Genomic DNA, 72089 nt, shown 5'->3' on the forward strand with positions numbered 1-72089 from the left:
CTGAGGAGGAGACGGCGGAGGTTCTGCCCACAGGGCGACCCAATTGGGGGGTGGCCACAGCGGCACATAGACGCTTACATGCTGACTATTTTCGACTCATTTTAGCAGGCATGAAGCAAGCCGCGAGAAGGGCCCCCAATTTGCAAAAAGTCCTGACTCTAAAGCAAGACAAAAACGAACCTCCTGCCATGTTCCTCCAAAGGCTGAGGGAAGCCTTCGCTAAATATACTGACATTGACTTGAATGATCCAAATAATTTAAGGATCCTCACGACTCAGTTCATGGGAAATAGCTGCCAGGACATCAGAAAGAAGTTGCAAAAAGTTGAAGGAGGGTTGGCAGCTGACCTAGGAGTTTTAGTTGAAGTAGCTCAAAAGGTTTATGAGAGGCGAGAAGAAGAAGAAGGAAAAGAAAAAGACAAGAGGCAGGCCAAGCTCCTTGCTGCGGTTCTTAAACCTGACAAAGAGGGAGCTAGAAAGGGGAGGAAAGGGGGAAGGAAAGGATCTCCCCTGGGGAAAGATCATTGTGCCTTTTGTAAGAAAATGGGGCACTGGAAGCGTGACTGTGAGGCTTTGAAGCAGAAAGAGAGAGGGGAAAATACGGGAGGAGCAGAGAGAGTTCTGTATGAACAGGAAAGAGATTAGGACAGACCGGGGCCCGGCCCCCTCTTAGCCGTCTCTGAGGCAAGACGGGACCCCATGGTCAAAATAAAGGTTGGGGGCCGCTCCTACAAAGCCCTTGTGGACACAGGGGCCGCCCTGTCCATCCTCCCCCTCAGTGAGCCCCCAACGGGAGGTGGGGGGTTCATCACCATAATGGGGGTCGAGGGAAGGGCAACCCAAGTGCCCCTCTCTCGTCTCCTGTTCACCAAGGTTGGGAAAACACACCTAGAACATGCATTTGTCTGTACCCCCTCCTGTCCGGTGGCATTGCTAGGAAGGGACTTATTGACTAAACTCCAAATTGAGATTGCTTTTACTCCTGACGGAAGGATGGAGATACGGCTCCCTAAACAGCAGAGTAGTAACTACCAAATGGCCCTTTTGAAGGTTGCAGAAGAATCCACCCCAGAGGCCACCGAGGACTGGAGCCTAATAGAAAACAGAGTCAACCCTCTAGCTTGGGCCGGGATTGGAGGGGCCTCTCGTGCCAAGTCGGCAGCACCATACCAAATTCCCCTCAAGGAGGGAGCAAGGCCTGTTCATGTGAAACAGTATCCCCTTTCCCTCCAAGGAAAGGAGGGCCTACAACCAGTAATAACAGAGCTCCGAGAAGAAGGCCGGCTCATTGAGATAATGTCCCCCTATAACACGCCCATCATCGCTGTGCCAAAAAGGGGAGGGGGGGCAAGGGCTACCGCTTACTCCGGCTCATTAATCAGCAGATCGAGGCCCCCCATCCTGTGGTCCCCAACCCACACACCCTCCTTGTAGGAATTCTGGAAGAGCACGCCTGGTTCACTGTCATAGACCTAAAAGACGCCTTTTTCAGCATCCCCCTCCACCCTGATTCAAGGCCTTTGTTCGCCTTTGAATGGGAAAGCCCGGGGGGGGGGGTCAAAAGTTCAATTAGCATGGACAGTCATCCCTCAGGGGCTGAATCTCTCACCGGTGGTCTTTGGCCAGCAGCTCCAAAAGGATCTCGAACCCTGGGTCCAGCAGCACTCAGAGGTGCATCTCCTCCAGTACTGTGACGACCTCCTGATTTCAGCCAAGGCCAAGAATGCGTGCCTGAGTGGGACGGTTTCCCTCCTCAACTATCTAGCGGGAGGGGGGGTATAAAGTGTCAAAAGAAAAAGTACAGTTGGCCCAACCAACTTTAAAATTCCTAGGCTACCACATAACTAAAGGGACTCGGAGCCTAGGGCAAGAAAGAGTCGAAGTCATCCGTGACACTCCTGTCCCTAAGTCCCCCCGCGAATTGAGGGCCTACCTGGGGTTGACCGGATTCTGCCGACTATGGATAGCAAACTATGGGGAGACAGCGCAACCGCTGTATGAGGTGCTGCAGAAAGATAGACTGGATAAATGGAAATGGACTAAGGAAATGAATAAGTCTTTTCTCAGTCTTAAAGCTGCTCTTGTGTCACCACCTGCTCTAGCCATACCAAATCCCAGCCGGCCATTTAGACTTTATGTGCATGAAAATAAGGGCATAGCTTCGGGAGTGCTTTGCCAGCGAAAAGGGCCCTCTTGGAGACCAGTGGGATATTATTCCAAGGTCCTAGATGTCGTAGCACGAGGATGGCCAAGTTGCCTGAGGGCAGTAGCGGCAACAACTCTGATCTGTACCGAAGCCGAGAAAATGACGATGGGAGGACCCATTGAAGTTTGGGTGCCGCATGGAGTGCCACAAATTTTGGGATCAGGAGGAGGAAGCAAATTTCTCAACCCAGCCCGGCATTCCTGATGTGAAATAGGTTTACTAACAAACAAAAACCTCACTTTTAAGGCTTGCTCTAGCTTTAATATCGCCACACTACTGCCAACATTACTGGGCACAAGCGGATCAGGACTCCCAGGTCATGACTGCCTTGAAGTATTAGACCTAGACACCAAAGGCCGACCGGACCTTGAGGATGAACCAATAGAGGGAGCCAGAGATCTGTTTGTAGATGGATCTAGCTATATGCTGGATGGAAGGCGCTACACAGGAGCGGCCGTTGTTACTCTAGACGAGAGTATGTGCGAGGAAAGGCTGCCTCCTCATTTCTCCGCCCAATCCGCTGAACTGGTAGCCCTGACAAGAGCCCTGCAAGCCAGCAAGGGAAAGCGAGTAAATATTTATACCGATAGCAAAAATGCCTTCGCCGTTGTGCATGCTCATGGGCAACTGTGGAAAGAGAGGGGATTCCTTACAGCAAACGGATCTCCAGTGGCTAATGGCGGCCTAATAGTGGATCTTCTGGATGCCCTCCAGCTACCCTCACAAGTAGCTGTTGTCCACGTCCGAGCCCATGGGAAAGAAAAAGAGGAAAAATGGAGACAGGGAAACCAGAAGGCAGATGAGGCCGCAAAAAGAGCAGCCAGAGAGGGAATCCAAGGAACATTCCTCATTCTACCCAAAAGAAAAGAGCGCCCCACATACTCCTCTGCTGAGTTACAGATGGCACAAGAACACGGAATAAGTCCCTGCGACGACGGATGGATCCAGATGACAGATGGAAGACTGCTTCTTCCACAGACCCTGCAGAGGGTTGTTCTAGAGCAAGTTCACCATTCTCTTGGACACCCTGGAGCATCAGCCATGATCGACTATTGCAAGAGGCTGTTTGTCTCCCCTGGCTTAACTGTATGCGCCCACCGACTAGCCACAACCTGTGAAGTCTGCCAGAAAACCAACCCTCCTAGGGCACCCCCTCCTCCAAAAGGAGGGCAACCATGGGCCTACTATCCTTTCCAGAGGGTGCAGATTGATTTTGCTGAGATGCCACCATGTAGGGGTTACAGGTATTTGCTTGTAATAGTATGTCAAATGACGGGGTGGGTAGAGGCGTTTTCATGTAGGAACTGCCAAGCTAAAACTGTTGCTGCTAAATTGTTACAGGAGGTGGTGCCCCGGTTCTCCCTGCCCGAAGTTATAGAGTCCGATCAGGGCTCACATTTCACCTCAGTTATTACACGGGGGCTGGCACAAGCTCTGGGAGTAGAGTGGCATTTAAATTGCCCCTGGAGGCCCCAGGCAAGTGGACAAGTTGAAAGAATCAATCGGAGCCTCAAGGAGACTTTAACCAAACTCCAACGAGGGGTGAAGCTCACTTGGGTTGAGGCTCTGCCAATAGCTTTAACGAAGCTTCGAAGGATGCCAAGAAAGGACATAAAATTGTCCCCCTTTGAACTGATGTTTGGGTTCCCGCCTCGGGTACACTGCGGAAGTAGGGAGGAAATCAAGTGGGAGGTGGGTGATCAGATGCTAAGGGATCAGTTGACTTCTCTACAGTCTGTTCTTTCACAGCTACGAGCTTATTCCGTTCCGTTTCAGAGACTGCCGTTAGATGCACCTATCCATCTCTTCCAGACGGGAGACGAGGTGTTGCTGAAAAAGTGGAATAAAGAAGCTTTAAAGGAAGGGTGGGAGGGGCCTTATTTGGTGGGACCAACCAGCCACTCGTGTGTAAAGCTTGTGGGTTCTAGTAAATGGACACATTGCAGCCGGATAAAGCCATATAAGCGACCCTCGCTTCCTTCTGTCACCTGGAAAGAACAGGAGGACACGGGCAACGGTCCTTTGCTCTCTGGCACCCCTCCGGAAGCTGCCAGGGACACAGGCAAAGAAGCCATCCAGGAGCCACAATCGCCTGTAATATACAAGTCACAACATCTGGGAAAAGCTCGGGTTCGAATTACAAAAAACTTGTAATATGAAGCAAGTATTGTGGGTGGTGTTGGTAATGTTAGTTAAAGAAATATTAACGTGGATGGTGATACCTCAAGGACTTGGCTTGACAGCTTTAAGATAAAACCCCGAAATGTCACACCAACACCCCTCAAACCACTTCTGATCTCTGGTGGTATTGTGGTGGTCTAGAGTTGTATGAGGTATTGCCCTCCAATTGGTCCGGAGCTTGTGGGTTAGTTCAGTTGGCAGTCCCCTTTTCAATTGCATATCATCCAGCAGAGAAGACTGGCCAACCCCGGCAGAAACGATCAGTAACCCCTTTTGATGATCAAATATATATTGACTCTATAGGAGTACCAAGGGGAGTGCCAGACGAGTTCAAAGGAAGAAATCAAATTTCTGCAGGATTTGAATCTACCCTGTTTTGGTGGGTGACCATTAACAAAAATGTAGATTGGCTCAATTACGTTTATTATAATCAACAGAGGTTTATAAACTATACTCGAGATGCTGTAAAAGGATTGGCTGAGCAGCTAGATGCCACCAGCCAAATGGCTTGGGAAAATTGGCGTGTTCTTGATATGATGTTAGCAGAAAAAGGAGGGGTTTGTGTCATGCTAGGTGGACGGTGTTGCACCTTCATCCCTAACAACACTGCCCCAGATGGCACGGTAACAAGGGCTTTGCAGGGCCTCACCGCCTTGTCTGAAGAATTAGCCGAGAATTCAGGGATTAACAACCCCATGACTGCCTGGTTAGAGAGATGGTTTGGAAAATGGAAACACCTAGCAGCCTCAATCCTTATTTCGCTTGTAGTGATGATAGGAGTTTTAGTGTTATTTGGTTGTTGCATTATCCCCTGCGCTAGAGGCTTATCCCAGCGGTTAATTGAAACCGCTCTGTCAAAACAGATGCTCTTGCTTTATTGTGCTGATAAAGAAACTCCGTTTTAAATGCTTTAAGATGTGAATAAAGACTTAAAGGAGGGAATTGTTAGAAAAAAAAAGGAGACTCCATAACCATTGGCGTCTCAAGTTACGTAAGAGCCCGAGTGGCGGGAAAATATAGGCGGAGCAAAAAGGGAATCATACTGACGTGCTCATGACTAACAGCTTGGTAAGCTGATAGTGACTGTTTATTGGATATTGACTTAGTGAGCCGATGTACTAACTGTTTCATTGGTTACTGGTAAGAACAATAGAAGCGATATGATATAAAGGGCTTTTGCACACGTGTCTCGGGGTCCAGACTGCTCTGCACCCGTTTTGCAAAACGTTCAGTAAAATAGTGTTGGATCCACTGCTGCCTGCCTGGCATCCTTTTCTTCTAAACCGAAAGCAAGGACTTTTTATCTAACAAAGGGGCTGGTGGTGAAGGCAAAGGCCAGGAACCAAAGGCCAGAAACTTAGTCACAAAAAGGTGAAGGTCCAATACTGCATTAGATAGATAAGGTAAAGCAGGGCAGGAGTGGGAAAAGGCAGCCTTTGTTGTTCCCCAATGGGGTGGGTTATTCAGATGGCCAGCCTAGCCCAGAAGGAAGGGTTTTCTATGGCCTGGTGCCTCTCCATTGGGCTGCAAGGTCAGCTGACCATCTTCAGGCTGTGGGGTCAGTTTACAGAACCCAGGCCAGTACTCCAGCCCAGAGGGCACTTGTGCCCTATAGAGCCTGGTCTGGATGATTGGTAGGAAGGCCAGATGCTGGTGGAGTGGGAGGTCACGTACCCAAAGACTGGGTTACCGGAGGCCCCAGTTTGATACTCAGCCTTGGCTCTTGGAACAACAAAGGTTGTGTATGCATGTAATTTTATTGGTTATTGACTATCATAGCCATCAAGCTGGGGCTAAAGCCCTTTCAAAAAGGTTAACTTTCTACAGTTCAGCTGTTCAGGAGGGAAAAATAGGGGATGATTTGGTCCTCCCTCATCCCTATTTTATGTGCCAAAAAGCTGATCAGCGGGGTTTGAAATATTTTGGAAAAGCTGCACACATGGATCAAGGTGACACCGATGGCTTGACTTAAGGTTTCCCTAACCAGACTCTCCTAGGAAGCATGAAGTAGATTCAGCTTAATCTGAATCTACTCTCAGCAGATTCTTAACAGCAATGGTAATAGGTTTTGTTACCTGGTGGAGCCGTGATTATTCAAGAGAACAGGATTCATTCATGACTTCTCCAGTTCTAACTAGCCCTGAATATCTGATCTAGTTACCAAGGACAGAGGACTGGTGTTGTAGTGGAGCCAGGGCTCTCAGGGTGGAAGCACGAGGTCTGATTAGCAGGGGCAAGGATGTCATCTCCTCGCGTTGTTGCAATCTTCACAGTAGCTCCAGGGAAATGAATTTTCCCAACCACATATATGTCTGCCTATTGTAAAGCAAAGTATTTTGGGGGTGGCTTGGTCTTGAATGGGCAATTAAGACCCATTAGCTTTAAAAAAGACCTGCTCCGAGTGGAGATGAAAACTGCTGGAACTGGCTTGTTGATATGAAGCAACACAGCTGGCTTCAATTTTGGGCCCTCTTGGGGGCATGGCTATGGAGACTGTCATGATGAGTGCCGGCACTTCAAAATTTACCACTCCACCACTAGGGAGGACATTTAAATGCTATGCAAGCACATTTAGCAGGTTAAAAACAGGAAAAGTGTTTCAACTATATTCAGAAAAATGTCTATGAAACATCAAACCCAAGCTTAATTACAATTCATTTCTACAGGTTGAAATGGCTTAGCATAATTTCTTTTCCTGGTGGAAACCTAAAAATTCTTGAAATGTTGGGAAATACCACCAAATACATACATTAAGTATCTAAATTATGGTATGTATTCTGCAATCCAACCAGAACTTCCATACTACCATAACAGTTTTTAATACATGATGCAATGGGGCATATGGCGAATGGGCCTTCGGTGGCACAGCACGTTAGGACTAGCGTTTTGAGGAATGAGAAGGAAAGCAAGAAATAACGTTTCACTCGCCATGCGACCTATGGCACACACATTAATATGTGTGGGTGTATAATTTTTGTTCCTCATCAAAGTAGCAAAAAACCTTGTCCTCAGATTCATCCCATTCAAGATTTAACAAGCCCAGGTTCTCCACTAAACAGCATTAAATATTTATCAATTAAAAGCCAAAGTTAAAGTGAAATGTAATAGCTACACTTAAAAATAAATTGCACACTAGTCCATGTTTTGTATTATATTATTTATTGCAAAGATTCATAGGATGCATCTGGGGAGAAACCCTGAAACAACATTTGTACTGCTTTACACTTTCTTCTTCAAGTACTAGTTATATCCAGTGACCAGCAGCTTACGGTGCCACCATCTGATCCGGCCCTGTAATCATTCTTGCTTTGCCTGAAAAGCCAGAAGAAGAAAAGGAGCAATGAGGACAGGTGTGTGGGACCCTCCCGCCCTGCCCACTTGGAAATAGGGTGGACGTTTATGCATTGCCTACAAAAAACAAATGCAGCACCAAAAAAGTGATCGAAAGAGGGCACCAATTTGCATAAAGTTTGCATATGCTAAATTACTTGTAGAAGGGCAGTTGTAAAAATAATGATTATAATTTAAATAGAGATGCAGTTTCATAGTGGGAAAGACTGTGAACAGGGCCCAATCTATATGGCACCGCTTTGACCCCACCCACCCTGGTTGCAACTGCGCAGCAACGTGGCTTCGAATCGCCATGCCCTGTGATACACTTGCAATGTACTGCTTCCCTAAGAGACTCACTGTGCCCCCCCTTTTTTTTGCCATTATAGTGAAATGCACAGCTGTACAGTCCCATGAGTGTGGAGGTGTGACACTTCAGTGGCTGTTTTATATTTCAGGGGCTCTGCTGTGTCTTTCTGACCCTGTTTTAGGTAAAAATTGGATGTTCTGTGCTCCTTCATTTCCGCACCATCGGTTTGTCAGTTCCCCATGCTGAGACTCTCGTGATGGTCCGCACTCACAAGCGTGAGCACTATGTGCCTGGCCATCGCTCCGAAATGGTGCTTGGAGATAGGGATGTCAGAGAATTCTGCCACGGATCTTGGGGAGGCCGAATGCCAGCGCATTCGGCCCCCCGAAATCGGTGGCGGAATGGTCTGCCCCCCCACCCCCCTGGGACGAGACTTACCTGGGGCGGATCTTCCTGCTGGCGGTGGCTCCGGTGGCAGTTCAGCAGCGGCGGCGGCTGGTCTTCTGACCGGCCGCCGCCGCCATTTCCAGTTAAAAAAAAAAAAAAAAGATGCGATAGGCTACGTAAAGATTTACGTAGCCTATCACAGCTAGGTTAAAAAAAAATTGTGATAGGCTACGTAAATGTTTACATAGCCTATCACGGCTGACTTAAAACAAAAACAAAAACAACGCGCGTACGCAAATGGCAGCGGCTATGGCCGCCGCCATTTGCGTTCCTTATTTTGGCACGTCTTAGTCTACGTCAAGATTTACGTAGACTAAGACGGCGAAAATAAGGAACGCAAATGGCAGCGGCTGTGGCCGCCGCCATTTGCGTACGCGCATTTTTTTAAAATTTTAAGTCAGCTGTGATAGGCTATGTAAACATTTACGTAGCCTATCATGGCTGACTGCAGGGACGCAAATGGCGGCGGCTACGGCCGCCGCCACTGCGTCCCTGCTAGCCAGCGGCTTCGCAGAATCACTGCGGAGCACAGCCGGCCGGCCAGGATTCTGGGGGGAGAGGAACGGAGCACCTCCCCCCCATCCAGGATTCCGGGGGGAGGGACGGAGCGCCTCCCCCCCCACCATCAACATAATCCGCGAAAGGTAAGTGACTTTTGTACATCCCTACTTGGAGCGATGCTGTTCCTCGCCCAAGACCCTCCCCAGCCCTTGGGCACTGAGTCCAAAAGCAACCGTTGCGAAGGTACGAAGCTGCAAAAATGTGCGAAAGTGTGATGAAATAAATTAAAATGCCCCTCTGTGCCTCTGTAACTGCACAGCTGCGAAGGGATGGGGGAATAAAGCGGCAACACAGAGTGACGCAGCACTATGCAAGCCTACATCACACCCACTGTAAGATGTGAAGTCAGTTCGGGGAAGGAATAGATGGCCCGCAACTGCAGGGGAAGCCACAGCAACCCCCCAAAATCACAGTAAAATTACTCCTTGGAACTCTACTTTTTCCAGGCGAAAACCACAGATGGCTGTGAAATCGCAAGTGCGTCATCTATCATGATAGACCTCGACTCGCACCCGCCCTGGAGTAAAAGCTTGGTGTAGATGGGGCCCAGGTGACTGCCTGATCTATCTGCTGTCCAGGTGGTAGCTGTTGATGGGCAATTTCAGGGCCCCTGCTGCTCTTCCTAATTACGGTTCTTTCTCTTTAAACTGGATTTATTTATTTATTTATTATTTATTTCATTTCTATACCGCCCAATAGCCGAAGCTCTCTGGGCGGTTCACAAAAATTAAAACCAAACAACACACAATAAAACAATTTAAAATATATAGAACATTAAAACCACAATATAACAATACAACCACAATAAAACCTAGCAGCAGTACAGGAGTTTAAAATACAGATTTAAAACAACAAAGATAAAAATTTAGAAAGCTAAAATGCTAAAATGCCTGGGAAAATAAAAAGGTCTTCACCTGGCGCCAAAAGGAGTACAATGTAGGTGCCAGGCGAACCTCACTAGGGAGCTCATTCCAGAGCCGGGGTGCCACAACAGAAAAAGCCCTCCTCCTAGTAGCCACCCGCCTCATGTGGACAGAGCAGCCCCTTGAATAGAGGACACCTGCAAATGGAGGATGGTCCTCTGGCAGTCCTTCAATAGAGGACTATCATCTGTAAAATGGGACCCATGACCACTCCACTTGAAAACCATTTCGGCTTTTCCAGTGTTCCACTTGGGCTTTCTTCATACGGACCTTTTATCGTGCGATTGAGATTGGTGATGGTTGCATTTTCAAATGGCTGATGGTTCATGGTTGCATTTTCAAAAGCATATTTTCCAGTGTACTACCTTTCATTATCAAACATTAACAAAATTCCTCTTCCTGTAAATAAGCCTCCCTCATAAATAGGGAGAGGTCTGGGGTATGTGGCAAAAGAAGAGTTCAGAAGCACTGAGTATTTTTAGACTAGAGAAAAGATGATAAATTAGGGCTATCCCAACAAGCTTCCCATTTGTATATCAGAGACCACATCATTCTCCGCTGTGAGTGCTGTTCGGTGCCTTTTACCTTGCGGCATCATGCGGTTGTCCTTGTACAAGGAGGGTGTTCTTACTTCCATGGCTTTGGCCAAGGCTTCTGTCAAATTGTGTATTAAAGAAAAACTGGCCTGGGGGATGCACAGAGAAACACACACAAAATTACATTTCCCAGAGTTACGCCACAGTATCTGCTCCACCCCAAAGGCAGGTTATTTCCCGCCTCTTTCTAGGATATGGTTGGTACTGCGCTTCATGTGGGGCTGCGCTTAAAGTTAGTCCGGGAGCTGCAGTTGGCCCAGAATGTTGCAGCCAGGTGGGTAGTGGGGGTGGCTGATCACCAGCATATTACACCTAAGCTGAGGGAACTGGACTAGCTGCCCATCTGCTGGTGGGCCAGGTTTAAGGTTTGGGTATATGTTTACAAAGTCCTAAAAGACTCAGGACCAGAATACTTAAGAGATCCCTTGACCCCCTACCAGCCTGCTTGGTTGCTGCACTCATCAGGAGATACCCTCCTGGTGGTGCCCAAGATTTTGCTTGCCCAGTCCATCATGGCTCGAAATAGGGTCTTTACTATTGTTCCACTCTTTGGACCCCCCTACCACTACAAATTAGGCAGGTGCCAATGCTTCTGGGTTTTCAATGCCTACTGAACACGTATGTTTTCCAACAGGTTTTCCCAGGAAGGTAATCTTGTCCTCTGTAGGAAGGCTTGTTCTTTGTACATTGTTTATAAATTTCCTTAACATAAGTGATTCATTAATATTGTTAAATAAATACATATTAGACAGTATTTGTCTAGGTGTGTTTTTTAAACATTTGCATTTATGGAAATATTTTTGGTTTAGGAGCACACCATGGCCCTTGCAGTTTGATGGGCCCAGGCCATAATGAACAAAATCCATCCTTAAGTCCGCTATGAATAATAATAGTTAATTAAAATGAGGTAGATGTTTTAGATAGTCTTTTATGCATCAAACATCATACTCAGCAGTTTTGTGTTAATGCTCCCAATTGCCTCTATCAATCATGGCTCCAGACTGAGGGCTAAACTACAGGCTAAGTTAACTATGTAGCATACATCTGATCCTTAGATTAAATCTTTCCATCCAACTGCTTTCCCCGGTAATTCGACCCCCACCCCACCCCACCGGGGCTAAAAAATAGTGGCAGGAGCCTTCATTGGCACCAATTGAGCTGTGAACCAGGGAATTGCTGGTTCAAATATGGCTTCAGTCATGAGCTTACGAGGTGGCTTAGGAAAGCTACCCTGTCAGAAGTCCACCTCCCACCACCACTGCATCTGTAATACAGAGACAATACTAATTTATTTATATATTCATTTATTTATTACATTTTTATACCACCCAGTATCCAAGGCTCTCTAACCCACCTTAGAGAGTTGTTGAAAGGGTTATTAAAAAATATGTGTGAATTGGTTTTTGCCTACTAAAGTGCTACATAAAAGCTACATTTAACAATAGATGTTAGTATTGTTAGTCCATTGTAAAATTTGAATACATACCAAAAAGTCCAGCAACTCTGTCAGAAAAATTATCACTATTCTCGAAGTACAGTCCAAGGAAATTGTGGGGCTTCTTGTATACTTTTGTTGTGATGTTGTCTGGTCCTGACAGAGAGAAGCTCTCCTCCTTTTCAATTATCATTCTCAACCTAAAAAAGAATAAATGCCTTTTTGTATGTATAATGATACACCTTTTCACATATTTGGTAGAAAATATGTAATATTCTCTAAATTACATTTTGATCTGAAATTACAATTTAAATGAGGCATATTTTAAGAGGTATTTCTGTCTTTTGTTGTTGTTTAGTCGTTAAGTCATGTCCGACTCTTCGTGACCCCATAGACCATAGCACGCCAGGCCTTCCTGTCCTCCGCTCTCTCCCAGAGTGCTCCTTGGAAGGACAGATACTGAAGCTGAAGCTCAAATATTTTGGCCACCTAATGCAAAGAGAAAACTCCCTGGAAAAGACCCTGATTCTGGGAAAGACTGAAGGCAAAAGGAGAAGGGGACGGCAGAGGATGAGATGGCTAGATAGCATCACTGATGCAATGAATATGGACTTGAGCACGCTCTGGGAGAGAGCGCAGGACAGGAAGGCTTGGTGTGCTATGGTCCATGGGATCACGAAGAGTCGGACATGACTGAACGACTGAACAACAACAACAACAACAAGTGAAATAAATATGTTTTTAGACCTTTTAAAAGCAACCGACGAAGGAGCCTGTCAAAAATAATTGGGGAGGAAATCTTAGATGTGGGGACATCGTGGAGAAGGCTCTGTCTCTGCTAGCCCCCAGCCTGATCTTTCTTCATGGTCCAGAGAGCAGAGCCTCTGAGACTGATCTTAAGACCTCACCTAGGTACGTTCATATGGGTTAGTCCATATCCTTCAAATAACCTGATCCTATACTACTTAGAGCTTTAAAGGTCAAAACTAGCTCCATAAATTGAGCCTGGGAAAAATGGGTAACCAATGCAAGTGATGCAGACCTGAGAAGTGATGCAGGTCTAAGACAGTTGATATGAGACAGGCAGTTGATATGAAGGCATTCCCGGAGTTGTGACCCAGCCAGTTACATTTATAGTTGTATTCTTTATCAGCGAGTACTATTTTTTTGTTGTTATTTTTTTAGCGTTGATGTTGTTATTATGTTCACCACTTCAATAGTTTTGTTCGGAAATGGTATATACATTTGTGAAATAAATAATAAGTAAATAAAATTAAGTTTCAGCTGATGTGCACTCCTCCAGATTTCAGCTACCTCCAGGCACAAATTCAGGGCTTCCACTGCCCCCTGGGATTAATTTAAATGGCTTCACAGAGCTGTTGAAAAGCACAAGGGATAAGGCAGAAAAGGCCAAGGTGCAGAGCAGTAATTCCCCCAGCACAGTCTTCTGGACATATATTCTAAAAGAACGGGAGACACCATAATTCCATGCCCCCAACTGCTATCCTGGTGGGCCTGCCAAGAAGGGTACCATAGAATCATAGAACAGTAGGGTTGGAAGGGGCCTACAAGGCCATCGAGTCCAACCCCTTGCTCAGTGCAGGACTCCAAGTTCAGTCCCATGGCTGGTGGTACTGAAAGCTGCTGGTGTATCCATATGGTTGCAGTCCCCATGTCTCCTTCACACTGCAGAACATGCAGCAGGCTGACTAAGGCAGTTTCTGGCCCAAAACAAGGCCAGAAAGAAGACTGAAAACATCCAAGTTATTAGTTGCATCCAAAACTGTCTTGAGATTAGAGACCATCACATTTTCCAGTACTTTGGTATGAAATGGTCGATCAGATTCTGGATGATAATTGGCTCTCTTTCAGAGAGGTCAAACTACCACCTCTTTCAAGGCAACTGAGACCTCACCTTCCCCCAAAGAAGCATTAACCACATCCAGTGTCCAAGCTGATCATCCAGCTCTGGTTGCTTTAAGTAGCCAAAGTGGGCGTAGTGATGGCCACCAATTTGGATGGCTTTAAAAGGGGGTTAGACAAATTCATGGAGGATAAGGCTATCAATGGCTACTAGTCCTGATGGCTATAGGCTTCCTCCAGCATTAACCACATCCGATGTCCAAGCTGATAATCCAGCTCTAGCTGTTTTAAAGAGCCAGGATGGGTGAAGATCCAAAAGAGATGTGGTGGATCTCAAACCTCCAAGCACTTTGTCCATACTCTCAGAATTATATAGGTCTAGGAGACTGAGAATGTAAAAAAAAAAGAGTCTTTAAATGAGGGGTAGGCTCAATGCTTACTAATTATGAGAAGAACAATTTTTACCCTTTGAATGTTAAAGATGCAGTCTTTGCCCAAGGGAAGGAGCGCACATAGCCCTTCTCATTCAGTACAATTTTTCTCTTTGTCACACTGATTTGCACATTAGGCATCTGATAGGATACTTCAAACTCCACAAACTGTCCCTTTACCCCAAGCTTGCCAGTCACGAGGATCCCTGAAAACATATTTGTCAAAGAACAGAGGGTTATGCACAGGAAACCTACCACTGTTTGCCAAGCAATAATTTAATATAACTATACCTACAATATGATTTAATGTAAATATAACAAGAGCAACAAAATCCATGTTACCAATAGTGATCGCTATGTGCTTTGATTGCCCACTGAAATTTGCAGAATCACACCACAGAAGTGTACTAAGGCCAACAATCCAAGAAGGAGATCTAGAGCCAGATGTTGTGGCCAGCCAGAACATCCATTCATCCAATCAGTTTTGATTAGTACTGGCATTTGTACATGACATGTGAGACATGGAGGATAAGGCTATCAGTGCACAGTAGGCGTGCTTGCTATGTATCATCTCCAGTATTGGTGGCAGTATCAGTATGCCTAAGACCCTGATGCTGGGAAAGATTGAAGGCAAAAGGAGAAGGGGACGGCAGAGGATGAGATGGCTAGACAGCACCACCGATGCAATGAATATGGACTTGAGCTCACTCTGGGAGACAGCGCAGGACAGGAAGGCCTGGCATGCTGTGGTCCATGGGGTCACGAAGAGTCGGACACGACTGAACGACTGAACAACAACAACAATCAGTATGCCTCCCATAAAACAGTTGCTGGGGAACATGAGCTATTTCACTACTTGTGGTCTTCCCACAGGCAGCTGTTTGGCTGCTGTATGAACAGCATGCTGGACTGGTGGCCCTGTGGTCTGGTTCAGTATGGCTCTTCTTATGCTCTTACGTGATGATAAAGCGGTGATATAGACAGGCATACAGGAAGTTTTGAGACTGGGCCCGCAGCTTTTAAAACAACTTCAACTCACTGAGTTATATGTATTATATGTATACTGACAAATCATCATAATTAAAAAACAGTGGGAACTGCAACACAGTGTTGCAGTAAGGATCCCTGAGATCATATATGTGAAGCACTTTGAACAATTGAAATGAACCATATAAATGACCAAGTATTATGATTAATGCATGATATTAATAACAGAAAATAATGAAATAACATATTTCATTGCAAACCCTGTCTCCCCCTTTAAGACCAGTAGTGCTGGGTTGTCAAAAACGTCCCAGTCAGAGATGTTCATGTATTTGCTGTCACAGAGAAAACATTTCCATAGAGCTTTGAGCAATCAAGCCCACCAGATTCCACACGGAAACAAAAAACCAGATGTGAATATTGGGAAGTTGACCACAGTTTACATTATGAAGCAACTACCTTTGTCTGGATCAGATAGCAGGATTATGGATGTTTGCGGCTGTCCACTGATATTTAAACAAATGGAAACATTTTCACCAGGCAGTTGCAAGATGAAATATGGATATTCACTAATACTGTCTGGGAAAAAACAGGAAAAAGGCACTGTAGTTGTTTCTTTGGTTTTGGTTTATGATACAGCCAGAGATCTCTTAAGTGCATCACTGGGCCAGTTTATCAGCATTCATTAACATTTACAGCAGACAAAATGCAAACAGCTGCAGGGTGCAAATGCATTCAATTTACCCCACAATATCTAGCCCATGCAGCAGTTATTGTGTAGACAAAGCAACATATCATACAAGCTCTGGCGGGTGAATTGTGTTTTTGATATTTTTTGTATAAAGTGCCTTGAGAGGGCTTGGCCCTGAAGGGAAGCCTATAAATAGTTTAAACAAACAAACAAACAAACTAACAAACAAATGGAGATTGGGATTAAAACATACCCAGGAGTACAAGTTTTACCAGTAATCTGTTGCCACTACTGATGGGTGATGGCCCCTCACCAACCCAAGTTCAAATGGTCCTGATTTAAACAAATTATTTTACAGCAACTTCAAATTATTCAAAAATAATTGGTTGTAATTTCGGGGCCCATTTTGATTCAAGGGCCCATCAGCATCTAAAACAGAAGTCCCTACAACTGCTTGGATAGTCTTACACACTTTCATAGAGTTCCCATGGGTACATTGGTGGTCTCTCTCCCAAAGGTACTTACAGGGCTTGCAAGAAGAAGAAGAAGGAGAAGGAGAAGAGGAGGAGGAGGAGGAGGAGAAGGAGAAGGAGAAGGAGGAGGAGGAGGAGGAGGAGGAGGAGAAGGAGGAGGAGGAGGAGGAGGAGAAGGAGAAGGAGAAGGAGAAGGAGAAGAGGAGGAGGAGGAGGAGGAGGAGGAGGAGGAGAAGGAGAAGGAGAAGGAGGAGAGGAGGAGGAGGAGGAGGAGAAGGAGAAGGAGGAGGAGGAGGAGAGGAGGAGGAGGAGGAGGAGGAGAAGGAGAAGGAGAAGAAGAGGAGGAGGAGGAGGAGGAGAAGGAGAAGAAGAGGAGGAGGAGGAGGACCATCTGCATCAGTCTTCCCCAACCTAGTGCTCTCTAAATGTGTTACACTACAATTTCCATCATGGGACTTGTACCCAAACACATCTGGAGAGCACCAGTTTGGAGAAGGCTGCCTGCTGTACATCCTAGTTTCAGTGCTGCCAGGAGAAGAAGTCCCAGCCCCTGAGATTAATATGACTGTGGAACTGATGTGACCATAGTTGGTTTCCCCCAGCCAGAACTTCCTTCAGCCAGAAGGTTTCCCTCAGCCAGGTCTTCCTTCATTATCTCTCCTGAGGTTTGAACTAGGAGGGAGGAAATGCCTTCAAGAGGGCTCTTTCCTGCCTTCCTAGAGCGGCTTCTTCCAGGCAGGGTGCTGCCATTTTGGCTGAAGTAGCCATTCTTGTAAGGGAGAAAGGAGCCTTTGTGTGAAGGCACTTTCTCTCAGATAAAGAGACAATGATGGAGGATTTCTCCTTTTCTTCCTCTGCCCCACCCTCCCTATCTGCAGCAAGTGTTCCTGGTTCCTCATTTTACCACAGAAGGTTACATGGTCCATTTCAAGGCTGGATAGCCAGACTGAGCATCTGTCCAAGTAATAATTTGGCAGCATCCCTCTGAAACGACACTGGCTATTCAGAAAATAATCATTAGCACTGTTCTTGCTTACCTTACCTCCGCTTTTTAAAGCAGCTTTCTTCCAGCCCGGCTCTAATACCAGAATTGATCCAGGCCAGCGGGGCTGGGTGGGGGGAGGGTGTGGTGCTTAAGCAACACAGGGCAGCAAAGTAAGGCAGGGGAGGGTGGTGGGCTTCATTCCCCTCACCCTCTTGCTCCTTTCCATGTAAGCAATGGCACCCCCATTCCACCTCCACCCTCACTTAACATGATGAGGGATGGCTATTGTGGGGAAATCCTGTTTGCTTTTTGGCTTGACGGATCACCACGGCACCCCTGACTGAGCATGCATTTGTGAATTGAGTGGCGGATCAGTTCCCGAAACTCAGGAACTTTGGTGCTTTAAAAAAAAAAGGAAAAAAGTGTGAGTCATGATTTGCAAAATTGCTGGTATAAATTTGTGGAACCTGCAATTTGTGCAAACTCACATCCATAAATAGTGCAATTTTGCACAAATTGTGCTATTTAAGGCCACGATTTTGCACGAATCACGATTTCCTTACATATTGATACCCACAATTTGAGCATATAGAAAAAACAGTGGAAAACTGCAAGCTGGCCCAACTTGTCATGCAACAAGTCGGGCAAGCTCAGGGATGCGTGAGCCAGAGTCCAGGGGGCCAAGCTGGCAAAAACCCCACCAAGCTCTATCCCCCAGATGGATCCCTCCAACATCCCTAATGAGAATGTGGCTCTTCACAGGGATAAAATACATGTGGCTGCCTCTTCACATCTAATTTGGCATTGGGAGACTTAAGGGTGCAATCCTATGCATGTTTAGTCAGAAAAAAGTCCTACAACACCCAGCATGCCCCAGCCAGCCATGCTGGCTGGGGCATGCTGGAAGTTGTGTGACTTTTTTCTGTCTAAACATGCATAGGATTGCACCCTAAGTTACAATAGACTCCTGGCAAAGCCAAATCAGGTAAGAGAAATGGGAATTATTGTTGAACAAATATTTATGTATTTATTTATATGCAAGTTTTATATACCACACTATATCTGACAAGATTCTCGAGTGGCGAACAAGAAAAAGAAAATTAAAAAGAATCAAAATACAGAATTAAAATATTTAAAATCACATTGTTCCAATAAAACTGTGGCTGGTCACTCAAGGAATGCTTGTCTAGGCTGCAATCCTATATGCATCTACCTGGGAGTAAGACCTATTAAACTCCATGGGGCTTACTTCCCAGGAGACATGCAGAGGATTGCGCTGTCAGTCAACATTGTGCCATATCCTGCACCGAGAAGACAAAGCCCTTGTCGAGTGGGCTTAAAATGTGATGAAGACGAGACAAGCTTGAAGGGAGATGACTTGTTAAGGTTTCCCAACTTGAAATGTGGGGTATACTACACAGTGGGGTTCACACGGCCCCCTCTAGGTGTTGAAAGAACCCATGGAGGCGCTCCCCACGTGACTGCGCGTGCTATTTGTTTGCTTGTGTGTTGTTTGAAGTGAAGAGCAGTGCCAGAAGGCTTTGGATTTGATCTGAGGATCGCTGTGGCTAGGGGAAACCTTTTCCTCATGTCACCAGATATTTTTCCACTCATCCTCAACCCTGCAAGCTGCTTTCCCTTCCCCCCACCACAGGATACCCATATCTAGAACATTTCAGGATGGGGGGATGTACTGATAGAAAATGTACTAATAGAAAAATAAATATATAATAACTACCAGGCACTATTTTTTCACCTAAAATTATTGAAATCATTAAAGTTCTACAGTTGGACATCTTGGGGACTGAATTATATTTCACTAATTCTTATACAGTACTACTAGGCAAAAGTCTGTCCTTCCTTTAGGGGGCAATCCTAACTAGATAGACAGCCGCCTCCGACCTTGGAGGCGACCGTCTATCCAAAGCAAGGCAAGAGAGGCACAGGGGGATCGTTTCCTCTGCGCCTCTCCTGCCATGTTGTTTTTCACTAGACAGCCATTTTCAGCTGTCTAGCGGAGTGGGGGGTCCGACCGGGAGAGGAAGCTGCCATATGACACATTGGATATGTCGTATGTGCAGCTCCGCTCTCCCCACCCCAGAACGCCCCCCAGCCCTGCCCCTTTTCAGTCGCTCCACGCTCCTCTTGCGAATGCGGAGGTTGGGGCTTCTCTGCGCTGCCTCCAAGGCAGGACGGATGAGGGGGGCAGTCAGTTTTCTGGCAACCGACCTTGGAGCGTGGGCTCTGAGGTTGGTTGCCGGAAATGAACATATCTTATGGCCCGCTAGACAGTGTCTAGTGGCCATAGGATTGCTCTCTTAATGCAGCATTATTGGGGTATAGTATTAAAAAAATATATATTTTTTTAAGGTTATAGTGCTATATCCCTATAATGCTAATTTTAAAAATAATTTTTGAAAAGCCTTTCTGGTCATGACCATTAACTGCCTTGCTAAAATGGCAGCAGCTGGAAAGGATATCTATCTATCTATCTATCTATCCATCCATATACACACACACACACACACACACACACACACACAAAACTTCCTGACTGTTAGAGCAATATGACAATGGAACCAATTACCTAGGGAGGTGGTGGGTTGTCCCACACTGGAGGCATTCAAGACGAGGCTGGACAGCCATCTGTCCTGGATGCTCTGACCTGGATTCCTGCATTGAGCAGGGGGTTGGACTCGATGGCCTTGTAGGCCCCTTCCAACTATTCTATGATTCTATATAATAGGGGCATAGTGCTATAACTCTCTCTCTCTCTCTCTCTCTCTCTCTCTCTCTCTCTCTCTCACTCTCTCTCTCTCTATATATACACATATATACACACACACACACACACATCAAAGTATAGACATAAAAGTGCAGTACTTAAAAAGGAATTTAAAATTAAATAAATGGGTGACAAAAGGGGCACCTACTGTGTGCTAAGCTATCATCAGTTGACTGCCTACATCAAAACAAAACCTCTTGAAACAATAGAACAGTAGCAGTAAGGGCATCTACATCTGCGGAGAATATGTCGCTATTTTATCTGTCTCAAAAAAAAAAAAAAAAGTAGGACTTTCTCCAGTCACAAAAAGACAGAAGTGGCACTGGGAAAACATGGGAGGATTACCAATGGACTGTGAGCTTTTCTACATGAGGCTGTTAATCTACTGTATTTACTTTCGGTTTTGTCACAGAATTGAGAACCAAGTTCTGCACAAAAAGCTTTTACTTTCCCGCTTTTCTGCCACATATCCTCTAGGTGGCACTGTGCTATAGTGGAATATCCCAATTAAACAAGTAGGAAAATATCTTTTCTTTCATTTTCAGAAATAATATTCCATTTCCCTGCTCTAAAAAACCCTGTGGAAGTGCTCTTAAAAAACAGAAGCGAAACTAGAGGATCACAACATTATCTAAAGAACCCTTAATCAACCGTAAGGAACCATGAGTGCACAATAAGTGCTGTTATGTAGAAAAGCTCTGTGTTGTCATATGGACCTTGTGTAAAATGCAAGTGAATAAGGCATGGCAATTGCACAATAAATCCTCTTCTGGAAGCAACCAATGTGGATCCTTCCAGATGAGGGTTTTATCACACTATCACCCTGCCTCATACACAGAGTTTTATGGCCAGATATCATCTGGCCGCATATTTGCCTCAAAGATGACACAGTTCCTAACTGGAAAAATAATCCTTTTTCAAGTTCCACATTCAAGAAAATATGTCAGATATCAGGATGTACAGGCAGGAAAAATATGCCACATATCAAGAAACACTGGATGTGATTGCAGATCTCAGTGTTCCCTCACCCTGTCCCAGGATTAATAGTTTTACATGATGGCTAACCCTACAATAACAAAAACTAGAATTTTAAACATATGTATCAGATTCAGTCTCCAGTTTTTCCCCCACATGCCCCCTTACACCTTGGGCCTCCCATACTCTCTAAATTCTTTCCCCATACTACCCACTCATCACCTCTCCCATACATATTCCGCCCCCCCACACACACATACACACACACACACATCCATGTTTGCTCGTTCCTTTCCTCATTCTTTGCCCCCATGAGAAATTCTTCCCACACCCACTTAGCACCTGCCCACATCAGCCCATTTCTGCCTGCACATCACTCCAAACACCTAGCCCCACACTACTCCTCAGCCACCATCTCCTGCTCCCCACTGTTCACTCCTTGCACTCCGCCCTCTCCCCCAGCCCCCTTCCCTTCCTCTTCCCAAAGCTGTCCATCTCTGTAATGCTCCCGTCCCCATTCTCTAGGCCCCATCCCTGGAACAGCAGTGGAGATGGAACATAAATGAAATACAACAACTAGAAACACCTGATGCCTAAAGGACAAAAGGAAGTTGAAACTTGAAGGCAGAAAATTTCTTCCAAACAACTGAGGTGGCACCAGCTTCATGAGGCCTTACAGGGAATGTCGCAGTGGGCTGTGGCTAGGTGATGTGAGGGTTGTTTCCACCTCAAACAAGCCATGCTGCCAGGGTTCAGACAACACAACAAACCACAGTCAGGTGGGTGATTATGCAAATTGCACATGGGATGTGCCACAGCTTAAACAAGCCACTGTGGCTTGTTTAGCCTATGGTGATCATCTGAACCAGGTCACAGTATCCTATGCACCAAAGCAGGCTTCCCCAACCACCAGCCAGCATGGGCAATGGTCAGGAATGTTGGGAGTTGTAGTCCAAAACATCTGGAGAGCACCAGGTTGGGGAAGCCTGGTCCAAAGCATGGATGTGACTTACTGAGCCAGTTCACATGACAAGACAGCCCACCATAGCTTAATGTAGTTGTTGGGGCTGTTGTGTTGTGCCATGCAACCATGCTGTTTTGTGCCGTGCAACAATCCATGACGCTGGGGTCACATGACAAAGGCAAGCTGTGAGCGTGCTGCTGCTTGCATATTGGAAATGGTGGCTGGCACAGTCCGCTAAGGATTGCTGGTACATTGAACCACAGTGGCTTAGCGTTGCAAGTGAACAGCCCTCTGACCGGAATGACCATTTTTGTCTGCTGGGCTGGGTTGGAAGGAGCATTAAAAATGGACAGCTTAAGCATCCCTAGTTGTGGATATTAAGAGTGCTGCCAGATAAGGCTTTTATTGTGCAGTTCTGCCTCATTCACTGAGTTTTACAGCAGTCCAGACAACATCTGCAATGTGCAACTCTGATATGTTTTCCCACTGCTGCTTCTGTCTTTTTTTTACCATAGAAAATCTATCCGAGGAAAAGACAGAATAGGTGCACGATGCCTTTTGATTACTAACAGTATGAGCTGTCTGTCTGAAAGCACCTTAAGGCTGTAATCCTATACACATGTAAGGCTGCAGTCCTATACACATGTACGTGGAAGTAAGTCCCATTGAACTAAGTGGAACTTAAGTGTGGATAGGCATGCATGGGACTGCACTGTAAATGACTCAATTGTCTGCCCTGCTTCTCTCCAGGAGAGTGAGAGTGGCTCAGTTCTCCAGTGCTCCAACCAATAGGCTGTGGAGCGATAGGCACAGGAGACTGAATTAGAGCTTTTCTACATGACGCTGTTAATCCACTGTATCTCCTTTCAGCTTTGTTGCAGAATTGAGACCTGAGCTCTTCACAAACAGCTTTTCCTTTCCTACTTTTCCACTACATATCCTCTAGTGGAACTGTGGTAGAGCGGAATGGTGCAAATACACAAGTGAAAAACATGTTTTGCTCACTTTTACAAATAAATATTGCATTTTCCCTGCTCTAAACCCCACCGCCCAAAGTGCTCTTTGGACACAGATGCAAAACTGGAGGGTCAAGGCATCTAAAGAACCTGTAAACAACCATGAGTAGGGAATGATGAGTGCACAATAAACGCCTCATGTAGAAAAGCCCTTAAAATCAGAGTCAGGAGTGTGAGTAATTCACTCTTCACAGGAGGAGGGGCCGGCCAGCTGGATGCCAGGTTTCTGAGCAGCAGGCTTCTGGCCTCTTTGGAAGTCACAGCTTCAGTCCTGTCTCATGTGAAGGCAGCAGCTACCCGCTCACTTTCAAGGGAGTGCAACGAGGAAGGAGGCTGTGTTGAGAAGTATGACAGACAGCCATAAAGAACACAGCAGTGGAAGTAGGGCAGTCCCCAGCATCTCAGGGCACCGGAGTGAATAGGAAATGACAAGCGCATGATAAATGCCTTGTGCAGAAAAGCCTTTGGTATCTCCTTCTTATGAGATCCAAACTTGGCCAAAGATGTCCAAAAAATGAGGAGAAAGGTTTGGAGCAGCATTTTCTGGAAGGGAGAAGCTCTTCTTTAAACATACATTTGTCCTGTAAAGCTTGTTTGAGATAAGAGGATGATAACAACACCTGGTTGTGGAAAGGAATCATATTCATATGTGGGCCGAGCCAGTAGAACAAAACCTCCTGGTGGTAACCCATAGCGTTGCCCAAAACTTCTCAGCGACCCGGAATCGTTTTCTCTCCCAGAAGTCAACCGCACACCTAGGAGAGATTCTCATGGTTAGATCATTTTTCTGACAATATAAATGGTTGGGAATAAGTTGCTGATATCAAAATGCTAGAGTAGATTACATACCTGCACCTATAGGTCGATTTGGCCTGACATTCTCATTATCTGGACAAAGAGACAATGACAGAAGTAATGTCACCCTTGTTGGAGTGTAAGTCCCAATTTTATCCCCCACCACAACCTTTGTTTGCACTCAGTGTATTATCATGGGCCCTTCGTCTAGGAAGGTGAAGTTTGCTAATCTGTTTCCTCTCAGGATAAAGCCTTTTGAACAAAACTATTTCATAACAGTTGTACGGTGTCACAATTTTGAGGCAGTGAAGGTGTTGAATGTCCCCCCATCAAACCAATTTATTACATGTTTATCCCTCCTTTCTTCCAGGAGCTTAGGACAGCGTGCCTGGGCAACCGCTGTTTATCCCTGCAGTCATCCTGTGAGAGAATTTAAAATTAAAGATATTGATGGATCCAAAGTCACCCAATAAGTTTTGTGGCTGATTTGAATCTGAATTCAAACCTAAGTCTAAGTCAAGAACACTAAGCTAGGCTTCCCCAACCTGGTACAACTCCCATCATTCCAGCCAGCTATGGAGGGCACCAGTTTGGGGAAGATTGGTCTAACCACTGCATAACATTGGTTCACCAGGCAATTTTTCAATGTAACGTAAGCAAAATATAGTACATGCCTAACATGTAGTTTGATTCATAGAATTTCCATCAACACACAGTTCATGGACAATTCATGATTTGTTTTAAGTGGGAAATAACCATATTCCTGAACCAATGCCCTGTTGTTTCATGAATGTTTCCATCAGCAAATATTTTTTAATCCTTTCAAGCCTGTGTACTCCCTCTCTCCAGCACTGTATTTAAAATAAAATGAGCAAAGGATATCCCATTTTGTACAGATATCCCTTTCAGCATAGTGGGTCCCTCAACAGCAAGCATTACATAATGGTGGGTTATTATTACCCTGCAGTAGACTGGTGTACCACTAAGCGAGGCAAATCTTGTCCTTGGGATCATTTGAAAAGGGCCCCAATGTCACTGGAGCTACAATCTATTTCCAGAAGTGCTCACAGGTTGCGACATAGGTTGTGAAGTCATCAGTGGTGTATTGAAGTGACAAAATTTGTAAAAAATAGTGCAGACATGGCCTCGAACAGATAATTGTTTCAGTTTCCATTGTATTTATTAGTTCTATATTTTAAAAGGGTGGGTAAAAGAAACTGTTTGATTTAAGCAGACGTGTGGGAAACACTAACAGAGCAGAGTTTGTTAATTTTGTACTGAAACAACTTAATAGGTGACTCAATACAAAGAGAAGAGGGCCTGAATTCACATATCTGCATACATTTCTAGAAAATCTAGACTAAAGGCTACGTTTTCTTCCTTTTTTCCTCTCTTCCTCTCTTCCTCCTCCTCCTCCTCCTCCTCCTCCTCCTCCTCCTCCTTCTTCTTCTGTAGGTTACTACAGTCAGGGCCAGAAATATTGGAATAAGGATAACTGTTTTGGCAGTTGGCCTCTGTACACTACCACATTGAAGTTGAAACGAAACACACCCAGACGGGAGCGAAGTCAGGACTTTCAGCTGTAATTCAAGGGGTTTGACAAAAGTGGGGCACTAACCATTCAGGAAGGACAGCCAGTGGCATACACACACACCCATTGTTGGTGGCTCATATGTAATGGAACAAACCAACATCATTTCAAACGTAATCGCCTTCAATACCTGGATGAAAATCCTTTGCAGTCAATGACTGCCTGAAGTCTGGAACCCATGGACATGACCAAATGCTGTGTTTCCTCCCTCGAGATGCTTTGCCAGGCCTTGACTGCAGCTGCCTTCAGCTTCTGCTTGTTTGTGGGTCTTTCTGCCTTCAGTCTTGTCTTCAGTAAGTGAAAAGCATGCTCTATTGGGTTGAGATCAGGTGACTGACTTGGCCATTGAAGAACATCCCACTTCTTTGCTTTGAGAAACTCTTGGGTAGCTTTTGCTGTATGTTTTGGGTCAAATTACCCATCTGCAATACGAAGCGGCGTCCTATCAGTTTGGCAGCATTTGGCTGAGTTTGAGCAGAAAGTATAGCTCTATACACTTCAGAATTCATCCTGCTGCTTTTATCAGCAATCAGATCATCAATAAACACCTGTGACCTGGTTCCATTGGCAGCCATACATGCCCATACATAACACTGCCTCCACCATGTTTGACAGATGATGTGGTATGCTTTGGATCATGAGCTGTTCCTTTCCTTCTCCATACTTTTCTCTTCCCATCATTCTGGTACAAGCTAATCTTAGTTTCATCAGTCCAAAGAATCTTATTCCAGAACTGGGCAGGCTTTTTTAGGTGTTTGCTGGCAAAGGCTAATCTAGCCTTTCGGTTCTTGAGCGTTACCAACGGTTTGCACCTTGTTGTGAAGCCTCTGTATTTACCTTCATAAAGCCATCTCTTGACTGTAGATGTTGACAATGACATGCCTACCTCCTCAAGAGCATTCTTGACCTGGCTAGATGTTGTGAAAGGGTTCCTCTTCACCATGAGCAGAATTTTGCGGTCATCCACTTTAGTTGTCTTCTGTGGTCTTCCAGGCCTTTTGCTGTTGATGAGCTTGCCAGTTAATTCCTTCTTTTTCAGGATGTTCCAAACTGTTGTCTTGGTCACTCCCACTGTTTTCGCTATCTCCCTGATGGGTCTATGTTGTTTCCTCAGCCTAATGATGTCCTCCTTCACTCGCATGGACACCTCTTTGGACCTCATGTTGGGAATTCCAGTGAACAGCTACCAAATGCAAATGTAACACTCAGAACCACCTCTAGGCCTTTTATCTGCTTGATTGGTCATGGGGTACCCAGGAAACAGGCCACAACTGGCCATGCAGCTGCTTGTCAGCCATTCGTTCCATTACTTATGAGCCACCAACGATGGGTGTGTGTGTATGCCACTGGCTGTACTTCCTGAATGGTTAGTGTCCCACTTTTATCAAACCCCTTGAATTACAGCTGAAAGTCTTGACTTCGCTCCCATCTGGGTGTGTTTCCTTTCAACTTCAATGTGGTGGTGTACAGAGGCCAACTGCTAAAACAGTTATCCTTCTTCCAATATTTCTGGCCCTGACTGTATATGCTGAAACTAGGGATCGACAGACTCGCCTCCATCTGCACCACTGGGTGCTTGCCAAATTCCCCCCAGCTGGCTGGCCCTGTTTAGCTCCCTGGAGAGCTGCTGCATGACTGGCAGGCACCCTGCAAGCACCCAGCAGCCACTTGCCCCCTCAGCAAGCCACCATTTTGCAAAAAAATGGTGGCTCGGGTTTTCCTGTAAATATAATGTTACATAAAGGGCAGCTGTGAAGGGGCCATGTATGCAACATTACAGATGTAAATGGACCATCATTTATGCCTGTAATGTTGTGTAAATGGCCCCTTTATGTCCGCCATTTATGTAAAATTATGTTTATGAAAAACCTGAGTCACCGTTTTTTCACAAAATGGCAGCTCAGTGAGGAAACAGCTGGCCACTGGGTGAGTGCGGACTGCATGGCAGCTCAGCAAATGTATTGTATTGCTACTATTTTGACACTGAAACAATTTGTGCTGATTTACCTGCCTCTCTAGGTTTGTTTGCCACGTCTTCAGCATCAGGCTTGGTGACCACCATGGAAGTGAGGGGTGTAACAAAGCTAAACTTCAAGGAGAGGTTCAAAGCTTGGGCATCCAGGTTTTTCCGCTGTTCTCCTTCTGCTGAAATGCTAGAATACAGGGGCAAAATTAGCACTGTCAATTTTGACACATGATTCAGAAACAAAATGAAGGGAATAACATGCTTCAGAACTCCAGATTTCATATGAGGAATATTCAGTCTCTCTCATTGAAACAGACTGGAACATAATGAAAGCCACAGCCATGGAGTTACCAGCACAAACTTAGAAACTGTTTTACCTCTGTTCTGAAACTACACCAAGAAAAGGAGAGGATATAGCCTCTTTGAAAAGAACAGCAATGTGCCTTTAAGAACCTTGCATGTTTGTGACAGTTAACACCGGAGAAGGAAGTGTTACTAGCTTACGATTTTTCTAATTGTTGTTGAATTGTTAAGTAGGCCCATAGTCTCTCAATGAAATTTCCGAAGATGTATTTCTGATCCTGAAATACTTGCTCCTTTTCTGATACATTTGCATCTTCTTTAAGGGTCAGGTTGCTAGTATGCTGCATGGGGGAAAAGTGTGTTAGTAACACCCAACCTGAACATAAGCAACTTAACACACGATCCGAACAAGCAGTGCATGTTCTTTTCTGCACTATCAGTTTTAACGGTAACTTGAGAACGGTAAGCCCCTGGCCCTGTGAGCTTCCAGGACTTATGAAATGTTGAGGGCATAGAGATTAGAAAATTGTAGAATTATTCTTTTCATTGCCTGGAGAGGAAAATTCCAGGCTCATACTGAATATCAAAGGCAGAATCCCATGTCTGGGGAATGGGGAGAAGAAGAGTGTACATTAACTGGACGTCAGGAAGACTGTATGTGAGTCTCTATGAGGGCAATTGGGCCATGAAACAGTGAAGGTGTTAGCTGAAGAAAAGGGGGTGAGGGGATGGTGAGAGAGGGGGAAAAAAACAGGCTTGCTTAAGTCCCTATTAAAGCAATGTGTGTGTAAGTGTGGTAAGGACCTAACCATACAGCATTTTGGAAGAAAAAAGCAGACGTGTGCAGAGAATGCAAAGTATTAAGAGTTCACTTAATACACTTAAGCCTTATTGGGTTTTCAAGTGAAAAAAGTACTTTCAGAGTGTTAGATAAAAAGTCCTTGCTTTCGGTTTAGAAGAAAAGAATGCCAGGCAGGCAGCAGTGGATCCAACACTATTTTATTGAACGTTTTGCAAAACGGGTGCAGAGCAGTCTGGACCCCGAGACACGTGTGCAAAAGCCTTTTATATCATATCGCTTCTATTGTTCTCACCAGTAACCAATGAAACAGTTAGTACATCGGCTCACTAAGTTAATATCCAATAAACAGTCACTATCAGCTTACCATGCCGTTAGTCATGAGTGCGTCAGTATGATTCCCTTTTTGCTCCGCCTATATTTTCCCGCCACTCGGGCTCTTATAAGGTATTTATATAAGGTATTTATGGTATGCAATCGAAAAGGGGACTGCCAACTGAACTAACCCACAAGCTCCGGACCAATTGGAGGGCAATACCTCATACAACTCTAGGCCACCACAATACCACCAGAGATCAGCTCGTGGGATTGAAAGGGAATTATTCCTAAAGCGGGTAGAATTAACATATCTTACTTTACTCGTCAGGTTCCCTATACGCCCCTCTGTGTCTGCAAGGTTTCGGTGTATACATCCGGTATGGTTTCTTCTTTGCAGGAAGACTGTGGAAGGTCTGACACGATCCTTTGATTTGAGTGGGGGGTATAATTTATTGAGGGTTTGGCATTCCTCCTCTCCCCATGCATCAGGGTGTTGGAACAAACGGATCACGCAGGTGAGGAGGGAAGGAGTGTCCCATCTCAGTGGAAAGGGCAGCACCTTTGCCACAGATCTCCCTGTGGCACAAACAAAACAGTCAGACTTATTTAAAGACTTGGCTGTATACTTTATCCACTCTAACCACACATTATCAGTTTCCTCTGTTATTGGGATCCCTAACCTGGTTCTCCAGGGACGCCTCTCTTTCTCAGGGATCTGTACCAGAAGTGGTCTGAGGGGTGTTGGTGTGACATTTTGGGGTTTTATCTTAAAGCTGTCAAGCCCAAGTCCTTGAGGTATCACCATCCACGTTAATATTTCTTTAACCAACATTACCAACACCACCCACAATACTTGCTTCATATTACAAGTTTTTTGTAATTCGAACCCGAGCTTTTCCCAGATGTTGTGACTTGTATATTACAGGCGATTGTGGCTCCTGGATGGCTTCTTCGCCTGTGTCCTTGGCAGCTTCCAGAGGGGTGCCAGGGAGCAAAGGACCGTTGCCTGTGTCCTCCTGTTCTTTCCAAGTGACAGAAGGAAGCGAGGGTCGCTTAAATGGCTTTATCCGGCTGCAATGTGTCCATTTACTAGAACCCACAAGCTTTACACACGAGTGGCTGGTTGGTCCCACCAAATAAGGCCCCTCCCACCCTTCCTTTAAAGCTTCTTTATTCCACTTTTTCAGCAACACCTCGTCTCCCGTCTGGAAGAGATGGATAGGTGCATCTAACGGCAGTCTCTGTAACCCCTACATGGTGGCATCTCAGCAAAATCAATCTGCGCCCTCTGGAAAGGATAGTAGGCCCATGGTCGCCCTCCTTTTGGAGGAGGGGGTGCCCTGGGAGGGTTGGTTTTCTGGCAAACTTCACAGGTTGCGGCTAGTCGGTGGGCGCATACAGTTAAGCCAGGGGAGACAAACAGCCTCTTGCAATAGTCGATCATGGCTGATGCTCCAGGGTGTCCAAGAGAATGGTGAACTTGCTCTAGAACAACCCTCTGCAGGGTCTGTGGAAGAAGCAGTCTTCCATCTGTCATCTGGATCCATCCGTCATCACAGGGACTTATTCCGTGTTCTTGTGCCATTCGTAACTCAGCAGGGGAGTATGTGGGGCGCTCTTTTCTTTTGGGTAGAATGAGGAATGTTCCTTGGATTCCCTCTCTGGCTGCTCTTTTTGCGGCCTCATCTGCCTTCTGATTTCCCTGTCTCCATTTTTCCTCTTTTTCTTTCCCATGGGCTCGGACGTGGACAACAGCTACTTGTGAGGGTAGCTGGAGGGCATCCAGAAGATCCACTATTAGGCCGCCATTAGCCACTGGAGATCCGTTTGCTGTAAGGAATCCCCTCTCTTTCCACAGTTGCCCATGAGCATGCACAACGGCGAAGGCATTTTTGCTATCGGTATAAATATTTACTCGCTTTCCCTTGCTGGCTTGCAGGGCTCTTGTCAGGGCTACCAGTTCAGCGGATTGGGCGGAGAAATGAGGAGGCAGCCTTTCCTCACGCACACTCTCCTCTAGAGTAACGACAGCCGCGCCTGTGTAGCGCCTTCCATCCAGCATATAGCTAGATCCATCTACAAACAGATCTCTGGCTCCCTCTATTGGTTCATCCTCAATGTCCGGTCGGCCTTTGGTGTCCAGGTCTAATACTTCAAGGCAGTCATGATCTGGGAGTCCTGATCCGTTTGTGCCCAGTAATGTTGGCAGCAGTGTGGCGATATTAAAGCTGGAGCAAGCCTTAAAAGTGAGGTTTTCGTTTGTTAGTAAACCTATTTCATATCGGGAATGCCGGGCTGGGTTGAGAAATTTGCTTCCTCCTCCTGATCCCAAAATTTGTGGCACTCCATGCGGCACCCAAATTTCAATGGGTCCTCCCATTGTCAATTTCTCCGCTTCAGCGCAAACCAGAGCCGTTGCCGCTACTGCCCTCAGGCAACTTGGCCATCCTCGCGCTACGACATCTAGGACCTTGGAGTAATATCCCACTGGTCTCCAAGAGGGCCCTTTTCGCTGGCAAAGCACTCCCGAAGCTATGCCCTTATTTTCATGCACATAAAGTCTAAATGGCCGGCTGGGATTTGGTATGGCTAGAGCAGGTGGTGACACAAGAGCAGCTTTAAGACTGAGAAAAGACTTATTCATTTCCTTAGTCCATTTCCATTTATCCAGTCTATCTTTCTGCAGCGCCTCATACAGCGGCCGCGCTGTCTCCCCATAGTTTGCTATCCATAGTCGGCAGAATCCGGTCAACCCCAGGTAGGCCCTCAATTCGCGGGGGGACTTAGGGACAGGAGTGTCACGGATGACTTCAACTCTTTCTTGCCCTAGGCTCCGAGTCCCCTTAGTTATGTGGTAGCCTAGGAATTTTACAGTTGGTTGGGCCAACTGTACTTTTTCTTTTGACACTTTATACCCCCCCCCCGCTAGATAGTTGAGGAGGGAAACCGTCCCACTCAGGCACGCATTCTTGGCCTTGGCTGAAATCAGGAGGTCATCACAGTACTGGAGGAGATGCACCTCTGAGTGCTGCTGGACCCAGGGTTCGAGATCCTTTTGGAGCTGCTGGCCAAAGACCACCGGTGAGAGATTCAGCCCCTGAGGGATGACTGTCCATGCTAATTGAACTTTTGACCCCCCCCCCTGGGCTTTCCCATTCAAAGGCGAACAAAGGCCTTGAATCAGGGTGGAGGGGGATGCTGAAAAAGGCGTCTTTTAGGTCTATGACAGTGAACCAGGCGTGCTCTTCCGGAATTCCTACAAGGAGGGTGTGTGGGTTGGGGACCACAGGATGGGGGGCCTCGATCTGCTGATTAATGAGCCGGAGGTCTTGCACTAAGCGGTAGCCCTTGCCCCCCCCTCCCCTTTTTGGCACAGCGATGATGGGCGTGTTATAGGGAGACATTATCTCAATGAGCCGGCCTTCTTCTCGGAGCTTTGTTATTACTGGTTGTAGGCCCTCCTTTCCTTGGCGGGAAAGGGGATACTGTTTCACATGAACAGGCCTTGCTCCCTCCTTGAGGGGAATTTTGTATGGTGCTGCCAACTTGGCACGAGAGGCCCCTCCAATCCCGGCCCAAGCTAGAGGGTTGACTCTGTTTTCTATTAAGCTCCAGTCCTCGGTGGCCTCTGGGATGGATTCTTCTGCAACCTTCAAAAGGGCCATTTGGTAGTTACTACTCTGCTGTTTAGGGAGCCGTATCTCCATCCTTCCGTCAGGAGTAAAAGCAATCTCAATTTGGAGTTTAGTCAATAAGTCCCTTCCTAGCAATGCCACCGGACAGGAGGGGGTACAGACAAATGCATGTTCTAGGTGTGTTTTCCCAACCTTGGTGAACAGGAGACGAGAGAGGGGCACTTGGGTTGCCCTTCCATCGACCCCCATTATGGTGATGAACCCCCCACCTCCCATTGGGGGCTCACTGAGGGGGAGGATGGACAGGGCGGCCCCTGTGTCCACAAGGGCTTTGTAGGAGCGGCCCCCAACCTTTATTTTGACCATGGGGTCCCGTCTTGCCTCAGAGACGGCTAAGAGGGGACCGGGCCCCGGTCTGTCCTAATCTCTTTCCTGTTCATACAGAACTCTCTCTGCTCCTCCCGTATTTTCCCCTCTCTCTTTCTGCTTCAAAGCCTCACAGTCACGCTTCCAGTGCCCCATTTTCTTACAAAAGGCACATTGATCTTTCCCCAGGGGAGATCCTTTCCTTCCCCCTTTCCTCCCCTTTCTAGCTCCCTCTTTGTCAGGTTTAAGAACCGCAGCAAGGAGCTTGGCCTGCCTCTTGTCTTTTTCTTTTCCTTCTTCTTCTTCTCGCCTCTCATAAACCTTTTGAGCTACTTCAACTAAAACTCCTAGGTCAGCGGCCAACCCTCCTTCAACTTTTTGCAACTTCTTTCTGATGTCCTGGCAGCTATTTCCCACGAACTGAGTCGTGAGGATCCTTAAATTATTTGGATCATTCAAGTCAATGTCAGTATATTTAGCGAAGGCTTCCCTCAGCCTTTGGAGGAACACAGCAGGAGGTTCATTTTTGTCTTGCTTTAGAGTCAGGACTTTTTGCAAATTGGGGGCCCTTCTCGCGGCTTGCTTCATGCCTGCTAAAATGAGTCGAAAATAGTCAGCATGTAAGCTGCTGTGGCCACCCCCCAATTGGGTCGCCCTGTGGGCAGAACCTCCACCGTCTCCTCCTCAGTTGCTTGGGGATTTTCCTCCCTATACTTGGCTCGTGCCCCCGCAAGGATGGTTGGCTTTTGGCTGAGAAAACAGGTGTTCAATAGCATTTGTGTATCGTCCCATGTGGGGTTGTGAGTAAGCCTCACATTCTCCATCAGAGACAGGAGTGGCCCGGGATCCTCTTCAAAGGAGGGGTTAAATTGTTTCCAATTATACAAATCAGATGTTGTGAATGGGACATAAACAAACATCGTCCCTTGAGGATGTTGGGCGGTAGGGTCGGGGACTTCTCTGATGGGGAAGGTGAACTTCACTGGTGGTTGGGGGTCCTTTCGCAGGTTGTAGTTAGGTCCCCCTTTTGCTTCTCTCTGTAGGACCTCCAATCTTTCCTCTAGGGAATATAGATGATCTTGGAGAGTGTCCCGGCGTTCAACTAGAGGGGTGGGGTCCTCTGGTACTATTTTGTGAGAGGGGTCCTTCTCAGGGGCATCTAACCGCTGGGCGGGCCCCTCAGGAGAGGGTGGTGGTTGCAACGGGCGTGGTCGCCCTGCGACAGCTGTCCCGTAGGGAGGAGGAAGCAGTAGGTCCTTCGGTGCCGTGGCCACGACCCTGGGTGGTCCTTCTTTTGGTGGTTTCCTTTTGACCACCATGGGAAGGGCAAGGGACATGCATTTAACAACCCACGGAGCAGGCCTGCCGCCAAGGGGCACACAAGTTGCCCACGAATCAATATAAGGGAACTGGTCCCAACTTCCCCTCTGTGCTACTATTGTTCGCACATCAGATACCAAGGTTGGGTCAAAAGACCCCTCGGGTGGCCATTTGGGTTCTAATATTGGCCATTCCCGGGTGCAAAAAAAGACAAGACGATCCTTTGTCATCTTAGTTCCATAATCCTGCTTAAAACGTGACCAATTGCGCAAACAACACTCCAAGGGCGTATGGGACTTCTTCGCAGACTTAGATTGGGACCCGCCCATGACGGTGGGAATTTCAGTCAGCAATTCTTGCGCTTCGCCCTCCTCTGACCTGGCCCGTCTCCGGGGTAAGGAAATGCAGATCGGGGCTCCTCACTCGCTTCGCCCATAGGCGTCTCACACAATCACAAACACACCACCGTCCCGCGTTTATCCCCTGATGTAAGCTGTTTCACTTACCCCAAAAGCCTCTTCTGTCCCGCCCGCAGCTGCGTCCAGCTGCTTTATTGATCCACTGCCGGTGCCTAAAAGGAGTGATCACGTCTCCCTCTTCCTCTGGCGTTGGTCCCCAGGCACTTCTGCCGCCACCGTCGTGAGGAGAAGGCAGTATAAAACAACCGCCTGTGGCCACTTCTCCTTCGCGGCCCCTCGGCTCAGCACGAAGGGGACGCGCCCCGAAGCAGGATCCGAGTCACGGCACCAAATTGTTAGATAAAAAGTCCTTGCTTTCGGTTTAGAAGAAAAGAATGCCAGGCAGGCAGCAGTGGATCCAACACTATTTTATTGAACGTTTTGCAAAACGGGTGCAGAGCAGTCTGGACCCCGAGACACGTGTGCAAAAGCCTTTTATATCATATCGCTTCTATTGTTCTCACCAGTAACCAATGAAACAGTTAGTACATCGGCTCACTAAGTTAATATCCAATAAACAGTCACTATCAGCTTACCAAGCCGTTAGTCATGAGTGCGTCAGTATGATTCCCTTTTTGCTCCGCCTATATTTTCCCGCCACTCGGGCTCTTACGTAACTTGAGACGCCAATGGTTATGGAGTCTCCTTTTTCTAACAATTGGCAAAGATATAAGGTATTTATGTTAAAATATAACACATATCCCGTATATACTGAGAAAAATGTATTGTATTTTGGAATTCCAGTTTGTGATTCAGAAACAGCAGGCCTACAAGGTGGGGCCAGGGCTGGATCCAGGTCAGGGATATATTCCTATATCTTCTGGCAGCTCATCACTAGAACTTGGCACAATCCAGTGAGTTGGGAGTAGATCTAGAGCAGAATCTGCAAGCTCAGATTTGCAGGGGGTGGGGTCAGGCTGGCACAATATAAGCCCGGTCTGGAAGTACCCTCAGATATGAAATGATTCTGTAGTCCTACTTCAGCTATAATGATGTTGTTCATGCAAAGAAGCCATGTTTAAACCAGTACTTACTGCTTGAGCATTAATTTCCACAGGGAAAACATCAATTTCATTTCCAAGCTTTCCAGCTACTATGATTTCAGAGCCATCAAAGAGCAGCTTGAAATTATTCTGAGTGATTTCTAATGCTGCATTTTCTGGATACTTCATTTCAATCTCCCTCAGGATGGGAGTAGCAACCTCATGATAAAAGCCCTGGAATGAGACAGAAAAGGTAACCAAAAGAAAAAAATGTGATGCCTCGGTCAGGAAGAAATACAGAGACAGAGTTCAGCATACGTGGAGATAGTTTTGAGACAAGATTTAGTTATGTATTTAACACATTTGTATATGTCTTTGCTATTCCCCCCCCCTACCTGGAGCTGCAGGGCTGCATCCGAGTCCTCGTATATACGCCGGGCAATTCCCCCGTTGTCTAAGGCCATCTTCTCCAGAAATGAGTAGCTGACATCAAAGCCAAAGCCAAGGCAGTAGAGGAAGTATTTTCCTTTATTAACCTGCTTTATGCTTTCTTGAATCTCATTGACATTGGTAACACCTGTCAAATTTATTTTAAAAATGGAAACATGGTGTCAGGATCCAAGGCTCTGATCTCCCCTCCTGAGGAGAGGAGGCCTCTGATATATACAATCTCTCAGAGCAGGAAGAAAATTACTTCCAGAAGCCCATTTTGAGGACTCTTCTTCAGGACACCCCTCCTTCCAAGAAAAGACCATATGGTTGCCCCCCACCCACATCCAGAGGAGTCTCATTACCATCTTCCAGCTTCAAAGCTACCACCACAAAGCAGTTGCCTTGAAGTAATTGCAGTCAAGGGCTTCTAGAGCAAGCAAGGGCCCTTTAAGGGAGATGGCCTCATTTAGTGTGGGGGCACAGCTAAAAACCTAAAAGAATCCAAACCCCTACTTAAGGCCCATTCAGAATTTTCTAGTTGTTGGAGCAACATGCAAGTTAAGTCTGTGTGGCTTCCAGTCCCACTCTGAGCTTACCATGGTGCTACTCTCTCTTGTCCCACCTCCTGAAGACCTGACCTTGGATCTGTCTGGCTATGCTTCTGGAATGTCCCCTCTGCGGCTCTGCCCATCCTCTAGCAGAGCTTCAACTGAGCTTGACCCTTTCTTCAGCAGGGCTCTGCTGCCTGAAACAGAACATGGGGTGTGGAGGTGAAATGCCCTGCCCAGAGGGAATGGCTGGCTGGACCCCTGAATGGGATACTCCCATTAGGAAGGAGGATAGAATGCAAAATTAATTTTTGTGAACTGCCCAGAGAGGGTCCCTTCTTGGGACTTGTCAAACTAATCTCAATAGGCTTTGCTCTCATCTTTTCATGTGCTTGTTTGCTTCTTTTTCTGTCGTTTGTGATCTCCACTGCAAGCATTTTACAAGATTAAGGAATAAGAGAGAACACTTCAGGATATCTTGACATCTGGGCCCAATGATACAGCAAAGCCCTAGAATGTGACTGTATTATCAAATAGTAAAGGGTGAATATGCATTTGAGCTATCTGAAATATGAAGGCAGGCAACAGGCTTGGATCAGAAAAGCAGCACTGACTCCTAAAAAGCAAGGACTACATGAGCGGAAGGATAAAACTAAACCAGACAGAGATGGTAGAGCTTCCTAGCAGCCAAGGAAGATATGGTATATCCCATCAAGGTATGAAGGAATGACAAAACATGAGGAAAAGTTGTGGCTATACACATCATAAGAATAATTGAGGATTAGCTCGTATGTGTTTTTCTCATCTCTTCCTCTCTCTCTCCCCCCCCCGCCCGCCTCCCTACTTCACCCTTTTCTCTCATTCAGGCTTTCCTGCTTATTTGTTTCTCTCTTTGTTAGGCATATGGATATAGGAATGGTGGTTGAATGTGTAAGATGCTTGTTAAGGAGACTTTAAGCAGGAGAAACTTCTGAGGAAGGTTTGAAATTGCAAACTGTTGTAAAGAATGGTTGGGGAAAGGTTGGGGATGAAAAGCATGCATGTGATGTGTAATGAAACTAATGGTGTTGTTCCTTAGTATGTATTAAAATAATAACATATAAATGAAAACAACAGCAAACTCCGTTGGTTTCCTGTTCCTAACTTACCAACAGTGGGTTGACCGTCTGTCAGCAAAATGATCATTGAAACACTTTTGTCTGGCAATAACTCAGCAGAGGTGGCGTTATCCAGTGAATTTATTGCAGTCAGAAGAGCCCCATTGATATCTGTTGCTGTAACAGGAAAGAAAACATGATGATGGATTTGACCACAGAACTGGATTCTTCTTCAATGATCGATAGAGGAGATTCAAAGGTATGATGACAGTTGAGTGTAAAGCTGGAAAAGATCGAATAAATAAGATGTCAGAGGATGTACACTCCAGGCATAGGATGTGGCAAAACAAAATGCATGTAAATAAGTTATGCAAGCAGAAATCTACGCCTGAAAGTTTAAAGATATGGATAAATACATTTCATGTTCAGCTGCAAAATCTGAAACTGAACAGAGAAAGGCTCAAGTAAGGAATAAGGAAATAAGGGTGGAAAAAGGAATAAGGGCGGAATGTGATCACATGTCTGACCAGAAAAAAATACCTCAAGCAGTTGCATGAAAATTTAAATGAAGGGCTGAAAATGACAGAGGGGATAACTGTACCAAGTACATTTTCAAAAATCATCAGCAGTGAGCATTTCCGATTGCAACGCTCCTGGAAAGCTGGACATGCCCGCTTGGTCAGCAGATTTACCTCCTTGAGCCAAAATGGTCTGAACATATTGCTTGGCCAGTTCCACGTTCTCCTCTGTGGCTCTCAACAAAGACGGACGCCATTCAGCAACATTTCCACTAAAGACGACTAAGTTAAAATGGTCTTCAGGGTTAAGATCTTCCAAAATCTTTTGCAGGGCCTCTTTTGTCTATAAAAATGAGTAAAGCAGCACATGATTTTCAGGCACACAGTCATGGTCAGGATCTGAAGCCTAAAATGAGACGTGCATTCAAGTAAAGATTTCTGAAGTGTTTGAGAGGGGGTTTGCATAAACATCTCTTGGCTTAATAAACCAGGATAGGGATGATTCTTTTGGCTGAGCATGCAGCCCCTTCGCTCCTTTCTTCACATGAGCCGGGCAACATATCGGGAAGTCTTCCATAACTATAGTTTCCTTTTTTGTCCAACCGAGAAATGGTAGAACTTAAGTGGCTCAATTCCCTGACTTATTCTGAAGCCATTTCACAATGTGGACAAAATGGGATTTTATAGTTAATGCAAGACTTCCTGCATTAGGAGCTTCCCATTGCTATCATGGGTAGAGGTTTGCTCCCATGAAGGGAGAAGTGAAGAGGGCCGCATGCATGCATTTGTCCCTTTCCCCCTGCTTTCCCCCTCTAACGGCATGCTTCTAGCCTTCTCTTAAATAAATTGATGGACAGGAGGTGATTTACTCATAGGAGGTGACAATACGTGGTTTCATGCAAGAAGGCAGCTCCTGCAGTAGGATTTGAGTCAGAAGTAACTCCCATTGTGGTCAGTGAGGTCCTCTGGATTAAAGTGGAGGCTGGTTACCCTCTTTGTGTCCCCCCCCCTCTTCCCAGCACAAGCATATATGTATCTACTCAGAGGTAACTCCCACTGTGCTCAATGAGGCTTGCTCCTGAAATGCAGGTGCATCTGGACTTTTAGGGGAAAGCTGATTCCTTTTTGAAAATCTTGTATTCCTCCATTAGCTTCTCCTTCCATTGTCCTGGAAACATGGCCAAGGAGGTGGGAACACTGATGAGGTAATCAGACCCAACCCAGCCTCCATTCAGACTCCACCCAGCCATCGAGAAAATAATTCTGTTAGAGCTCAGTGGAAACAGCACAGAGCCCCAGCCACAGCGATGATAAGCCAGGACTTTAAGCACTGTGGAAACTGTAAAAGAAGATGCAGTTGCGGAAACATCGCAACAAAGTTGCAAACAAAGTGAAGCCAATAGTGTGGAAACACACCCAGAGAGAGAGAGAGAGAGAGAGAGAACACAACTCAATGTGTGTATCCTGGACAGTAACAGTTCTAGAATACTGCTTTAGGTTTTCTCAAAAGGTATGATGTGTACTCAGATGACGACAACGTGGATTTGAGAAATGGAAGGACAGGCTGCTGTGGCTAGGGATGTACGAAAGTCACTTACCTTTAACGAAATTTGATTCGCGGTGGGGGGGAGGTGCTCCGTCCCCCCCCCCGAAATTCTGGCCAGTGGGGGGAGGCGCTCCGTCCCTCCACCCCTGAATCCTGGCCGGCCAGCCCACAAATGGCGGCGGTCATAGCCACCGCCGTTTGTGTCCCTGCAGTCAGCCGTGATAGGCTACGTAAATGTTTACGTAGCCTATCATGGCTAAGTAAAAACAACAAAAAAAAGCACGTAGGCAAATGGCGGCGCCCATGGGCGCCACCATTTGCGTTCCTTATTTTGGCATGTCTAGTCTACGTAAACATTTACGTAGACTACGGCGAAAATAAGGGGAACGCAAATAGCGTCGCGTCTATGCTATTTGCGTTCCCCTTATTTTTGCCATAGTCTACGTAAATGTTTACGTAGACTAGATGTGCCAAAATAAGGAACGCAAATGGTGGTGCCTATGGGCGCCGCCATTTGCATATGCGCTTTTTTTTTTTTTACTTAGCCGTGATAGGCTACGTAAACATTTATGTAGCCTATCACGGTATTTTTTAAAAATCTAGCCGTGATAGGCTACATAAATCTTTATGTAGCCTATCACATTTTGTTGTTGTTGTGGTTGTTTTACTGGAAATGGTGGCGGCGGCAGCCGGTCAGAAGACCGGCCGCCGCATCCGCCGAACCTCCGCTGAACCGCCGCCGGAGCCACCGCCGCCAGGAGGATTCGCCCAAGGTAAGTCCTGTCCCGGGGGGGGGGGCAGACCGTTTCGCCACCAGTTTCGGGGGGCCGAATGCGCTGGCATTTGGCCTCCCCGAGATTCGTGGCGAAATTCTCTGACATCCCTAGCTGTGACTGCAAGAGGGTGAGCCCACCACAGTTCTTTCCTGACGCTCAGGTCACAAAGATGGATGAGGCTGGGACTAGCTGGAGGATTCCCAACCCAATCGAAAAAACTATATTTCATTGATTCCTTAAGAAGAGACACTACATTGTTTCTGCCATTAGAATTGGGCATGCACCTAGCTTAGCACAGTAGTAACACCATAAGGAAACTTCAGAGAATATTCTACTTTGAGACACATTACCTGCTGAATTTTCTGTCCAGTCATAGAGCCACTGCGATCTATCACAAAGATGACATTTTTGGGAAATGCTGGCATTTGACTGGGTGCAAAATAATGGACAAAATACCCATTCACAATCTGAAAACAAACAAACACAGGTGGTATGAATGGAAATAAAATAATAAAATAAATTGAATGGAAATGAGCTAGGGTACATAACATCATTACAGCTCCCATTACATTACCTGTATATTGCCTGCAGTGGCACTCCTTTTGACATCGTAACGTATGAGAAAATCTCCATCTAGCAGAGTTTCTTTCAGTTTGGGGCTTTTCCTTTGTTGAGCTATGGTTGGTTTAAAGGAAATGTGAGCCTGAAAATTAAAGGCGCAGACGAAAACAGTCAAGGTATCACAGGAGAACAAGTGATTTGTTTCTTCAAGGGCATTAAGATTGTTGGTCCAACTTCTGTACCTTGGTCTCATCCTGCACCTTTGTGAGGGCATTGCTCAGTTCATTGGTGATGAAGGTGCTTTCAGTTTCCAAGAAACTTATACCTTGCGGTTCAAAGATGTGGGTATCAATCTGAAGAATATTAAAAGAAAAAGCACAGATTCATATCTTCCTCCTGTGATGTGATGCCAGGAGGCAGCGACACTTCAGACAAAATCCTCTTCCAAGAACTTACCTGGAAGTGCTTGACCAGCTGTTTGGGCTTGACCTTAATCAGCAGTTCATACTTCCCCAGCTTGCGCTTCAGTAACTCCTCGTAGATCAGCTCAAAGGTCACTTTAGCAGCTGCTGCGACATTGACTGAAACATGAAACTGCTCTAGTTTTCTTCCAGTTGATCTGGAAAGAAGGAACTCTGATTTAGACTTTATGCATGTAACCATTTACCAGTTCATGTTTCTATGATGGGTAGAGGGTAGGTCTATCAATGTGTCATCGCTTGTCAAAAGGTTTCCAAAGGTGTTGGTCCTGTCACCCATTTAACTAATGTGCTGCCATCACAGATAGTTCATCATAAACACTTCAGCTAAATCTCAACATCTTGAAGACACTAAGGTCATGCAGATATCCCTAGTTGTGTAGGACAAAGAGAGTTGGGTTAGCTGCTTATCATGCAAAGCTGATGAAAGCTGAATGGGCTGAAAGTCCTTTTTCTATACCACTATATAGAGTGGTTAGTGGGGACAGTGGGAACAACCTGAATTCCCACCACTACGTGTATTTAGCCTCTCTTCTTATGGAAGTCTGAACAGAGCTAATGATAAGAACATAAGAAGAGCCATGCTGGATCAGACCAAGTGTCCACCTAGTCCAGCATTCTGTTCACACAATGGCCAACCAGCTGTCGATTGGGAACCCACAAGCAGGGCATGAGTGCAACAGCACCCTACCACCTATGTTCCCTAGCAACTGGTGTATGTAGGCTCACTTCCTCTGGAACTGGAAGTAGCACATAGCCATCAAGCCTAGTAGCCACTGATAGCCTTTTCCTCCAGGAATTTGTCTAACCCTCTTTTAAAGCCATCCAAATTGGTGGCCACACCCCTACATCCTGTGGTAGCAAATTCCATAGTTTAACTATGTGCTGTCTGAAGAAATACTTCCTGTTATCTGTCCTGAATCTCCCACCAACCAGCTTCATGGGATGACCCCAGGTTCTAATATTTTAAGAGTGAGAAAAATGTCTCCCTATCCACATTCTCCACACCATGCATAACTTTATACACCTCTATCATGTCTTCCCTTACCCTGTTTTTTTCCAAGCGAAACAATCCCAGGTGTTGTAACCTTCTCTCATAGGGGAGATGCTCCAGCCCCTTGATCATTTTAGTTGCCCCTTTCTGCACTTTTTCCAGCTCTACAATATCTTTTTTTAGAACTGTACACAGTATTCCAAGTGTGGTTGCACCATAGATTTGTATAAAGGCAGTATGATACTGGCTGTTTTATTTTCCATTCCTTTTCTTATTATGCCTAACAAGGAGTTTGCCTTTTTTACAGCAGCTGCACACCGGGTTGACATTTTCATTGAACTGTCCACCCAAACCCCAAGATCTATTTCTTGGTTGGTTACCGCTAGCTCAGATCCCATCAGGCTATAATTGAAGTTGGGATTTTTTGCCCCAATGTGAATCACTTTACACTTGCTTACACCAAACCGCATTTGCCATTTAGATGCCCATTCTCCCAGTTTGGAGAGATCCTTTTGGAGCTCTTCATAATTCCTTTTTGTTTCAACCACCCTAAATAATTTGGTGTCATCCACAAACTTGGCCACCTCACTGCTCACTCCTAATTCCAGATCATTTATGAACAGGTTGAAAAGCATTGAGCCTAATACAGATCCCTGTGGGACCCCACTATTTACTTCCCTCCATTGGAAGATTTACCATTTATTCCTACTCTCTGCTTTTTGTTCTGTAACCAGTTACCGATCTATTAGAGGACATCGCCTCTTATTCCGTGACTGCTAAGTTTGCTCAGGAGTCTTTGATGAGGGACTTTGTCAAAAGCCTTTTGAAAGTCCAAGTAAATAATAGCTCCCTTAACACTACTCATTAACCATGCTGGCAACCTCTTGGATTTGGTGCTATGTTTCGTAACCTGTGGTATACATTTTAGCTGGGCTTCTATTATTGTGGTTTTGAGTAATCTCCAAACATTTTGAAGGGATTTAATCCTCTTGACTCCCCCTTTTAATTTCCTTTTCACCAGTTCCCTCATTTTAGAGAAGTTTCCTCTTTTGAAGTCAAATGTGACTGTTGGACTTGCAGGACAATTTTCAACTTAAGTGTATCTTAAATCTGATAGCACTGTGATTACTGTTTCCAGCTGGTTCAAAAACATTTACATCTCGTACTAGGTCCTGAGCAACACCATTTAGGATTAAATCCAAGGTTGCCTTCCCTCTGGTTGATTCCATGACCAACTGTTCTAGGGCACAATCATTTAGGGCACTGAAAAATCTAACCTCTTTGAAGTGACTGGAACATGCATTTATCCAGTCAATGTGGCGGTAGTTGAAGTCACCCATTATTACAACACTTCCTTGTTTGGAGGCCTCCCTGATTTCATTTTCCATTTCAAGGTCACTCTGAGCATTCGGGTCTGGCGGATGATAGCATGTTTCTAGCACTAAATTAGTTTTGGAGCCTGGGATAGTCGCCCATAGTGACTCTGTGGAAGAGCCTACCCCTTTTAGGTGTTCTAGTCCACTCAACGCTATGCCCTCTTTGGGCAACACCTCCCCCAGTACACCCTTCTCTGTCCTTCCTGTAGAGTTTATACCCAGAGATGACCATATCCCACTGGTTCTCTCCATTCCACCAGGTTTCTGTAATGCCCACTATATCCAGGTTGTCTTTTAAAACCAAGCACTCCAACTATCCCATTTTGGCTTCGAGGCTTCTATCACCTATACGCAGTGTCCCTGCCCAGATGCCTCTGGCATGTACATCTTTTGTTATAGGACTTTGGCCTCTTAATTGGCTATTATGTTCTACCATGTAGTCCTGGCCTATTTCCTTCCCTTCTACATTTGGGCAACCAGAAACATTTTCATCTTCATCCCTTTGGGATGATTTAACCTGAACTGGAAGCTTCCCAGATCCTGTTGGCTTTCCCCCAGAATTTAGTTTAAAAGCTGCTGTGCCATACTTTTTATGTTTAGAGCCAGCAGTCTGGTTCCATTTTGGTTCAAAGTGGAGCCCATCCCTCCTGTACAGGCCCAAAATGTTCCCCAGTACCTAACAAATCTGAACTCCTCCCTGCACCACCATGTCATCCACACATTGAGACTCCTCAGCTTCACCTGTCTAGCTGGCCCTGCATGTGGAACAGGTAGCATTTTAGAGAAAGCCACCTTGGTAGTCCTAGATTTCAGTGACCTACCTAGCAACCTAAATTTGGCTTCCAGGACCTCATGACTACATTTTCCCACATTGTTGGTACCAACATGGGCCACGACCACTGACTCCACCCCAGCACTATCTACTAGGCTATCTAGTTGGCACGTGATATCCACAACCTTCTTAACAGGCAGGCAATTCACCACGTGGTCTACACGCCAATCACAAACCCAGCTGTCTATGTATCCAATGTTTGATCTCCCACTACCACAAGCCCCCCTCCACCCGGAGGCACATCCTTGGTGCAAGAGGATATTTGTTCGTCTTTGGAGGAATGCGTCCCTTCTAAGGGATCATTTCCCTGTTCCTCAGAATGATGCCCTCCTTCCCCAAGACCTGCATTCTCCATGACAGCAGAGGAGCTGTCACCCTGGGAGTGGGACACAGCTAATCAGTCCCTGAAGGTCTCATCCTCCAGCCTCTCTGCCTCTCTTAGCTTCTCCAGGTCAGCAACCTTGGTATCAAGGGAATGCATTTGTTTCCTGAGAACCAGGTGCTCATTACACCAAACACACACCCACGACTTCTGTCCAGCAGGTAGATAGTCATACATGTGGCACTCAGGGAAATACATTGGATAGCTCCCTCCCCACTGCTGGCTTTCTACCTTCATAACTGGTTTTTTTTTTGGGGGGTGCCCCTGGAAAACTTAGTTGTTTACCACGAGAAGGTGGGGACATTATTTACAGTTATTTAATACAGTTACTTACTATGAGTAGGGAGGGAAATGTTCACCACCCTGGTTCCTTGCGCTGTTGCTACACGCATACCGTTGCTTAACTTGCGTGTTTGCTGATGCTTTGTCCCTGGGGCTGAGATGCTTTGTCAATGGGGCTCCTTCTTGTGCTCAGAGAGCTGGCTCCCTTGCAAGCATGTCTCCTGATATAGATAGGCCCAACTGCTCCTGCAGTGAATCTGATTGGATGGCCTCATTTGAAAAGCAAGAGAGGCTGTGTGTGAACTGCTGATCAGCGCTGGCTTTCAGTGGGCTGGAAATGTAGGTCAGTTGGCACCCTAGGGAATGGTGATTCCTATTTAGGAAGGAGGACTGTTAACAATAGTGAATGGGAGACCTATTGAGGGGAGAGACTCTATATTCAATGGGTCATTGGAGGGGACAACAGACAAAGGGTAGGTGATTTGGGAAGGCTGTGGCTTGCAAGGTCTGGGTCCTTTTTCTCTGTGTTTTTAAAAACTTAAAATGATATGCTGAACTCTTAAACTTGCTTTATTTAATGAACTGGTCTTTAAGACCTAAAGCCTGAGCCTAAACTGAGCCCAAACTGAAGCTAGTCTGCACTTTTTCCTGCTTTAAGAAGAGACTTCCACTGCTTACTTTTTCAAAACTGAATGCTTGATGCTCTCCTCCCAGTTCAGTGATTCTACCTATGGGAGGAAACAGCTTAAAACAAGAAGCCAGGAAAAGTTCTGCTGCTTACTTGACTAATCCAGCACTTTGCCCTCGTGAAACGGCAGCATCATACTGATCTTGTGCAGATTTCTTCTCCTTGATTATTCCAGGATATGTTTCTCCATCTATGGTCCTTCAAAATCAATAGTTCAAGCATGTAAAGTCATTAAGAGGAGGAATAGGTGCAGGTCCAGAGAAAGGCAGGGAGAACACAGTGACACAGTGATGTGCAGATCTATGATCATTGGCAGAAACAGAAAGAAAACTAAATCCTACATGCTCCCAGTATGATCTTTGTTGCACTTTCTGATCTTAAACCAGACATTAGAAAGAGTTATGGAGCTAAAGATTGAAGTAGCCCTTACCTCTTTGTAAAATTTCTGCAAAAGAACATTTTAGGGTTTCTATCAGTAGACAAATATATCTACTCCTTTCCTCCTACACTGTAACATGATTACTTTTGGGACAACAGGGACAATATATCCAAAGTCATCTCCTTTCATAAGCCAGTAAATTTTTTTCAGTGGTTCATCTTGACATCATCTTGTTTAAACTGCCCAGAACAGACTCAGGGACACCCCAAGAGATGAGCTTGCTTACATGCTGAAGTTTGTGATGAAGGCTGTCTTGGGTAATTCTACTTCAAAGAGGGCCTCCTTGGATTCATTTGCTCTGTTGACGACTCTGCTGGTGATGACCGTGTGGGCAAACCGTGATGTGACTTTGCAGTCCACATGCAGGCTGTAGATTTCAATGTCATTCTGGGGAAGAGGAGAAAAGGGGTCTATGAAATTAATACTACGAAGTCATTTCCTGCCCATTCAAATTCATGTATTTATTGGTCAACCATTGAGCAGTGGTTATAGCTATGAGCAACAACAATCTACCTTGAATATGAAAACTCATGTTCACAAAAATGCCAAATTATCCTTTTAAAGGCTTAGATGAACAAGTTGCTTAGATATTTATCAGTGATCAAAATGGGGTGTTTTTTTGTATAAGGCTTTTAAACCATAACATGTCTCACTATTTAAACTTTGATTAAGTTTTTATTCCTTCTTTTTGTAAACAATACAAACAAGGCAAAGATGGGGCTGGACAGAGTGATAAAGCGGAAGGACAAAAGGTTACAGGTTACACAGAAAAAGAGATTGATGAACCCATCTCTAGCCTGAATGGTATTTGTGTCCTTCTGCATGTTGCAAGGCAGTTTCTGGCTGCCTTTGGGAGGTGAACATCCTGCGGGGGTGGTGTTCCCTTTGCCCAAACAGCCAGTGACCTTGCACTACCTATGTAATGAATACTTACATGAACAAAGACAACATAATGCTTTGAGAGTGGACCCGAACCATGTTAATAGATCTCTTTCCTGAATGTTTAATTAACATTGGGATGCTTGATAATCATAGGATATTTTAAAGGCACACAAGGGGCTGCATGGATCCCTTTCTGGGAAGCTAAAATCCCATCCATCAGCTATAAAGAGAAGCTGTATAGGAGATTGTGTGGGCCTCTATGTCCCTTGGATCAGAGGGAGGGACCCTTTTCCATACATAGGACCCTATCCCCAGGGTTTGACAGCTGTTTCAATGCGTGTATTTACTCTACCTCGATTATTTGCTCTACCACAATTAGGGCAAAGTCTTTCTTAAATGTTAATGTGGTGACCATCAGGGGAGGACCCTAGCTTAGTAGCTGAACACATGGCTTTGTTGAAGCAAGCCACAGGTATCTCCAATTCAGTAGATCGGACCTTCTGCCTGGGAACTGGAGAGCCAGAGTAGACAATACTTAGCCCAATGGAGAAAGGATCTGACACCATGGTAACATCTGGAGGGCCATTTCCATTTCAGGTGGAATGGCAGGGTAAAAGTGAACTTAAATGAAATGGCAGTAAAACACAGTTCAAGTCAACATTTTCCAATGTTCTTTAAAAGTAGTGTGAGTGTACTTAAGATTTAGCAAGATTACTCTATTGCAGGATTTTCATTCTTAGGTTATAAAAGCAGGAGATATAGATGGGAGATGACCCTGGCAGATCCTAGGAAACACACTGACAATTTATTGTAGCCCCCTGCATTTTAGGTTAAAACATTTCTTCAGGAGCAATGGAATGTATTCATTTCTATGACCAGATAATGGGCAGGTTAGCATGTCACTTTAACCCATGGTGGTTTCATGCTATGCACAGTACCTTATTTTGGAAATAGCCCACTGTACCCCATCACACAATCAGGCAAATAAGCTACAGTGCGTAGTTTATTTCTTCCCCCCTCACCCTTCCCCCTCTGTAGCCCTCCCACCTGGGTGGACAGTATCCCAGCTTCCTTTGCCTTCCTTCTCACTCCATTCCTCCCCTCCCACCACCGTGCCATTTGCTGGCTTTCCAAGCCCTTCCCTTATCTTCAGCTGTGCACCAAAAAGCGAGTGGGGGCTCTAAACCCTTGAACATTTGCAGGAATGGGAAGAAATTTCATACAAGGGTTGCCCTCATGGGGAAGCACCAGATGCACAACTAAAACCCTACATGAATGAAAAATCTTCACACCAAAAAGAGGGGGGCTGTGAACCCTTGAAAGTCTGGAGGAATGGGATGAAATTTTAGTCACAGGTTCCCCTAATGGGCAGGCACCAGACACACACCTAAAACCCTGCACAGCTATGCCCCTCCATGGGAAATGTGTGTGTGTGGGAATTGTAGTGCATGTAAAAGCCTTGGGTAGGCACAAGAGTGAAAGAGACTTTAAAAGGTTGCTGCATGCTTCTCCAAAGGAGGGGGCAGCAGGGGCGTAGTCAGCAGCGCAGTCTGTTGCTAGGCAGATCATGGAAACAGAGATCGCCAGAGAGGAGCAGAGCAGCAGCCGTGCTTTTGACCACGCTTATCAGGCAACTCTGTCAGTGAGCAACTTAACCTACCCTCCAAATCAGATGACACGCTAACCCATGAGGGGTTAAATAATCCTCACTGCAGACCTTAGGTTATCAGGGTGGCTTATTTGGGTCAAATAACCCAGTGTTGGTTGGAAAAGAGCTCACAGATAATACATTAACCCATCACGAGTTAAATAAAGCACCATGGTTTATTTAACCTGTCATGGGTTGATGTGTCATCTGAACCCAGCCAATGTCACTTCCTGCTGTCTTCTCCTTAATCCTTAAAGCTGTCTCACAGATTGACCTGAATGTTAACTAAACATAAATATGATACTTCAACTCTATTTTTGGAACTATTGCAAATATATATTTATCATTCCTAAGAAGAGAGTTCAGTTATGTGGCAAAACCTCTTCCCTAAACCTCTGAGTCTAGTTTCTACCTGAATGCTCCCTTGTAATTTCTTTAAGTCCATACTGAGTAGCTAAGGCTCTCCCATTAACATAGGTGAATTAAATGACAGAATATTGCATTTGTCTCACATTTTAAGGAAAAATCAGACCCCCCACAAAGAAGCCAAATACCTGATGTGCAGCAGGGTCTGCTAATACTATCTGCGAAGAAAAGACCAGCCAGAGAGTGAAAACTTGCCCTTCCATTTTGGAAATGACAGAGCCACAGAGGATAATTAATTTATTGGAAAGAGTTAATGAATAACTAGGGTCTGGGGAAATTGGAAATCAGTAAGCCTAATATTTACACATTGATGTAAGATAGGGTTGTGCACCACTTTGGTCTCAAACCCAAATAACGAGGCAAAGCAGGCTGATTCGGAGGTGCCTCAATGTGCTACAAGGCATGATCAGAACAGCACTGAGGTGCCACAAAGTGAAGCAGGTCACTTACAAGGCACCTTGGTCTGCTTTGTGTATTCGGAGCTTTTATGATGCGTTCTGAGCTCCAAAATATATCAACGTGAAGATCAGGGAGGGGGAGGAGGAGGAAGGAGGGGGAAGGCAAGAGGAGAAGGATGAGGAGTGAGTGAGCTTGGGTGAATGGCCAAATTAGGACCAAACTTAACCCAGCAGTGCCCTGTCAGTGACAGTGGTGGTGGAGGAGGGGGAATACTGCATTTATTTTGGCGAAAGCCTGCCTTTGTTCATTTCACAACAGCGAGAACTAGGGAGTTGGTTGGGTTAGAGACCTGTGTGTGTTTCTTGTTGTTGTTGTTGTTGTTGTTCAGTCGTTCAGTCGTGTCCGACTCTTCATGACCCCATGGACCATAGCACGCCAGGCCTTCCTGTCCTGCGCTCTCTCCCGGAGCGTGCTCAAGTTCATATTCATTGCATCCGTGATGCTATCTAGCCATCTCATCCTCTGCCGTCCCCTTCTCCTTTTGCCTTCAGTCTTTCCCAGCATCAGGGTCTTTTCCAGAGAGTTTTCTCTTCGCATTAGGTGGCCGAAATATTTCAGCTTCAGCTTCAGTATCTGTCCTTCCAATGAGCACTCAGGGTTGATTTCCTTTAGGATGGACTGATCTGACCTCCTTGCAGTCCAGGGGACTCGTAAGAGTCTTCTCCAGCACCACAGTTCGAAAGCATCAATTCTTCGGCGCTCAGCCTTCCTTATAGTCCAGCTCTCACAGCCATACATTACTACTGGGAAAACCATAGCTTTGTTTAGACGGACCTTTGTCGGCAAGGTGATGTCTCTGCTTCTTACTATGCTGTCTAGGTTTGCCATAGCTTTCCTCCCAAGGAGCAAGCGTCTTTTAATGTCATGGCTACAGTCACCGTCTGCGGTGATCTCGGAGCCCAAGAAAGTAAAATCTGTCACTGCTTCCATTACTTCCCCTTCTATATGCCAGGAAGTGATGGGGCCAGATGCCATGATCTTAGTTTTTTTAATGTTGAGTTTCAAACCATCTTTTGCACTCTCTTTCACCCTCAACAAGAGGCTCTTTAGATCCTTTTCGCTTTCTGCCATTAGGGTGGTATCATCTGCATATCGAAGGTTGTTGATAATTCTCCCGGGAATCTTAATTCCGAACTGTGATTCATCCAACCCGGCGTTTCTCATGATGTACTCTGCATATAAGTGAAATAAGCAGGGTGACAATATGCAGCCTTGTCGTACTCCTTTCCCAATTTTGAACCACTCGGTTGTTCCATGTCTGGTTCTTACTGTTGCTTCTTGACCCTCGTACAGGTTTCTCAGGAGACAGGTAAGGTGGTCTGGTACTCCCATCACTTTAAGAATTTGCCACAGTTTGTTGTGATCCACACAATCAAAGGCTTTAGCGTAGTCAATGAAGCAGAAATAGACGTTTTTCTGGAATTCTCTTGCTTTCTCCATGATCCAGCGAACGTTGGCGATTTGATCTCTAGTTCCTCTGCCTCTTCAAAACTCTGCTTGTACTTCTGGTAGTTCTCGGTTCGCATACTGCTGAAGCCTAGCTTATATGATTTTGAGCATCACCTTGCTGGCATGTGAAATGAGCACAATTGTGCGGTAGTTTGAACACTCTTTGGCGTTGCCCTTCTTTGGAATTGGAATGTAAACTGACCTTTTCCAGTCTTGTGGCCACTGTTGAGTGTTCCAGATTTGTTGGCATATTGAGTGCAGCACTTTAACAGCATCATCTTTTAGGATTTTAAATAGCTCAGCTGGAATACTGTCATCTCCGCTAGCTTTGTTGTTAGTAATGGGGCCTAAGGCCCACTTGACTTCACTCTCGAGGATGTCCAGCTCAAGTTCAGTGACCGCACTATCATGGCTATCAAGGACATTAAGATCTTTCCTGTATAGTTCTTCTGTGTATTCTTGCCACCTCTTCTTAATCTCATCTGCTTCTGTTAGGTCCCTGCCTTCTTTGTCCTTTATCATGCCCGTCTTTGCACAAAACGTTCCCTTGAGATCTCCAATTTTCTTGAAGAGATCTCTAGTCTTTCCCATTCTGTTGTTTTCCTCGATTTCTTTGCATTGTTCATTTAAGAAGGCCTTCTTGTCTCTCCTTGCTATTCTCTGGAACTCTGCATTCAGTTGGATATATCTTCCCCTTTCTCCCTTGCTTTTCGCTTCCCTTCTTTCCTCAGCTACTTGTAAAGCCTCATCAGACAGCCACTTGGCTTTCTTGCATTTCTTTTTCTTTGGATGGATTGAGTTGCTGCCTCCTGAACAATGTTACGGACCTCCGTCCATAGTTCCTCAGGCACTCTGTCTATCAAGTCTAATCTCTGAAATCTATTCCTCACCTCCACTGTATATTCATAAGGGATATGATTTAGGTCATACCTGAATGGTTTAGTGGTTTTCCCTACGTTCTTCAATTTACGCTGAAATTTTGCAACAAGAAGCTCATGATCTGAGCCACAGTCAGCTCCAGGTCTTGTTTTTACTGACTGTATAGAGCTTCTCCATCTTTGACTGCAAAGGACATAATCAATCTGATTTCGATATTGACCATCTGGTGATGTCCATGTGTAGAGTCGTCTCTTGTGCTGTTGGAAAAGAGTGTTTGCTATGATCAGCGTGTTCTCTTGGCAAAACTCTATTAGCCTTTGTCCTGCTTCATTTTGTACACCCAAGCCATGCCTGCCTGTTATCCCGGTGATTTCTTGATTTCCTACTTTAGCATTCCAATCCCCTATGATGAAGAGGACATCTTTTTTTGGTGTTAGTTCTAGAAGGTGTTGTAGGTCTTCATAGAACCGATCAACCTCAGCTTCTTCAGCCTCAGTGGTTGGGGCACAGACTTGAATTACTGTGATGTTGAATGGTTTGCCTTGGATGTCGATGTTCAATCTTGCCATCTCATGTTTGACCACCTCCAGCTTACTTTGATTCATTGATCTGACATTCCAGGTTCCTAAACAATATTGTTCTTTACAGCATTGTTTTTTCTTTTCACCACCAGACACATCCACAGCTGAGTGTCCTTTCGGCTTTGGCCCAGCCGCTTCACTCTTTCTGGTGCTACTTGGAAATACCCTCTGCTCTTCCCCAGTAGTATTAGTATATTGGACACCTTCCGATCTGAGGGGCTCATCTTCCGGCGTCATCTCTTTTAGCCTTGTGATACGTTCCATGGGGTTTTCTTGGCAGGAATACTGGAGTGGGTTGCCATTTCCTTCTCCAGTGGACCACATTTTGTCAGAACTCTCTGCCATGACCTGTCCATCTTGGGTGGCCCTGCACGGCATAGCTTATGGCTTCACTGAGTTACGCAAGCCCCTTCGCCACAACAAGGCAGTGATCCATGAAGGGGAAAGTGTGTTTCTTAAGTTTGGTTAAATCTGTGTGTGAGGGGGAGGTGCAGCTTCTTGTTATTATTTCCTACCCCAGTCCTTCTCCGTTCAACTCTGCTTTCTTTTCGAGATTATTAATTGAAAAACAAAACATTTACTTTATTAGTTAGCTTCTTCTCTTGGCTTGTTCTTTCACACACACCCCGCCCCATCTCTTATTATTGTTCGCTGTGTGAGCAAGTGCTAGGGCGTTGGTTACTTGGAGAGCTGCGTTTGTTCGTTAAGTTTGGTTAGATCTTCTGTGGTGTGTGCGTGTGTGCGCGCGTGCGTGCGTGCATGCAGCTTCTTTTTATACTTTCCTACCCAGTCCTGCTCCATTCAACTGTTCTTGCTTTTCTAGATTATTAATTGAAAAAGAATTTTTTTTACTTTATTAGTTAGCTCCTTCTTGGCTTGTTCTTTTGCTTCCCCCCAACTTCTTAATTATTTTCAAGACTAATATGCCCTGGTGGGCTAGGCATTGTCCTGTTTCAAGAATAATATGGCCTGGCGGGAAAATATATTTATAAAGAAATTAGTATTTCCAAGATCATAGAATCATAGAATCATAGAATCATAGAATCATAGAATCATAGAATCATAGAATCATAGAATCATAGAATCATAGAATAGTAGGGTTGGAAGGGGCCTACAAGACCATTGAGTCCAACCCCCTGCTCAATGCAGGAAGCTAAGTCAGAGCATCCCTGACAGATGGCTGTCCAGCCTCATCTTGAATGCCTCCAGTGTGGGAGGTCCCGCCACCTCCCTAGGTAATTGGTTCCATAGTTGTATTGCTCTAACAGCCAGGATGTTCTTCCTGATGTTCAGCTGGAATCTGGCTTCCTGTAACTTGAGCCCATGATTCCGTGTCTTGCATTCTGGGATGATGGAGAAGAGATCCTGGCCTTCCTCACTGTGACAACCTTTCAAGTACTTGAAGAGCACTATCATATCTCCCCTCAGTCTTCTCTTCTCAAGGCTAAACATGCCCAGTTCTTTCAGTCTCTCTTCATACGGCTTTGTTTCCAGTCCCCTGATCATCGTTGTTGCCCTCCTCTTGAACCCTCTCCAGCTTGTCTGCATCCTTCTTAAAGTGTGGTGCCCAGAACTGGACACAGTACTCCAGGTGAGGCCTAACCAGTGCTGAGTAGGGGGGAAATAGTACTTCCCGGGATTTGGAAGCTATGCTTCTATTAATGCAGCCCAAAATAGCATTGGCCTTTTTTGCAGCCACATCACATGGTTGGCTCATATTCAGCTTGCGATCTACAACAATTCCAAGATCCTTCTCGCTTGTAGCATTGTTGAGCCAAGTATCCCCCATCTGGTAACTGTGCATTTAGTTTCTTTTCCTAGGTGCAGAACTTGGTATTTATCCTTGTAAAATTTCATTCTGTTGTTTTCTGCCCAGTGCTCCAGCCTATCCAGATCACTCTGAATTTTGTTTCTGTCTTCAAAAGTATTAGCTACCCCACCCAATGTTGTGTCATCTGCAAATGTGATCAGCATTCCCTGCACCTCCTCCTCCAAATCATTCATAAAAATATTGAAGAGCACTGGGCCCAGGACTGAGCCCTGCAGTACCCCACTCATTACCTCTCCCCAGTTTGAGAAGATCCCATGGATAAGCACTCTTTGAGTCTAGTTCTGTAGCCAACTGTGGATCCACCGGATCGTTGTTTCATCTACCCCACTTTGAGCTAGTTTGCTCATCAAGATATCATAGGACACTTTGTCGAAAGCTTTGCTGAAGTCGAGGTATATTATGTCTACAGCATTCCCACAGACCACAAGGGAGGTTACTTGATCAAAAAATGAGATCAGATTCGTCTGGCAGGATTTGTTCTTGACTAATCCATGTTGGCTTTGAGTAATCACTGCATTGTTTTCACGGTGCTTCCAGATGGATTGCTTTATTTGCTCCAGAATTTTCCCAGGGATTGATGTCAGACTGACTGGTCTGTAGTTCCCAGGTTCCTCCTTTTTACCCTTTGTGAAGATAGGGACAACATTAGCCTTCCTCCAGTCATCTGGCACTTCCCCCATCCTCCATGATTTCTCCAAGATAATAGACAGTGGCTCTGAGAGTTCTTCTGCCTGTTCTTTTATTACGCTAGGGTGCAGCTCATCTGGCCCTGGAGATTTGAACTCATTCAAAGTAATTAGATGTTCCTTGACCATATGCCTATCAATCTCAAGCTGCAATCCTGCCCCTTCAGCCTGCACTTCGCCTTTGCCAGGAGGGTCATAGACCCTCTTTTGGGAGAAGACTGAGCCAAAGTAGGAATTGAGCACCTCTGCCTTTTCTTTGTCATCTGTTATCATTTTGCCATCCTTATTTAATAGCTGAGCCATCATTTCTTTCCTCTGTCTTTTACTATGCACGTAGCTGAAGAAGCTTTTTTGTTGCTTTTAGCCTCCCTCGCTAACCTCAGCTCATTCTCAGCTTTAGCCTTCCTGCCACCATCCCTGTAATTCTGTGCTACCTGCCTGTACTCTTCCTTTGTTTCTTGTCCTTCCTTCTACTTCCTATATGTGTCCCTTTTTGTTTTCAGGTCATCTCTCAGCTTTCTGTGAAGCCACATTGGCGTCTTCCGTTGTCTTCCACCTTTTCTTCTTGTTGGAAATGTTTGTAATTGTGCCTTGAGAATTTCCTTTTTTAAAGCTCCCACCCATCTTGGACTCCTTTTCTCATTAGCATCGCTTGCCATGGGACCTTACTGATCATTGTTCTGAGTTTATTAAAATCAGCTTTCCTAAAATCCAGGGTACGGGTTTGGCTACACTCGCGTTTTGCTTCCTTTAGAACCATGAACTCAAGTATAACATGGTCGCTTTCCCCCAGTGTTCCTGTAACTGCTTCTTTAAGATCAAAGTACGATCTTTGGAGCAACTATAATATATGTGATGGGAGCAGATCTTTATATAAAAACAAGATCAACCAGGTCGCCTGCCCACCCTCCCGTGTCTGGGTGGAATAGCTGGGCTTGGGGGCATTGATAACTGTTTCCCAAGATCCAGCAGCATGGCTGCTTGCACCAGACTTGCCCTCCCATGTAGTCATTCATTCCCCATTACCGGCATAGAGTCTGGGATTGTTTCCCTCGGTACCTCCCTGGCACCAGACTTGCCCTCCCACAGATGTTCATTTAAGGGAAGTGTACTCATTCATTCCATTCCTGTGCCTCAAGAGTTCTGTTTTGTTTTTCGTCACTACCTTCCTGGGTCAGGAGTGGGTGTTCCATTCGGGAACGGAGAGCCTGACTTAGTGGAGCAGCTGGTGTTCCTCAAAGTCAACCTGCCCCTGCTGGGCTGCCCCACCCTCAAGCCCTCAGGCAACTGAACGGCACACTGACTCACTCACCCCGCGCTGTTTCTTTTCATTTCTGCTGGCTAGTTTTTGCCTTTATTAAGTCAGGCAGGACATTACATTTTTATTACTACAACTATTATTACTTTATTTAAGCCTCTGCCTGCCCACCTGCCCACCACGCCCAAAGGAACCATAACCGATTTAATGAGCCTTTCCCAGTTTCACTGTAGCACCCATGTGTATGCATGGCTTAATCTTTGAGACAAGCCTTGCAGGATCAACCAGGTCGCCCTCCCGCCCTGTGTCCCATGCCTGGGTGGAATAGCTGGGCTTTGTGGCTTTGATGCCACGGGCCTATTGCATATTTGCACCCTGCTGCACCCACAGGTCTCCCCCCCCCACCGCCTGCCTGCCTGCCTGCCTCTGCCAGCCTCTGCCTTTCTCCACCAGCCTCCACCTGCCCGCCCACCCTGTGTCTGGGTGGAATAGCTGGGCAGGGCTATTGCTTATGTGCACCCTGCTGCACTCATGGGTGTCTCTCTCTCTCTCCTCTAGCCATGTGCCAGTGCCCTTGCTTCAGTCTGCCAAGACAACTGTCATTGTTCTTGTCCAGTCAATGTGCCCTCCTGGCATGGGTGGATTTCTGTTTCCAGGAAGATGGACGTTACGTCAAAGGTGTCTGATGTCATCAGCACAAGAGTGGTGCACATTCTCCAGCTTCAAGTCCTGATGAGCAATGCACTGTTACTCCCTTCCCCCTACCCTTTGGCATCTAGGGAGTTTTCTTTCTGTATCTGCTTTTCATTTGCTCTCTTGCTGTTTGCCCCAGGACAGTCAAGGCCTAGTCGCCCCTCACGGTCTTCCCCGGTTACAGAATATGCCCTTTTGGCAGGCTTGGCTTTGGTTTGTCTCCACCACCGCTGTTCCATGTGCCCTGGTGGGTAAGGCAATGTTGATTTGTTATTACTTTTCCCTTTCTTTCTTCCTTGATTATGAAAAGAAATATATCAACATAACAAGCTTTTTTTGAAGCAACTCCAGCACATGCTGCTGGGGCTGGCATTACCATGGGTGTGTGCACCACACTTGCCCATCAATAGCTCCTCATTGAAGGACTTAAACTGTACTCATTCAATCCAGAGTGACCAAAGCATGAGAATACTATGCTCTGGTTTGCAAGGCACTGTTGATCCGTTTCTGGCCTGGGCCGCTCTTCCCTAACATGCCCTGGTGGGCGAGGCATTGTTGATTCGTTTGTGGCCCAAGGCAGCTCTTCTGAATAGAAAATGAGGTCAGCACCCGTTGCCTTCTATTAGCTCTAGAACTACCACAGGTCCCGCCTGGCAGAGTTGCTGTGTCTTCCTGCCTCTGTCAGAAGACCACTGAGAGCCTGAGGTCATTGGAGATTGCCAACTGCATATATATAAAGTTTAAGCTGGATAATGATGTGCACTTGCTACACTCTCAGTTCCTTCAGTTCACTTGCGTCATTTTTTAAATTAAACAATTGTCTGAAATTTGGCAGGTGTGGCTATTTTTGTATTAAAATATAAAATAAATATAAAATATTCATTTTGTGTGTGCTACAAAAAAAGGCACATTACTAAAACGAAAACAAAAACCCTTCTCTGCCAGCCTGCCTGCCAGGTAATGTGTGTTTTCAGCCAAAGAGAGGATGAGCTTGTGATTCTTCTGAATAAGGGTTGTTTGCACTTCAAATAAATCTACAGTGGAGATTAGGGATAGTGACCTCCACTTCAACACATCTAACTTAGTTATTATCCCTTCTGAGTTGGGTCTGAGTTTCTGGGAACAGCACATTTCACCTGCACCTAGCACAAAAACTCCTGGGCAAACTGTATGAAATCATTGAAATGACTGAAATATGGCAGGTGGGATCCCATCCAGGGGAGCTGAGAGTTCCCTAAATGTCATACACTTCTGTGCAAGGCAAGCAGTGGAAAGTTACAGCTCTTTGCTTTGAAAGTTTTTGTGGAAAAAAATCAAATTTCACCTGCCCTTAGCATAAAAACTATTGGGCTAAATTGCCGGTGGACACCCCTCCATGGGGGCTGAGAATTTCCCAAATTTCATGTATGTTTCATGAAAACTGAAAAAGTTATGGCCCTTTGTGTTTTCCCATGCAAGTCAATGGGAAAACATAAAAAACGAGTGATTCAGATGTCCGAATCTCGCCTCGGATTTGGATCCCACTCAAAGTGGATGGAATCTGAATTGGTCCAAAGCAAAGTGGGGCCGCTTCAGAAGGTCCGAAGCGGCATCTGAAGCAAAGCAGGGGGTCCGTGTACATCCCTCATGTAAGACGCAATTATCTCTTTTTTTTGCCTTTCAGCCTCACTGAGCAAGTGAATGAACAATCAGCGTTTCTCCTAATCCTATATGATACAACCATTTCAAACTCTTGTTGTATACCCAAACGTTTGGAGCCTGGTATCATCTGATTTTTTTCTCTTGCAAGGAAAGGTAAACTCTAACAAGGTGAAAGTGTTCCTTTTACCTAATTACCTTAAACGATCTGGGAATGTTTTGTTTTGTTTTTTAACTTGGTAAAGAATTTATAGAATGTGGCTACATATACATTTTCACTGATGGAATTTGTCCTCACCCTGAAGAGATTTCCTGACAATGTCATATAGCCCATTATATTTGTCTATGTGATAGTGTTGTTATGCAGTGAAAACAAAGGAAGGGAAATACGGGGGGGGGGGGAGATGCATTTCATGTGAGGACAGGTTTTTCATGAAATTTATTTATTTATTTATTTATTTACAATATTTATATACCACTCCACTTCAAAAGATCTCAGAGCAGTGAACAGCTAAGATAAAAGAATAAAACACCATATTAAAACAATTAAAACATGTTAAAAAGAAACAATTTCTGATAAGACTAAACTTAAGAAACCACAACTGGTCACTGAAGGAGGGATTCCTGAAATAACAATGTATTCAGGAGACAATGGAAGCGGGCCTGCCTGACCTCCAAAGGCAGGGAGTTCCACTAGAAGGGGGCCACCACACTGAAGCCTCTTTTCCTGGTGGACCCCAGCCAGGTCATGGGTACATGTGGAACCACCACGAACATGCCCTCTGATGGCCTCAGTGACTGGGCAGGTTGATAAAGAAGAAGGCGCTCTCTCAAGTATCCTGGTCCCAAGTTGTTTAGGGCTTTGTACACTAGTACTAATACCTTAAACCTGGCCCAGTAGTAAATAGGTATCCAGTGCAGTTCCCTCAGCAAAGGAGTTGCACGCTGAAAAGGGGCAGCTCCTGACAACAGCCACACTGCTGCATTCTGCACTAGCTCCAGCTTCTGGACCAGCCTCAAGGGCAGCCCCACACAGAGCACACTGCAGTAATCCAGTCTTGAGGTTACTATCGGCTGTACCACCATAGTCAAGCACTCCCCTAACAATGTTATATTAAAATTTAAAAGTACAGTTTTTTCAGACATTAATTATAAGAAACACATGGAAAATTTGCCACTTACTGAGAATGAGATTGCAAATTCACAACAAGTATAAAACAATTTGGAAAAAAGCTGAGGAATAAGGCAGACTATCCTCTGTGAGGCCATCATATCCAGAGATATTTTGCCAATTTAAAAATCAAAGATGAAATGGTTGCATTTACAAAGACATATTTTTGAGTTCACTGCTTTTAATTATCAAACATTTTCAGAATTCCTCTTCCTGTAAATAAGCCTCTCTCACAAACTGGGAGAGGTCTGTTGGGAACATTACAGCCTTGTCTGCAAGTCACAGGAAGGGGACAGTTTGGTATTTAGCTAGTTAATGCATGGGCATAGCTAGCCTCAGGAACTCCATAGCCCACAGTGGCGACCTGTTTCCTCCTCCCGGCTCCTCCCCTCCTCTCTCTCTCTCTCTCTCTCTCTGCCTTCCTCCATTGGTGGGAGCATGTGCTAGCTCTCTCTCTCTCGCCTGAACAAAGGAATGAACTGAACAAATGCTTCTTTGAAATTAAGCTGTACCTGCACGTTGTGTAAGAATATCTGAGTAAACAATTTTACCTTCTCTAAAAGAAGATAGTTTTGTGTGTGCAGGTGGGCTGGTAAAAACCCTAATTCTGCTTTGCTTTTGTTTTAACTCTGCTAAATGCCGCAAAAAAGGGGCAGCAATACCATATAACCCCAACAAGGCCTTGGGTGTGTGGTGGGGTGCCAAAACAATGGGCACATTAAAACTAGAGAAAAGATGACAAATAGGCCTGTCCCAACAAGCTTCACGTTTGTCTATCAGAGACAAACAGCCCCTCAATTGACACAGAATGTATCAAGGCCCTCAATTCCTTAAATGCTATTAAGCGCGATCTCAAGGCTTCAGTCCATTGCTTTAGAATCATAGAATCATAGAATAGTAGGGTTGGAAGGGGCCTACAAAGCCATCAAGTCCAACCCCCTGCTCAATGCAGGAATCCAGGTCAGAGAGCATCCCTCATGCTCCAGTCTATCAAGATCACTTTGAATTTTGTTTCTGACTTCAATAGTATTACCTATCCTGCCCAATTTTGTGTCATCTGCAAATTTGATCAGCATTCCCTGCACCACCTCCGCCAAGTCATTAATAAAGATGTTGAAGAGCACTGGGCCCAGGACTGAGCCCTGCGGTGCCCCACTCGTTACCTCTCCCCAGTTTGAGAAGGTCCCATTGATAAGCACTCTTTGAGTCCGATTCTGTAGCCAACTTTGGATCCACCAGATCGTAGTTTCATCTAGCCCACTTTGAGCTAGTTTGCTCATCAGGATATCATGGGGCACTTTGTCAAAAGCTTTGCTGAAGTTGAGGTATATTATGTCTACGGCATTCCCACAGTCCACAAAGGAGGTTATTTGATCAAAAAAAGAGATCAGATTTGTCTGGCAGGATTTGTTCTTGACAAATACATGTTGGCTTCGAGTAATCACTGCATTGTTTTCAAGGTGCTTCTAGATGGATTGCTTTATCATCTGCTCCAGAATTTTCCCAGAGATTGATGTCAGACTGACTGGTCTGTAGTTCCCAGGTTCCTCCTTTTTACCCTTTTTGAAGATAAGGGTCAACATTAGCCTTCCTCCAGTCATCTGGAACTTTACCTGTCCGCCATGATTTCTCAAAGAGAATAGACAGCGGTTCTGAGAGTTCTTCTGCCAGTTCCTTTATTACTCTAGGATGCAGTTCATCTGGCCCTGGAGATTTGAACTCATTCAAAGTAATTAGGTGTTCCTTGACCATATGCCTTTTCTCTGCCTTTTCCTTGTCATCATTTTGCCATCCTTATTTAATAGCTGAACCACCATTTCTTTCCTCCGTCTTTTACTGTGCACGTAGCTGAAGAAAGCCTTTTTGTTGTTTTTAGCGTCCCTCGCTAACCTCAGCTCGTTCTCAGCTTTAGCCTTCCTAATGCCATCCCTGCAATTCTGTGCTACCTGCCTGTACTCTTCCTTTGTTTCTTGTCCTTCCTTCTACTTCCTATTTGTGTCCCTTTTTGTTTTCAGGTCATCTCTCAGCTTTCTGTGAAGCCACATTGGCGTCTTCCATTGTCTTCCACCTTTTCTTCTTGTTGGAATTGTTTGTAATTGTGCCTTGAGAATTTCCTTTTTTAAAAGCTCCCACCCATCTTGGACTCCTTTTCTCATTAGCATCGCTTGCCATGGGACCTTACTGATCATTGTTCTGAGTTTATTAAAATCAGCTTTCCTAAAATCCAGGGTAGGGGTTTGACTACACTCGGCTTTTGCTTCCCTTAGAACCAAGAACTGAAGTACAACATGGTCGCTTTCCCCCAGAGTTCCTGTAACTGCTACTTTATCCACTAAGTCATCTCTGTTGGTTAGGATCAAGTCAGGGATAGCAGATTGTCTGGTTCCTTCCTCTACTTTTTGCAGGAGGAAGTTATCCGCCACACAAGTCAGGAATTTCCTGGAGAATTTTTGCAGAATTTGTCCTGTTTTGCAGAATTTGTCTCCCAACAAATATCGGGGAAATTGAAGTCCCCCATTACTACTACATCATGCTTCCTTAAAACGTTGGCTATTTGCTTTTCAAAAGTTCCATCCTCATCTTCTCCTTGATTGGGTGGCCGGTAGTAGACTCCGACCACCAGGTTCCTTTTATCTTTTGCTCCATTTATTTTGATCCAGATGCTCTCGATGGGGCTACCAAGCTCATCTTCCTGTATTTCTGTGCAGAGATATGTATTTTTCACATACAGTGCAACCCCACCTCCCTTTCTGTTCCTCCTGTTCTTTTTGAACAAGTTATATCCTTCAATTGCTGTATTCCAGTCATGGGAGTCATCCCACCAAGTCTCAGTTATACCTATCAAGTCATAATTTCCCTCTTGTATTAAGAGTTCAAGTTGGTTGTGTTTGTTTCCCATACATGTTTGTTTCCCATTGTGTTTGTTTCCCATTAGTACATAAACATCAAAGACCATGTGCTTCATAGTCTGGCTTTCTTCCTACATGTGTCTGAAGACTATTATTGGGTGCCATTAGAGCTGTTCTCTCCGTTGCGGTGCATGAGCCTTCGTCCCTTGTTACCCCCAACTTTACATCTCCCTTCCCTGTAGGATTCAGTCTAAAGCTCTCCTGATGAAGTTCTTCATGCTGTGGCCAAACACATTTTTCCCAGCCTTTGTGAGGAGCAACCCGTCCCTTGCCAACAGCCCATCTTCCAGGAAGTATGGCCCATGGTCCCAGAATCCAAATCTCTTGTGTCGGCACCACCTTCATAGCCAGTCATTCACCCGGAGTATTTTTCTTTCCCTTTCTATCCCTCTTCTAACTACTGGAAGGATGGATGAGAAAACTATCTGGGCCCCAAAGTCCTTGAGTTTCCTCCCAAAGCTTCAAAGTCTGACATGATTTCTTTGTAGCTCCACTTGGCAGTATCATTTGTTCCATGGATGAGAAGAAAGGGATACCTGTCAGTGGGCTTTATGAGTGCATGCAAGCTTTCAGTCACATCTCTGATCCATCCTCCCGGGAGACAACATACCTGGCGAGTCCACAGGTCTTCACAACATACTTGGGTTTCGATTCCATGCAGCAAGGAGTCTCCCACTACTACTACTCTTCTTCTTGTTGTAAGCCTGGGTTTCATCGCCTCTGCTTGACTGACCTTCAGCCTCTTGCTCACTCTCATGTAGGTTCCCCTGTGATTCTTCCTCTGCAGGCTGTCCTCCAGTCTCATTCTCAAGTACCTGGAATCGGTTCCACAGCTCCACTGCTTCCACTGGTGCAGAGTGGCGTCTAGTTCTTCTTCTCCTGTCACCCTTTTCCAAGGAGTATCCTCTACTCCATTTCTCCTCACCTCAGCATTTCCCACTTCTGCCTCAGCTTGCTGTTGCTCTTCAAGCTTCTGGTCCAGTTTGCTGCTGTAGTTCCCCCATTCTGTCCAAGAACTCTTCATGTTCTCTTATTCCCTGGTGGGTTGACAGTTGCCGCTCCAGTCCTCTTACTTTTTCTTGCAGCAGCGTGATCAACTTGCACTTGTTGCAGGTGTAGGCCATGTTGTTCTCAGGCAAGAAAACAAACATAGCACACACCTTGCAGGTCACCACCACTGGAGAGACTTGTCCTTCCATATCCTCTATTCCCTTTTTGTGTCTAGCTTTCTGATTGTTCTAGTCTAGCCTGTGCTTGGTCCTCTCCTCACTAGAGGTTAAAAGCAAAGTCCCACTGGTGTGGAAGTGTGTGTTACAAGACAAATAAATGGGAAAAAAAGTTTTTAAAAGAAGAAGAAGAAGAAGAAGAAGAAGAAGAAGAAGAAGAAGAAGAAATGTTAGGGGCCACCCCCTTGACCTCCCTTGCCAAACTCCCCTGGCCAACTCCTGTTTGCTCCCCCCGGTTGCTCGCTGTCTGGGAGCTTGCTTGCTTCTGTAGTCCCTGGACCAGCTGGAGCAGCTTCCTCTGCTCTGCTCTATTCTGCTCAGCTGGGAGGCAGGAAACAGACTGAAGCTTCCTGCCTACACAGCTACTGGGAGTACTCAGGCCACACACACCCAATTCAGTTGGAGCTCTCAGAAGCACCTGGTGCGCTCACAGCCACTCAGAAGGAAAAAGGACAGCCCCCTGGGCTTCCTGCAGTCCACTTACCTCTTTGCCTCTGTCTCCTTTATTTATTTATTTATTTATTTATTCATTCATTCATTCATTCATTCATTCATTTCATTTCTATACCGCCCAATAGCCGAAGCTCTCTGGGCGGTTCACAAAAATTAAAACCAAACAACACACAATAAAACAATTTAAAATATATAGAACATTAAAACCACAATATAACAATACAACCACAATAAAACCTAGCAGCAGTGCAGGAGTTTAAAATACAGATTTAAAACAGCAAAGCTAAAAATTTAGAAAGCTAAAATGCTAAAATGCCTGGGAAAATAAAAAGGTCTTCACCTGGCGCCGAAAGGAATACAATGTAGATGCCAGGCGAACCTTTGTCTCTTCTACCACTGCAACTCCCCTGTCCAAGTCCTGTTTGGTCCCCCTGTTTGCTCGCTCTGGTCGCTCGCTCTCTGGGAGCTTGCTTGCTTCTGTAGTCCCTGGACCAGCTGGAGCAGCTTGCTCTGCTCTGCTCTGCTCTGCTCTGCTCAGCTGGGAGGCGGGAAACAGACTGAAGCTTCCCGCCCACTCAGCTGCTGGGAATACTCAGGCCACACACCCCCGATTCAGTTGGAGCTCTCAGAAGCACCTGGTGAGCTCACAGCCACTCACTCAGAAGGATAAAGGGCAGCCCCCTGGGCTTCTTGCAGCCCACTTACCTCTTAGCCTCTGTCTCCTTGTCTCCTTTGTCTCCTTTGTGTCTTCTACCTCCTGGTATGCTCACAGCCACTCAGAAGGAAAAAGGACAGCCCCTGGGCTTCCTGCAGTCCACTTACCTCTTTGCCTCTGTCTCCCTTGTCTCTTCTACCACTGCAACTCCCCTGTTCAACTCCTGTTTGGTCCCCCTGTTTGCTTGCTCTGGTCGCTCGCTTTCTGGGAGCTTGCTTGCTTCTGTAGTCCCTGGACCAGCTGGAACAGCTTTAGGATGTAACTCCTTCACAGCTTCCATATAGAGATCCTGTGCATTAAAAGGGGTGGTGGTGGTTTCGCTCTCCTTCCCACAACAAACCCATTAGTGTCTCCTCAGAAGTAACTTCCATTGCAGTGGAGGAGGCAGAGATTCCCCCTCAATTGAAACGGCACACATTAAAGCCCAATTCCTTAAATGCATTTAAGTGACCAAGCGAGGCTCCGATGAATTACTTTAGGAAGAAAGTACTTCACAGCTTCCTTATAGCTATCCTGCAGGTTACAACGGGAGCTGGATTCCATCTCTGTCTTTACTACTCTCTTTCCCACAACAAACCTCTTAGTGTCTCCTCAGAAGTAATTCCCATTGTGCTGAATGAGGCTTGCCTTTGAATGCCTACATCGGAACTTACAGAGATTCCCCCTCAGTTGAAATGGCACACTTTTAAGTCCAGTTCCTTAAATGCAATTAAGAGCAATCTTGAGGCTCCAGTCCATTGCCTTAGGACGTAACTCCTTCACATCTTCCATACAGAGATCCTGTGTGTTAAAATGGGGGCTGGTTTTGGTCTCTTTCCCACAACAAACCCATTAGTGTCTCTTCAGAAGTAACTCCCATTGAGATCAATGAGGCTTGCCTTTGAATGCCCACATCAGAACTCACAGAGGTTGCCCCTCAATTGAAATGGCACACTTTTAAGCCTGACTCCTTAAGTGTGATTAAGTGATCAAGCGGGATCTCGAGGCTCCGATGAATTGCCTTAGGAAGAAAGTAATTCACAGCTTCCTTATAGATATCATGTGGGTTACAATGGGGGCTGGGTTCTGTCTTTGTGTTGACTGCTCTCTTTCCCCCAACAAACCCATTACTGTGTCGTCAGAAGTCACTCCCATTGTGGTCAATGAGGTCCTCTGGGTTAAAATGGGGGCTGGTTTCCCTCTTTGTGTTCTCCCCCCTCCCTTTCCCAGCACAAGCATATCTGTGTCTACTCAGAAGTAACTCCCATTGTGCTCAATGAGGCTTGCTTCTGAAATGCAGGTGCATCTGGACTTTAGGGGAAAGCTGATTCCTTTTTGAAAATCCAGTACTCCTCCATTAGCTTCTCCTTCCGTTGTCCTGGAAACATGGCCAAGGAGGTGGGAACACTGATGAGGTAATCAGACCCAACCCAGCCTCCACTCAGACTCCACCCAGCCATCAAGAAAATAATTCGATTAGAGCTCAGCGGAAACAGCACAGAGCCCCAGGCTACAGCGGTGATAAGCCAGGCCTTTAAGCACTGTGGAAAATGGAAAAGGAGAAGATGCGATTGGGGAAACATTGCAACAAAGTTGCAGACAAAGGGAAGCTGACACCGAGAGAGAGAGAGAGAGAGAGAGAGAGAGAGAGAGAGAATGAACAACTCAATGTGTGTATCCTGGACAGTAACAGTGCTACAATACTGCTTTAGGTTTTCTCAAAAGGTATGATGTGTACTTAGCTGATGAGACAGTGGATTTGAGAAATGGAAGGACAGTCTGCTGTGACTGAAGCAGACTCCAAGAGGGGGAGCCCCATGCAGTTCTTTCCTGACAGTCAAGTCTCAAAGACGGATGAGCCTGGGACCAGCTGGGGGATACTAAACCTGTTAGAAGACAATAAATTTCATTGTGCTTCCGTAAAAAGAGGCTCTATTCTGTTGCTGCCATTAGAATTGGGTATGCAGATAGCTCAGCACAACAAAAACACCATAAGAAAACTCAAGAAAATGTTCTATCTTGAGGCAAGTTACCTGCTGAATTTTCTTGCCAATCATAGATCCACTTCTGTCTATCAGAAATATGATATTTTTGGGTAAGGCTGGCATTTGACTGGGAGCAAAATAATATACAAAATATCCATTAACAAATCTGAAACAAGCACAAAAAGCATTATTAATTGGTTACATGTACATGTTTCTGTACTACAGTGTATAAAATAATGGAACTAAAAACAGCTAGGGTACATAAAGAAGTTATAGGAAACTGAGTTTGTGTGAAGAAGTTAATATTCTGGGTCAATCCCATATCTCTGGTGCAACCAACCTTGTGGAAGTCAAGGCAACTAAACCAGTTTTTTCATCTAAGGACCTCTGCTTTACCAGAGAGTCAATTGACTTGTCCCCTTCATGGATCACTGCCTTGTTGTGGCAAAGGGGCTTGTGTAACTCAGTGAAGCCATAAGCTATGCCATTCAGGGCCACCCAAAATGGACAGGTCATGGTGGAGAGTTCTGACAAAATGTGGTCCACTGGAAGGAAGAAGGAAATGGCAACCTACTCCAGTATTCTTGCCAAGAAAACCCCATGGAACGTATCACAAGGCTAAAAGATATGACGCCAGAAGATGAGCCCCTCAGGTTGGAAGGTGTCCAATATACTACTGGGGAAGAGCAGAGGGTATTTCCAAGTAGCGCCAGAAAGAGTGAAGCAGCTGGGCCAAAGCCAAAAGGACACTCAGCTGTGGATGTGTCTGGTGGTGAAAAGAAAGTCCGATGCTGTAAAGAACAATATTGTTTAGGAACCTGGAATGTAAGATCAATGAATCAAGGTAAGCTGGAGGTGGTCAAACATGAGATGGCAAACAAGATTGAACATCGACATCTTGGGAATCAGCGAACTAAAATGGACAAGCATGGGCGAATTTAATTCAGGTGACCATCATATCTACTACTGTGGGCAAGAATCCCTTAGAAGAAATGGAGTAGCACTCATAATAAAAGAGTGGGAAAAGCAGTACTGGGGTACAATCTCAAAAATAATAGAATGATCTCAGTACGAATCCAAGGCAAACCATTCAACATCACAGTAATTCAAGTCTATGCCCCAACCACTGAGGCTGAAGAAGCTGAGGTTGATCGGTTCTATGAAGACCTACAACACCTTCTAGAAGAACATCAAAAAAAGATGTCCTCTTCATCATAGGGGATTGGAATGCTAAAGCAGGAAGACAAAAAATAACTGGGATAACAGGCAAGCATGGCCTTGGTGTACAAAATGAAGCAGGACAAAGGCTAATAGAGTTTTGCCATGAGAACACGCTGATCATAGCAAACACTCTTTTCCAACAGCACAAGAGACGACTCTACACATGGACATCACCAGATGGTCAATACTGAAATCAGATTGATTATGTCCTTTGCAGCCAAAGATGGAGAAGCTCTATACAGTCAGTAAAAACAAGACCTGGAGCTGACTGTGGCTCAGATCATGAGCTTCTTACTGCAAAATTTCGGCTTAAATTAAAGAACATAGGGAAAACCACTAAACTATTCAGGTATGACCTAAATCATATCCCTTATAAATAGACAGTGGAGGTGTGGAATAGATTTAAGGGATTAGACCTGATAGACAGAGTGCCTGAGGAATGATGGACAGAAGTCCGTAACATTGTTCAGAAGGCAGCAACTAAATCCATCCCAAAGAAAAAGAAATGCAAGAAAGCAAAGTGGCTATCTGATGAGGCTTTACGAGTAGCTGAGGAAAGAAGGGAAGCAAAAAGCAAGGGAGAAAGGGGAAGATATATCCAACTGAATGCTGAGTTCCAGAGAATAGCAAGGAGAGACAAGAAGGCCTTCTTAAATGAACAATGCAAAGAAATCGAGGAAAACAATATAATGGGAAAGACTAGAGATCTTTTCAAGAAAATTGGAGTTCTCAAGGGAACGTTTTGTGCAAAGACGGGCATGATAAAGGACAAAGAAGGCAGGGACCTAACAGAAGCAGATGAGATTAAGAAGAGGTGGAAAGAATACACAGAAGATCTATACAGGGAAGATGTGAATGTCCCTCATAGCCATGATCGTGCGGTCACTGAACTTGAGCCGGACATCCTGGAGAGTGAAGTCAAGTGGGCCTTGGGAAGCATTAGTAACAACAAAGCTAGCGGAGATGACAGTATTCCAGCTGAGCTATTTAAAATCCTAAAAGATGATGCTGTTAAAGTGCTGCACTCAATATGCCAACAAATCTAGAACACTCAACAGTGGCCACAAGACTGGAAAAGGTCAGTTTACATTCCAGTTCCAAAGAAGGGCAATGCCAAAGAGTGTTCAGACTACCGTACAATTGCGCTCATTTCACATGCCAGCAAGATTATGCTCAAAATCCTACAAGCTAGGCTTCAGCAGTGTGTGAACTGAGAACTACCGGAAGTACATGCTGGGTTTCGAAGGGGCAGAGGAACTAGAGATCAAATCGCCAGCTTTCGCTGGATCATGGAGAAAGAAAGAGAATGCCAGAAAAATGTCTATTTCTGCTTCATTGACTACACTAAAGCCTTTGATTGTGTGGATCACAACAAACTGTGGCAAATTCTTAAAGAGATGGGGGTACCAGACCACCTTACCTGTCTCCTGAGAAACCTGTACAAGGGTCAAGAAGCCACAGTAAGAACCAGACATGGAACAACCGAGTGGTTCAAAATTGGGAAAGGAGTACGACAAGGCTGCATATTGTCACCCTGCTTATTTAATTTATATGCAGAGTACATCATGAGAAATGCTGGGTTGGATGAATCACAGTTCGGAATTAAGATTCCCGGGAGAATTATCAACAACCTCAGTTATGCAGACGATACCACCCTAATGGCAGAAAGTGAAGAGGATCTAAAGAGCCTCTTGTTGAGGGTGAAAGTGGAGAGTGCAAAAGCTGGCTTGAAACTCAACATTAAAAAAACTAAGATCATGGCATCTGGCCCCATCACTTCCTGGCATATGGAAGGGGAAGAAATGGAAGCAGTGACAGATTTTATTTTCTTGGGCTCCAAGATCACCGCAGACGGTGACTGTAGCCATGAAATTAAAAGACGCTTGCTCCTTGGGAGGAAAGCTATGGCAAACCTAGACAGCATAGTAAGAAGCAGAGACATCACCTTGCTGACAAAGGTTCGTATAATCAAAGCTATGGTTTTCCCAATAGCAGCGTATGGTTGTAAGAGCTGGACTATAAGGAAGGCTGAGTGCCGAAGAATTGATGCTTTCGAACTGTGGTGCTGGAGAAGACTCTTACAAGTCCCCTGGACTGCAAGAAGGTCAAATCAGTCAATCCTAAAGGAAATCAACCTTGACTGCTCATTGGAAGGACAGATACTGAAGCTGAAGCTCAAATATTTTGGCCACCTAATGTGAAGAGAAAAGTCCCTGGAAAAGACCCTGATGCTGGGAAAGATTGAAGGCAAAAGGAGAAGGGGACAGCAGAGGATGAGATGGCCAGATAGCATCACCGATGCAATGAATATGAACTTGAGCACACTCCGGGAGAGAGCGGAGGACAGGAAGGCCTGGTGTGCTATGGTCCATGGGCTCACGAAGAGTCAGACACGACTTAATGACTGAACAACAACAACAATTGATTTGTATCCCTAGAAAAAAATTACATGATTTACCTGAATAAAACATATGACATGAAATAGACACTACTTGGTTCTAATGGAGATTAGGGGGCCTTTCCATTTGCAGTTATCTGTGGTGAATTTACTGTAGGGATTTCTCCAGTTCCCATAAAAAATGGCTAAAAGACAAGATGATAACTGTATCATTTAAGGGAAGTGTCTGTCATCTCACTTACTAAAGAACTAGGAAAATGAACTGGTATTTCCAAATGTCAACACGAATGTTAAGTTGCAATAGAGGTCTGGGGTTTTCCAAAGAAATAAAAGGCCAGGTTTTTCATTTGATAGTCTCACCCTTCAGTATGCTGAACTCATGGCAAGTTTGAGGATGACTTACTGAGACTGACACCAAACCATTTGTAAAGGGATCTTTTCCAAAGTTTTTCTTGAATTTAGCTAAGTGATATCTATCAGATGGTCATTTTTTACCTGTATATCACCTGCAGCAACACTCCTTTTAACATCGTAACGTATGCGAAAATTTCCATCTAGCAAAGTTTCTTCCATTTCAGGGCTTATTCTTTATTGAGCTATGGTTGGTTTAAATAAAATGCAAGCCTGAAAATTAAAGGCACAGACAGAAACAACTAAGCTATCATAGGAGGACAAGTGATTGTTCCTTCAAGGGCATTTAAACTTTTGGTCTATCTTGTGTACACTGATCGTGCACCTTTGTGAGGGCATTGCTCAGTTCATTGGTCATGAAGGTGCTTTCAGTTTCCAAGAAACTTATACCTTGATGTTCAAAGATGTGGGTATCAATCTGAAGAAAAGAAAGAGCACAGATTCGTATCTTCCACCTGTGATGTGATGCAGGCAGGCAGCGACACTTCGGACAAAATCCTCTTCCAAGAATTTACCTGAAAGTGCTTAACTAGCTGTTTGGGCTTGACCTTC

General features: G+C 45.3%; 1 protein-coding gene across 1 annotated transcript; it reads right to left on the minus strand.

The window, feature by feature from the left end:
• Positions 1-7523: 7523 nt before the first annotated feature.
• Positions 7524-49808, minus strand: LOC146354788 (inter-alpha-trypsin inhibitor heavy chain H4-like). The gene is made up of 20 exons (XM_084839781.1): positions 49724-49808; positions 46866-47026; positions 46294-46398; positions 41624-41786; positions 41410-41520; positions 41181-41309; positions 40957-41073; positions 38459-38627; positions 37818-37943; positions 36085-36266; positions 35741-35923; positions 28012-28151; positions 27549-27694; positions 24005-24043; positions 23776-23910; positions 15726-15845; positions 14317-14488; positions 12040-12188; positions 10543-10642; positions 7524-7698 (listed from the first exon to the last, which is right to left on the minus strand). The coding sequence occupies exons 1-20, from the start codon at positions 49796-49798 to the stop codon at positions 7620-7622; spliced, it is 2601 nt and encodes an 866-aa protein (XP_084695907.1). The 5' UTR covers positions 49799-49808; the 3' UTR covers positions 7524-7619.
• Positions 49809-72089: the final 22281 nt, after the last annotated feature.

The sequence above is a fragment of the Heloderma suspectum genome, chromosome 2 (assembly GCF_057233095.1).
Source record: "Heloderma suspectum isolate Gila_16-S chromosome 2, 16-S_ref, whole genome shotgun sequence".
In the NCBI taxonomy this organism is placed as follows: Eukaryota; Metazoa; Chordata; class Lepidosauria; order Squamata; family Helodermatidae; genus Heloderma; species Heloderma suspectum.

Excerpts from the sequence above, each read along its gene's own strand:
- LOC146354788 (XM_084839781.1), bottom strand. The coding sequence starts at position 49,798 with ATGGAAGGGCAAGTTTTCACTCTCTGGCTGGTCTTTTCTTCGCAGATA. Across the intron at positions 38,628-40,956 it reads CTGGACAGAAAATTCAGCAG|ACAAAAGAGGCCCTGCAAAA; the intron begins GTAATGTGTCTC and ends TCATTTTTATAG. Across the intron at positions 15,846-23,775 it reads TGATTCCTTTCCACAACCAG|ACAGTATTAGTGAATATCCA; the intron begins GTGTTGTTATCA and ends GTTTTTTCCCAG.